Consider the following 72,089-nt stretch of genomic DNA (forward strand, 5'->3'; position numbering starts at 1 on the left):
GTTAAATATTAAATTCTCATCTTCATTTTACATTGTGGGAGCTAATTTAAAGATTCCATAACATCAATTTTATAAGGAAAAACTGAAAAACATTTATAAAACAATTTTAATTAATATACTACCATATAATCAGATTTTTAACTACACCCATAAAAATAATCGTAAAAAAGGAAATGATGCCTTATTAGAAAATTTGGCAAATTATAAATTGGGTAAATTACGTATCTAGTCCCTAACCTTTACATTATATGTCAATATGGTTCCTAACATTTCATCTGTTTCAATTTGATCCTTAGCTTTTTAGTATTGTGTCAAAATAGTTCCTGCAGTTAAGTAAATGATGAAAAATGTTGATGTGGCTAACGGCAAAAAAAAAAAAAAAAAAAAAAAAAAATTATGCCACATCAGATTAAACATGTACTACTTGTGGAATAATAAATTAAAAAAAAAAAACTAAAGAAGAGCATAAACTATTTCTCAGCCCTTCTCAACAACTATTTTCTAGGTTAACAAACAAAAAACAAGTAAATAAAAAAAATAAATAAAAAAAGAACCGATCGTAGTAAACATAGAAGCAATTTTGAGATTAATTTTTGCAAACCCATTTGTTTCCTCTCTTTGTATCCAAACAGAAAGGTGCTTCCCTCGGTTACAAGAACCATCGGGTTCCTAGCAAAGCTGCTATGATGTCCTTTTCCCAATCTTGAAGCAACAAAACAGTTTTTCATATTGAGAAATACACTTAAAACAAGATTTAGACCACAAAAAGAAACAAGAAAAAAAAACAAGGTTTAATATAAGGTTTGCAGAAAAGTGATCTATTCTTGAAAAGTTGAAATGAATATACCTACATGTGTCTAGAAGGGATCAAGAACTCGGAGAAATAAAAGAGAAGGGTGTGTGTGTGAAAAGTAAAATTACAAATTTGAGATATATATATATATATATTTTTTGAGAAAGTACAAATTTGAGATATAGATGCAATGATTGAGCAAAGACTCTACAAGTTCTAGGAAGTGTGCCCCAAACTACTCCTTCACTCTCTGAACTCACGATCGACAAAGAGAAGAAACAGATGGGTTGCAAAAATCAATCTCAAAATTGCTTCTACTTTCGTTTATTGTGATGGGTTACTTGTTTTCTGTTTGGCTACCTAGAAAATAGGGGCCGAGAAAATAGTTTATGCTCTTCTTTAGTTTAATGCGATCTCACGTGTGCAGATTTAATTTGTTTTATTTTTTTAATTTGTCGTGGCAATAGAGATGTCTGTTGATGTGGCAAAAAAATAATTTTTTATTTAGACTATTTGCCACGTCAACAATTTTCATCAAAGGGTAATGGTAATGACTAAATTGACACAACATTTAAAAGGTTAATGACTAAATTGGCACAATTGAAAGGTTAAAAGTCAAATTGAGATATGATGTAAAGGATAAGGACCAATTTTGTAATTTAACCTTATAAATTTAAAAATAAAAATCTTCTTTTAACATGCAAGACGTGCTAATGCTATGTCACCCTTCTGCTAATTTTATCATTAAGTTCTTAGTATCAAATTGAAATCTTCTACTTCATAGGAATTGATATTTTGAATAATTTTCTTTTTAAATACATTCTCTTTAAATACCAAAACCTAAAATTCTTCAAGACCAAAATAATGACAAAATTACAAATTTTAACCCCAGAAATTTAATAGGGATTTGTGAGTTATAGACTCACCGTTGGATTTGATTTCAATTTGATCTCCCTCAATCTACTCATAAATCTCAATCAAATGATATAATCCTCTCTATAGCTAGAATCTCTCTTTTCTTATTTGACTCCTGTATATAATCTGAAAAAGAGAAATTATTGGTTTGTTTAGACCCAAAAATACCCAATAATGACCACTTTAAACACACACAATATGATGATCCAAGGAAACCAAACCATCCATTCAATTATTATTTTTTTAAAAAAAATGATACGACATGATTCTAATAAAGAGAAGGTTTCTTAGGTTTGAACAAAGTTAAAAAATGACAAAGTTTAGCTACAAAATTGATTGTAGCCTAAATCTATAATCTTACTTAACAAAATAAACATTATTACATATTTTGAAAATCTAATCGTTGAATTGCATGTTCTTTATGCTCTTAATATTCATGTCAAATTTTGTGTCAATCGGATATTATTTACTATATGATCTATAAACTTATATTTTCTGCATAATTTTAAATTACAAAAATTTGCAATTTGAACAATTTATTAACGACATAGCTATTGATATTTAATTTTCTAGAAATTTTGCAAGCATGAAGAATATAAGAAGAAAATGTCATCCATTGGTGGATTTGTTAAAATTCACATTCAATAAAAAGATATTGAATAAGGTTGTAGCCTAAGATTACAACTAATTTTGTAACTAAACTTTATTTGTTAAAAAAATACATGTGTGTATATACATTATATATTGCAACAAAAGATAGTGTGACTATTATGTTTAAGTATTATATTCATTGCTTTCTCAAAATAAAAAAAAAAAAAGGTAATATATTCATTGATAAATCAAGAGTTTTAATCTACATACTCTACAAGATCTAAGAAAATAAAATGCATAATCATAGCCCCTTTATAAATTAAATTGATGCAAGTGGAAAGCCACAAGAAATAGAGTACATCTTGGGTAAGATAATAATTCTTGAACCCACAAGGGGTTTCTTGAATCTAAAAGGAAAACTTCAAAACCACCAAGAAAGAAAGAACACAAATTCTCTGAAATTTTATTTATGAAAATTTGAATTGCCTTGGAGGCTACAATATGCTTAAATAGGAAAATAATCCTAGGGTATTAAGAGACCCTTAAGAAACCCTAAAGGCCTAAAGTTCTCCTAAGGTTGCTACGCCCTAATTTGTGTTAACTACAAAATTAGGCTAGAAAATAGGAAAAATCATCAAAAAAAAGGAAGAGTTGAGAAAATTATTAATTCATCATATCCTATGAATGATAGGAGATGTCTCAAAATAGATGGACTTTATTAAGACTTTTAAATTAAAAGTTATAATAAAAAGAAAAATGACTATAAATAGCAAAAACGAATACTTAAAGGCATAAATGAATGAATTTTCTTAAAAAGCCGCATAGGTTAGGGTCGGTAAGGTAACGTTGTTTTGATCCTTACGAAAATTCCCTTTAGGTCACTAACTTTCATGCAATTTTGTCGGCAACTCTAATGATTTCATAAATTTTGAAACCTATTAATTAATGGGAAATGCTAATGAGTGCCCTTAGAGCATTGGTTAATAACCTATTTAAAGAAAGTTTTTATGGGAAATGAAAAAAAAAAATAATATTTTGACAGTTTTTTTCATTTTCTATAAAAGTGGTATCAAAACTTTCTTAAAATAAATTATTAATAAGTGCCCTAAGGGCACTCGTTAGATGTCTCTTAATTAATAAGTACTACAAGAATAAGACGAGAAATTGTGAGTTTTAAAAAATTCACGTAAGAACATTAATAAAAGAAGTCAAAATTCTATAATTTTATACATATTATAAATTATAACAAAAGATTGTGCGAATATTGCTTGCAAATCTTGTAGTCATTGATAATTTAATAAGATTAAAATTATGAACCATACATATACACTCAATATGGAGGGGCTACAAAAAATAAAATGCACAACCTTTTATAAAATAAATAAAAAAAATGAAAAAAGATTGAAGGTGACAAACCTGGTCCACTTCAGGTTCTTTACTTCTCTTTTGCAACCATGAGATACCTGGGGGTATATTTCATTTTCTCATCATTGACATATTGGCACCTCAATCATCCCTTAGCTGCCCTCATTTTTTGGCTTTTGAATTACAAGGGCACCCTTACAAGGTACATTGAAGGAAAGCCATTCTTGAAGCATCTCAATTCTCAACTCAAAGGCAAGAGAAGGGAAAAAAAGAAAAGAAAAAGTGGTGGACAGCATCACAATCTTACTACCTCAGCAAGCAAAGTCAGAGAGAAGACATATATGGCAAGAGAGACACGGTACTAAATTGATAGATCCTTAAATCTTTTACTGCTTTGCAAGAATCTTAATATAGTGATTATTTTGCGTTGTTGAATGTTGAGCATATTGAATCTTTTAGAAGTGCTTCTTTGTGATCGTTAAGTATGATACGAGCCGCTACGAGCATAGTTTTTAAGTTATGCCACCCAGCTCACTACGAGGTGGACCGCGGCGGCTGCGTTTATCAGCACAATAAGATTAAGATACATCGCACAAAATGTGAACGAGACAAATTCACACAAAAAGTACGTGAATGTATATTTCTAATTTGCTATGCAGATTGCAGACTAATAGTTTCATTAAGGTTCCATTTTTAAATTTTCCAAAGAAAGATTTACCTTTAGAAGAATATTACTATTATTCTGCTGGACATCTTTTTAAGAATTACTCATGTAAAATTCTATGAAAATGGCATCTCTCTCTAGTACGGGTTATTGGAATGAGTCTATAGTTTTTAAAAGTATGTAACTTTAAAATGGTGGTTTCTATAGGTTTCTTCAAGCAGGTATTACTAAATTGCATGAATTATAACCATTACAAGCTGAATGAATTCCCACCGTATGCGAAGTCGCCCCTAGAGGGCTGCAAAAGAAGTATAGACTCTTCTAATTAAAGGACTCCAATGGATACCAATCTTGCTTTGTGAACTTTTGTCGGCTGTGGGTGCTAGCTGAATCCGATGCCTTTCCTATTCTCCCCTCTCTCTTTATTGCGGCGTGTTTCTTATGCTCCCCCATCCCCCTTTTTCAAATTTCTTCCAAAGTAGAATTCTCATTGCTTGTAAAACTATAAATAACAACACATTCCAGCCATCTATATTTGTGCTCATTCATAAGTTTTTTGTTTAATTATAGTTCAAGCTCTCTGACCCACTTTGCATAATTCCTCTCCAATATGGCAAACCAACCAACTCCAGCTCGTCCATGGTTCCGTTTAGCTTCCATTTCCCGCCCTGCGGCCCCAACCCCGACCCCAGCCCCAGCCCCAGCCCCAGCTCCTGCCCCTGCCCCTGCCCCTGCTCCGGAGCCACGTCCACCTCTAGTAATTCGGCCTACATTTAGGCCATTAGCCCCCTCTCAGCCAACTCAACCTCAAGAACCCACTCCACCACCACCCGCTGTTGCTCCACCCCCAGCCGCTGCTGTTACACGATCCTTTGCTACTCCAGCCCCAGCACCAGCACCAGCACCAGCACCAGTAATAACAGCACGTCCTATTTTCTCTACTAGCTCAGTTCCACCGTCTCCAGTCACTAAAGCAGTGCCATCCTCCTCTTCGGTTCGTACTTCTCCAATTGCTAAAGAAGCACCAACACAGAGTTTTCCCAATGTCAAAGCAACCACCACTATCACCACCGCCTCATCTCCAAAAACCATTAAGCCTGCTGCTCAAACCCCACCTCAGTCACCAAAACCCAAGCCCACTGCTCCACCACCTTCTCCTCTAAACCTTCCACCTACACGATTGAAGGCCGAAACTGAGACAGAGCAGAAGATCCCACTGGAGGCAGAGCAGAAAACTGTGCTGGTCCAAAAGACTATTGAAAAGCCTAAGCCGTGGCTTGGTGGCAATGCTGACTCGCAGTGGGAACATAGCGAGCATTACAAGCCCAGCTATGTCCATAGTGGAAAGCAAGAAGGGCACAAAGAAGTTGAAATCAAGGAGAAAGGTAGCTACAAAAAGTTTTTGGATTCAGAGGAGGCGGGTACGAGGGTCATAACAATTGCTGGCGAAAACAAAGGTGCTTTCATGGAACTAATTCGATCCCCAAAGAAACTTGATGGTTCTGACAAATCTAAATCTTTGCAAGTTAAGAAGGGCATTACTACAATGGGAATCCAAGGCAGTGACTCGGAAAGCTATAGCAGTAGCGATAAGGAGGGAAATCCAAAGAAAGATAAGAGTCACAAAGGAAACAAAGGGACTAACTCTGTACCCATGAGTGCATTCATGAACAGCAATGTGCAGGGTATTAACAACTCCGTTGTGTACAATTCCTCATACAACCACCATGACCCTGGGGTGCACCTTACTCTCTCTAGGAAAGCCTCTGGTGGGTTCCAGGCCAAGGAACGCGTTAATGGCGATCGGGATTAGAGGGAGACGATGATACTTAAAAGAAGTTTTTTACTTATTTAATTTGAATTTCAAGTTTTAGGGTATAGTACGTAAGAGAATAAAGGTGGAGTGATATTTGAGTGCTGGTGAGAAAAAGAGCATGGACTCTGATTCTTCATTGTTAGGTTGCACTTCCAGTGGAGTCTAGCTGAAGATTGTCCATTGCCTATGTTTGGTAATAAAAAGCGGAAGTTTGCTATGTATGTGCCTATATATGTATGCTTATAATTATTTATTGAGTATTAGTTGTACTTTTATAACCAGAATGGAATTTGTCCTTCAATTCCATGATGCCAATGGCCATGTTATACAAATTGCATGCAGAGTAGTTTCCTTTTCCTTGCTTTATGTGTTGAGCTTGGTGTTTAATTGCATGTGTACATATACATATAATTAAATGTTGATGATGCTGTGTTAGATTCATCTACTTATTTGAAAATGGATGAATATGAGTTTAAGAACTCAATGATAACCTAAAAATTCTAAGACATCCTACTTTTATAATACTGAGGATTGTTGGAAAAGTGAGCCTACAAGAATGATCACTTCCACAAGTGTACCAAAAATATTTACTTTGTTTTTACTACTGAAGAAAAATAGTATGACTTTGTTATAGGGCCAAACAAAAACTTATCAGTACGTGATTAGCGGCAACCAGCATGGCTCATGAGACCCAGCCAGGCAATTTAGTCACTTCAAGTATCTTATCAGACCAATATATAGTTTCAGAAAATTTATTTGGCATAGCATCACCACTCAAGTCTATACAATAATGCATGAATGGCATTACTCTTCAAGGTCCAAAACAAAAAGGAGTTAGCCAATCTGAAGAGCACTATAATGTTAAGCCCAAATATTTTTTGGCACACAAATATATTGCCTCATTACGTATTATATGTATTGATAATTTTACATTGTTGATAAGGCTTAAAATTTATATCATCTTTCGTATTTGGCCCTATGTTTATAATATTGTCAATTAAAGTCCCTAATTTATGAAATCATTTCAATTTGAAGTCACTGTACATGTTCTTTATTCATTTTGTCAGGTTAGCTAGTAATTAACGGAGTAGAGAAAAGAGAGAAAGCAACCTCTCAAGTGATGATGAATTCACCTCGGCGGTAAATGGGCTATCTTTTCTTAGCTATTGGTGTTCACTTACTGATGTATGGTCCACAAATGAGGGGCATATGTCGACACGGTTTTTTACTACCGTCAAATCCTTATTAGTGCGTAGGGAATCTTTAAAATTCTCTAGCTTACCTAGGATTAAAAGTCCTATCAAAATGGGGTTTGTGGGAATAATGGACTACAGCTTACCTAAAGACATATTTTATTGGTCAAAGGATGGTCTTATAATATGCATGAATGCATGGGATGAAATTTAGTTAGTTTTTATTGGTCCTCAAAAGATTAATTAGTCAACTAAGGGTTTAATTCCCATTTGTTAAGATCTAAAATAATTATAAACATGCAAACATAAGATTATGCTTAGAGTTAATGTGCAATTCTTTGAATTATTAAAATAAGTATTTATCTTTCAAGGATGAATAATTGTCTTGATAATTTTAGAAATCAAGTTAATTTCGGTAAACCTATCCAGAAAAGGGTACATCACAATTTTAAAACCTTGATTTATATATCTCAGTAAGATTACCATTATCTCCATGAAAATTTTACAGAAACCTATCAACCCCAATGAAATCTTATTTTTGAATGTTTTCAAGCTCTAGGAAATTGAAACTTTGTTCATCAATGAAGAATCTTTCTATTGACACAAAAAAAAGAAAAAGATTATATTGCTGAATGATTGCCTTTTATAGCACCAACAACCTCTTGTGCTTGATTGGAGGAAGTTTTATCAATGATGTGAATTTTGATCTCACCTTTTATGCATAAGACTTTATCTTCATCAAGCACAATTTTATCTCATTAACTATGTTCCACAAGATAGTCTTCATAAATTGGTAGAGATCCTAACCTATGACACCAACTCTTTCAATGTGTTCATCCATCTCTTCAATATTGCAATCCTCATCCTCCTCCACATAACATATATTTGGATGGCGGTTATGAGGTCAATTTCCAATGGCTAAGGCAATGAGCTACTCTAATGGGACATCAAACCACTTATCCATATGCTGAAAGATCACCTTTGCAACCTCATTGTATTTATACACGTCAACTACGCCAACATGCCTTCTCCCACATGCTCTTCTTTTTGCCATGGTAGGAACACTTAACCTTAGTTTAATAACAATTGATGTGGTGTTGTATGGCTCTAATACAAATTGATGTAGTGCAGACATGTACAATAACTAAAACTCTTTCACAAAACCTAAATTCAAGAAGAACTCTATGCTAGAAGACAAAAGAATAGAGAAAACCTCTCAAAATAAAATTATAATAATAACAGCTTCATAATCACGTAGTCCCTCTGAATTATATTTAGAGGATGAGATTTTCTTTCTCCTTTAAGAAAAACAAATAACAAAGTTCCACTTCTCCTAAAGAAATGAAACAACTTAATTAGGAAAAGAAAAAAGAAAAAACATAAAATTCTTATTCAACTAGGAAAAAGGAAAGAACATAATCCAAAATTCTAATTTAACTAGAAAAGGGAAATAAAAGTCTAATTCAACTAGAAAAGGGGAAACATATAATAATTATTTTATGTTCAATCAACCAATTTGCATTACAACCCCATATTCAAAACATCAAGCCTAGAAATCAATGTACCCTACAGAAGATTCAAAAAAAAAAAAAAAAAAAAAAGGTTATGGAATCCCCACATATCTACAAGCAAGAATCTCAAAATCAATGACAATCTCGTCGGACCTAACCCATGCCCAAGCTCGTCACCTATGGTCTTGTCATTCCTAATAAATACCCATGCTTGATAATGAGGAAGACTTTAGTTGATCTAAATTTGAACACTTATGTCTTTCTGGCCTATTAGATCATTTTAGTGAATGAGAAATATTAATAGATTTAAAGATCAGATTTTCGGTGACGAGATCTAAAGATCTCTAAGCTCTCCAATTAGAAATCAGTTTAGCTCTTGCCCGTAAAACACAGTTTGGTTGACGATTCACCCATCTTCTCTATATTGCATTGCAAGCAAACCCATTGGGTTGTACGGTGCCACGCATCTCGAGGGGGGTATTTTAGAGTAATTTATTTTAATTTTTAAAAGTTTATTTATGTTATTTAATTGACATGGTGTGATAATTTGACTATCTTCTTCTAAACAATACGTTATATGGGATTGCAATTTTATGGGTAAAAATTAAAGTTACCTCTAAGTTCAAGGATATAATTTGCAATTGAACCCTTCATTTGTTCAATAAAATAGTTGATTTGAGATTTTTCTTAATTTTTCCTTTCTACTTAAATTAAGCGGAGACTCCTAACTTCTTATAAGTCTCTTAGATAAGGAGAGCAATATCTACAGTTGAATCTCCACGTTAAAATTAGTTATTGGGAAATTACTTAAAGAAAAAATCTTGGCCCTCCCAAATCCTAATTATCACAGAATAATTAAAGTTCTTAAAGAACTAGGTTCATACATAATATCTTGTCTTGTTGCTTCTTTCATTTCTTTCATTTGTAAGGACCTGCAAGGCAGTGTCCATAAACAAACACCCAACTTTGTCCATGTAACCTATTTGGTAGATGCATGGATCCCCACTAAATTCTCGAGGCAGAAATGAGCCAATGGAATACTCCCTTAATGCACTTTGTTTGGTCTTCAAGTTAATACTATCAAACATTAAGTGGGTCTGTGTGTTGTCTGAAGCTTTTCACATGTGCATTGGATGACAAAGACGATACATCTATTGGATAGAGCTAGCATAGCTAGCTCTCTAGATTTTCTGGGTGGTGGATATTTGCAATTCTCATAGCTATGCCGTGACCTGTTAACCTGTTATTGGTAAAGAAAACGATTCTGAAGGAAAAAGAGAGGATAGGGCTCTGCCAGATAATACCCTAATAATGATCAAGTCGATGGGTCACAATCTTTTTGACTAGATAAATGAATTCAAACAAGTGAAATAAACTTTATTGTTGCATTATTGAAAAGAATAACGGGTTGCCATATTTGATATATATTTCCCTATGCTATAGCTCTATTTTTCTCCTATAATTCTAGTGCTGCATTAGCATTAAGATATGTTTTTTCAGATGAACTAGTGGGGAATGGGATTCACAGAAACTATGCTCGATTAATCTTATTTGTGGCAGAAGTGTTGATGCATGGAAACAATGTGACAGATATCTGGAAAAAAAAATTGTATTAACGTATTTTAACAATAAGTTTGTGCAAATTAGATCATGTTGATTTGCAGTTACAGTTACAAAGTTCTGTGTGTTGCAGTAGGTGCTGCTATGCTCTAGAATAGTGATGGAAGCGAATACCGTTTGTGGAGAAGGGAGAAAGCATGGGAACCAAAAAGAGCAGTGAGTTAATTTTCTTGGCTCATGTGGTTAGTACTTAGTAGCTGTAGGATCTTGAATTATGCCTCATGAAGAGTTCTTTTATCCCTTTATTTACACACTTATATTTTTTATGGCGATAACAAAGGAGTCCTCAAGCATAAAACTTCCAAGGGAAAAATTTATTTTAAACCCTATAATTTATACCTAATTTCAAAATAAACCCTGTAGTTTAAAATCTTGTAAATTAGTAGTCAAATATATAGTTTTTTTTTTTTTTTTTGGCTAAATTACAAATTGCACCTTCTAACTTTGCCTAAAATTCAATTATGATCTCTAACTTCACTTTCATTTATTCAACTTTCAACTTTGTTCAATTTAGCCCTCCCCATTAATCTTTGTCAAAATTTAGCTATTAAGGACCCCCCAAAACAATGTAGTTTTAATGTTTTATATTGAACAAAATTGAAAGTTAACAATGCAATTCTAACGGATTCTAACAGAATCACTAAATTGAACAAAATTGAAAGTTAGAGTATTGAATTGAGCAAAAATAATGAAATAAATTTTAGGCAAAACTAAATGATGCAACTTGTATTTTAACCTATTTTTAAGGGGGGAAAAAACTTGCATGGAGTTCAAGCCCAAATTATTAATGAGCTTGTTGTTGTCTCAATCAATATCAAGCAATAACACCGATTTCGGTATGCCTGTTTCATTTGAATTTGAAATAGGACAACGAAGGGAGGTGATTAGCATATTTTGTTGGTGAATAACATTTCATTAGATAAAAGGGAAGTATTCAATTACTGACTACAGTCTACGACTCTACAGAGAAGAGATGTGACAGAGATAGTTCCTTCCAAATTACAAAAGAGGGCATTTTGCCAACACATGTACAATACATTACCTTCTCTAAATGCATGAACTGCATCCCAACAAGAGAAAAAAGACAAAGCATTCTTGGCAGCAATGATCAAGAATTCAATGGACAAATGAATTATGCAATGTGGGGATTGAATTACATTTATTGCATTTCCTGGGAGAATGATGCTTACTAAACCAGCATCTCATACTTTGAACACAACCAAACTTGTTGCTTTTGACTCGGCCATGAGAGGATCATTGTTTGATGCCAATTCAGTCCAGAGACTCCAAACATGGAGAATTTCTGTCTTAATTATGATTCCCACACACTGTTGCTAGATTTGATCTTTTGCCCTGAGTAGCTGCATCAAAGTTTATTTAATTTACGGGGACCAAATCTTTATCTCTTTTCATTCTGTTAATAAAAAAATAGTTATTAATTTTTTCAAAGAGAGGGATTAAATTATTGACAATCTGTTCTGTGTGAAAGAAATTCCAAGCCTACAAGCGATCTAATAGAAAGCATTAATACTTTCAGTTACATGACATTTTTAATGAATCGTGCGACTTATTTAAATATTACATATAGATTGTCTTATAATTCATCATGTAATGGATTAGATAAAATTCCTCAAAATTAGTTTTCAAGCTAACTTCCAAAGAAATAGTTTTAGCCTTTCAATAATCATTAGTTTTCCTAATGATTTTCAATAGGCTTTTGTTAATGAAAAAGCTTAGGGACATAGCTTTTGCCACTACTTGAAATGTTTGACTATGAGTGGTGGAAAAAAAAAAGTGATGAGTCCATGTAAAGATGTATATCCACAATTCATAGTCAACCACTTCATTAAATTGTGGAAAACGTTGTGGCAAATAGAGTAATTGTAGAAAAACTGTTTGTTTGTTAAAGGGCCTCAATCATTGAAGTTAAACAGTATGTCCATTGCATCTATTCATGGGCATTGCAAATCGTACGAAGTCCCTTAAAGAGAACCGATTTTCATGTCTCACCCCAATTTTGTTTGTAATAATTTACAAATTATTGTAATTTCTATATTATTTATTTGTATTCTCACCAACAACTTTGAACAAATGAAAGTGCGTTTTTGTTGTAAAAGGGGAAGCTTTGTTAATCAGTCGTTACCACTTTGGTGGGCTAAACTATCATCCATTAGAGAAAAAAGAAAAAGAAAAAGAAAAAGAAAAAGAAAAAGAAAAAGAAAAAGAAAAATGAGATGGTAAAATTTGGTCTTTATAAATGAGGCTAATTTTTTAAAATTCTGGTGGTGATGACCTCCCAAAATTATATGCATAACTGTGTTTGGTTCAACGAAAATTGATTTTTAGATATATATATATATATATATATATATATTTTTTTTTTTGTGTATTTACGGATGTTTGGGGCAATAGAAAATGTTGGTCAACCGAAAATATTTTCCAGTTGACCATTAAATAAAGGTAGTTATGGTGAAAATTAGTTTCCGGTTGACCATTAAATAAAGGTAGTTATGGTGAAAATTAGTTTACGCTTTCATTGTCCATAAATAATTTTCCCCCTCATCCAAGACTTATCCACTCCCCACCCCCCATTGTTTGCCATCCAACCACCACCCCCCACTAAAGTCCCCAGTCTTTGGTGGCTAACCATCGCTCTTAGTGGCTGCCAGTCCCTCATCACAATGTTTTTATCTAAAATTTCATCTTTTTTATTATATACACGCTTGGAAAATGAGAAAATGTGAGAAAGTTGTAAAAAAAAAAAATCCATAACATTTTCAAGATTGCAATCAAATACTAGAAAATATTTTCCGGAGTATTTTCAGAAACGCAACTAAATGTTTGAAAAAAATTTATTTTCTGAAAAATATTTTCACTTGAAAATATCTTACGGTCGAAAAACATTTTCGGTCGAACCAAACCAAACACAACATAAAATTTACCCCCATATCATAAATTTATGTTAATTTATATCCCATACTTTGACCCTTAGAGATTAAAAATCTGATTCGGCTCTTAATAATAGCCTGGTTTAGTTATAAGGGCTTCATGTAGGAAACGCCAAAAAAACTAATTGAACTATAAGACTTTTGATGAATGCTTCCACTATTCTATTATATATCCCGAATTATTTATGTTTCTCAACCCCTCTAATAATTTCCGGTATCAAACAAAAAAAAAAAAGTGCTAATAAACTGCCTTGAGTATGACATCGAAGAAGATGTGAGTGGCAGTTGGAATGATAGGAGTGCACACGAAATGGTTACATAAAGTGGGATACAACATGGACTGTACAAATCTTTTATACATTAAAGTGCTTTGTCATTCACCAGATTTCAGCATATGAAGAATCAAGTCATTTTTCTTGCCTAAATTTTGCTTCTTTTGTGACCGAAAAATGTATGCTTGTAATTATCAGGAAGGACCAACGATGTCCCACACCACATTTGAAAGATTAGATTAGTTAGCTTTAAGAAGAATCCGAAGCATTTTAGTAGCTTTTAGGCAGCAACAAGAGCCAGAGAGCCTACAGTCCATGCTTACCATCCTAATTCGTTTTAGGCTTTTTAGCCTTTGTTGCTACCAGACAAGTTACTAAGGGTCAAAAAACAGTACCATCAATATGACTTCGATTTCTTCTATGGCTATGTTTCCCCTTGGCTAAGCTCTATTAAAACCTGCTCCAGCTAAGCTTTGATTTTCATTGTACGTTCTATATGTAAATGTCTTAGCTGCCCATATGGGTGCTAGCTAGCTAAAGCTAGCCTGTAGTTTTTTAATTTGCCACAACAAGAAAAACATGATAGCGATCCATTTGTACACAACCAATTAGCTCAGGATATGGTGCTTCATGTGTACAGAGATGGTCCTAACATGAAAGTGATGCTTCATGTACGGGAAAAAGGAAGCGTGACATGAAATTATGCTCAAAAGTCCTCAGTTTTTTAGGTCAGACGCTTTTATCAAAAGTTCTTTCACGATCACACATTTTGTCACATTTCGTTAAAATAGCTATTAAAGTCTTGTAACTTAATTAAATTTTTTTAGCATTTCCAATTTAAGATTCAAATTTTCCCCTCCATTGTTATTGAATTATAAAATAAATAAAAAAATATAAAAAATAGATAAAATTAGTGGTTGAAATGAAGTCCTTATTAATAAAGCAATACAGCTTGGCAGTTGGGTAATCAGTGCCAGTAAAGGTGCAATCGGTCAAGTCCAGGTCCAGCCCAATCAATGGATGGAATCTTGAGAGAAAAGTGATACTTTTGGGTCCAAGAAAAAGGCAAAGGAACTTTCATGCCGTTATAAGCGAAAAGTGTTAACTTTGCAACTTAACACCTGAGATGATGCAATAAGTTAAGGGTCACTTATTCAGTTATTCTTATTAACTTTTTTCATAATTATTAATGTGACATGTTGTGTTGTGAGTGTGACTAATGACTAGTGGATTACAAAAAATAGCATCAATGATGAACTGATATGCTGTAAATTTGTTCCAATCACTTTTGTAAAAAAAAAAAAAAACTTGGATCAAAACTTTTTACCTCAACAAGTTATAAAAAAAAATATTGTGAAAAATAAGTCCCTAACATCAGTCAATGATATGCTTACCGGTGAGACCTGTCTGGGCAACAAACAATGAGAAAACGAACCTGTACTAGAAAATTGGGGAAGTTATTTTTCCAATGCAGAACTAGAATTTCAATTTCGTGCTCATACTCTTGTCCCTGTTAATTGTTGAATGAATTTTTCTTAGAATTTATCTGGAACTGACCTTAATTGTTGAATGTTTTTATAATGTACTTGTTAATTAATCGAGTTGAATAGAATTAAAGTTTGTAAATTCTTCTTTAAAATATTAAAATAAGAAGAAGAAAAACATTGAGTTGCCTTATGGCAATTGGCAATTCTCATATAGTGGTGAGCCCCATCATGTTAGCCATAGTTCCTTTCACTCATTTTATCTATTTAATCACGGGTCTTCTTTAAGTCAAAAACTTTAAGTTGGACCTTGACTGCTCGTAGTCTCGCACCAAGAAATATTAAAAGTTACGCAACAATGTGCATTACCTTCCTTTTTTTTTTTTTTTTTTTTTTTTTCAGTTTGGTAATTGTCATTTTGGACCAGTAAGTTTATATATATATTATCATTTTGGTCTTGTAAGTTTGTATTTGTTGTCACCGTTGGTCATTCCGTCCATATAACTTTTGCTATCTATTAAAAATTAATTTTTTAATACTAATTTTTTTTTTTTTAATTTTCATTTTGGTTTTGTAAGTTTCATTTGTGTCATTTTGGTATTGTAAATTCATATTTAATGTCACCATTAGTCCTTTCCCCCCTCTTCTTCTTCTTCTTCTTCTTCTTCTTCTTTTTTTTTTTTTTTTTTGTGTGTGTGTGTGTATAGATAAGTCATGATAGTTCTTAATGCCAACTTTTTTTAACATAATGGAAAAAAGGGCTAAAGGTGACAGCAAATGTGAAGTTACGAGACCAAAATGACAAAAATCAAATATACAGGACAAAAATTACAATTGAAAACTTTAAGGTTGTAATTTGTATATTGCCTACCATTATCATCTCATTAGATAAAATTTTAAGTTTATATTGGAATGTTACACATGAAACTCACGAAAATCAAATGGATAAAAAAAAAAAAAAACAACAACAACTCACGATGATCAAATGTTTCATGCGTGTTCATTCATAGGACTGTTTTTCGCTGGAGAATATTTCAACAAAGTCAGCTTATTAGATAACTCATAATTCTAGACACAATGAAAGTAGTCCATTGGAGGGAAAAATATGGAAAAATTTATGGAAGTTAAAGAAAAGTAGACAAGAGCCCTATAGCTTAATTGACACTTTCTAATGCACAAAGTGCTTGGAGGTTTAAGAAAGAAGGGCTCAAGGGGTTAGCAGCATACTATAATAATCTTAAAAAAAAAAAAGGAAAGACTATTTTTTTTTTTTTTTTTTTTAATTTTGAAGAATATAGTTGGGCATCATTAGTATAAGAATTAATTTCTAAAACAAAATGCATCCTAATTGGAGTTGAGGAGAAGACTCTAGAGTTTCTATTATGTTAATCATACTATGATTCCATGTTTAATAAATTGGAGGTGATAACTCCACGGGATTGGCTTAATAGTTCCTAAGGCCTTATTATATTCATAAAAATTTGGGTTTGAAACGTCTTGCCAATATTTTAGGGACCTCTAAGGGATTTTTACATGTAATAACCTAGTGTGTGTGTGAGACAAGGAAACTGTTTGCCTGCACCCGAAGGAATAGTTAGATACTCAAAGAGGTTTGTATATCCTCATTTGTTTGAAAAAATAAATAAATTGGAGGTGATAGAAAATAGACGTGGAAGCAAAAATGGAAGCATAAAAAGAAGAACATAGAAAAATTATGTGGTTTAGTCTAACAATTCACGTTCAAATCCTATATTATAAGTGGGTTCTAGTTAGCTCAACTGGTAAAGTTTTTTATGGTTATATAAGAGATCTGGAGTTAAATTCCCACCTATACCAAAAATTGATTGGTCTCTTGGTTTGATGATAAAGAGCTATTATTAGGTGCGGACGCCAAATGTTGAAACTCTCTCTCAAAAAAAAAAAAAAAAAAAATCCTATATTACAAAATGAACCCAATATGAGAATTTATAGGAATCTAAACATTAAACTAACCACATATTAACTATGGTTAATAGACTTAAAGTAAAATTATGAAGTTTGGCTTGCACGCAAAGCATGATTAATCTTCAGCCAATACTATTGTTCTTAATATATCTCTAACATATTTATTCGTTGCCCAATATATAACAAGAATCATTTGGTCTTATTCACCATGGTTAATCAGGTTCTTTGATATGAACATCAATTCAATAATCAATATTCGAATGGATCAAAATAATTATAATCCAACCAAAAGATAAACTGATGTGAGAACCAGGATTCGAATATTCCTCCAGACGAGATTTGGATGGAGTTAGACAAATTAAAAATGCTATATTGAAAATAGGATGGAAGTTGAAGGACTTGATTGAAAAAATTATACCTATAAAAATAAAAATGAAAACAGATCAACTTAGAGGGTTAGTCATTTCAGAAACACTCAGGTGGTGGGGCTCAATGGACTTAAAGGATGTGTCGTATATAAATCTAAAGATCCTAAATTTCATTTCATCTACCACACTATGGTGGCGTTTGGGTATTGCGTTTAACGTGTTGCGTTTTCCGTGTTTTTTTTTTTTTTTTTTTTTTTTCCTAGATGTGTGTCTGGCACTGTTCATTGTCCATGAACAGTAATTTTAAGCTTATAAATAGTGCCAAATGCGTGAACAGTAATTTTTTATTATTATTTTTTTATTGTTTTCAGTTTTCAACAAAATAAACGGTATCCAAATGGACCCTATTAATCATTGGGGTTTTTAGCGTGTTTTATTTGTAGGAAGTGGAATAGCTTGCCAAATACTAGGACACCACTTCCTTTATTAAAAAAAAAAAAAAAAAAAAAAAAAAAAAAAAACTTAGAAAGTGTAATTTAACATAAATTTTTTTTGGAGAATTTCAAAGATTTTCATTGTATTAGCAATGTAAACTTATTGCAAATGTGTATAACATTTGCCACATTCAACTAATGTGTTTACAATATAAGTTTACAACATTGCTAGTATAATATAAACTAACAATTTTCTAAAATTTTTAATGCAAAATTGGAATGTCATTAGCTGGTGTGGTAATAAATAAAGCATGCAACATAGAAGAAAAGCAGTAAGCACATCATATCGAGAATTTCGGCACATCGATCAAGCCAGAGAGACCCAACATGGTGGCTCGTCAAACAGGCCATGCACCACAAACATGGCTAAATCCTAGGCCCCACGCTCCCTGGACACGTGTCTTCCTCTGAATATGCCCATACAGTTGGCCCCTTTCTTTTAGGCATTCCCAATACTCCCTTCCTTCAATCACTTTGACATTTCCTTTGTACCTGCAGACTACTCACTCACCAACTTGCAGAGAGAAGAAGAAAAAAAAAATGAAGGTAATAAGAAGCATGCACATTGTTTTTCTAGACTATATGTCTATATGTATTTCACATGTTCTTACGAGCACACTTATTTATTTATTTTTTTAATTTTCTTTCCTGTGGTAGATCTTCAACTGGGTACACAAGAGGTTTCATCACACTGTCCTCAAGGGTTTGATTTTTGTCACTTTGGTTTTTATGAATTTCTACTTAAAAAACCAGATATTCCATGCATTAATTTTAAATATTCTTGTTCAGCCATTCTTGTCAAGTACACTATTGGCTTTTATGCTACGTTTGTTGCTAAAATTTTGACACAAATAAAGCTTGTATGATCTATATATATGTATCTTCTATTTACATTTTGTTTTTTTGCACAGATGGGCTTGCTCGAAACGTGAAAACAACTGAATCAACTACTAATAACAGTGACAAGCAAGCGTTACTGAAACAAGTGGCCCTTGCTGAAGTGCTTGATGGTTGGAGGGATGGCATTCTAACCATTGGAACGTTTGGGTTTGATCCTCTAAAACCCTTTAACCAACAAAAGGAATATTTGGTTTTGGAAAGTGAGGAAGAGGATGATGATATTGAGGAGGCTGAAGTTGGACAATATTCCAATGATGAGGACGGGGATGGTGATGACAGCGACGAAAATGCCCAACATGAAGAGCTGAATCCATTGATGTTCACAACATTTGAACACAATTTTGAGGATTTGGAATCAAACCCTGACCATGACATTAATGTTTGTAAACCTGATGTGATTATGACTGTTGATGGTGTTCCTCTAACTCCTCCAGAATATGATGAATTGGACAACAGGGAGGGAGAGGAAAAGAAAAAGAAGGGAGAAAGAATAACACTGGCCGACCTTTTCTTGGCTGATGCTGATGTGAAAGAGAAACTTGATCCCGACCACTTCTTCCCAAATCCTGGTAAAAAAACAGTGCTTCGAACCAAGAATGGTCTTTCTTTTGCCAAGAAGTTTATTCCTCGTGTCAAAGGAGTTAAAGAGGATTCAAGTCCAATAAAAAATCTGCAACGAGTGAGTAATATTATTTTCTCTACACCTCTACTACTTTTTGTCACCCTCATGCACCATTTTGAATCTTTAAATTCACCCATTGGTGTTTTGTGAGTGTCATTCTAATACCATAGTCTTTTTTTTTGTTTTTTGTCTTTAAAATTGTTATAACAAGTAGGAGAGGGGAATAGTGATTTGAACCTTGATTCTTCTCGTAAGGAAAATCGGGTGATGTCATAAAATTACAAACTCTGGATGGTACTATAGTCATTAAATGCCTAAATCATTGAGGTTTATGACATGATTTGCATTTTATTTTCCTAGGTATGAGGACATTTTATTTTGCTAGTATTGAATAATTGCTACTTGTTTGTTTTAATTAGGTAGCCATAAGGTAGTAGAGTATTAATCATAGAGGCCTTTAATGGAGTTAGCTAAGTTCAATGAATTAGTTAACTTTTTTGTAATGCTATAGCTTATGAGGAAAATGTTGAAGAGGAAGATCCATCCAGAGTTTGAAGTCAAGATACACAAATCAGAAAGTCAGACGCCTGGAGAAACAGGAGTTATCACCAATGATGAACATGGAGTCTCTGAATCAGTCACTCTACTTCCAACTCAAGGTATTCTTCACAATTTATTGAGAACCCCAATTTTGTTTTTTTTTTCCCCCATATTTCATTCGCAATTTTTTTTTTTTTCAATTTACAAATTGTGTAGCATGGTTAACTGAGAGCAGGTAATTAAAAAGTGAACTAAATTTTCATTGTAGTGCAAGTGTCCTTCAATAATTGTGATTCGATGTCAATCTTGAACACCCAATAATTGGGGTAAAGTACTAACATGGCCATGTCCCGTTTCCGAATGTCATAACATCTGGGGAAAGAAGAGAAAATTCGATGTCCTTAGAACTTCAATTCCCAGATGGAAAAGAGGGGAAAAAAAGAGAAAACAAATCACATGTCCCCTAGTCTTGCCATCATCTAGTCTAAATGGGACCTATTGCCAAATTTAAAGGCCAAATTCATGAAAAAAATGCTACATTTCTATTTCTAGTCGTTTCTTTTGGTCTGGTAGGCTGCAAAAGGTTCCGTTTTTCGCATACCAATTATGAGTAACTCTAATGGTACAAAAAAATTTCATAATTATTGAAATGATATATTGGAATTGGTTTGTGTGAAATTGATTACACCAATCATAACTTGATTCTTTAATAAATTGTGGGGGGGAAAATGTAAATATTTTTGGTGAACTTAGCATTGCTCATCAATTATTAATGGATTGACCCAGGTATGGAACTTTAGCTTTTATGTCCAAAAATGAAAAGAATGCAAGTCCCTCGTCATTTCACATTCTATACTCTAGCCTTTTTCAGGGGATGGTAATTTTGTCCCGCCCCTCCTCGCTTCGCCTCACATGGGTTTTCCCCGCCTTGCAAAGGTGATGGGGTGGCGATGGGATGAGATTTTAGTCCCGCACCACGGGACAGGGAGATGGATTTAGACTTTTTAGACCCAACCCGCCCCACCCTGCCCTGCATTGATAAGGGCTAAATTGTAAATTTTTCATACCCTAAAACCCTCCTATTTAAAAAAATATCATCAACTTATTTTATTTTATTCAACAAGGCTTTTTTTTTTTTCCTTTTTTCTCTAGCAAGGTTGGAAATAAGGTACCAATTTTAACATTTTCTTTTGTCTTTATTATAAACAAATTTATATATTATTGAATCATTGATTTTGTATTTTGAGATTTTTGTTTTTGTTGTGATATTACCTTGTTAAACATTTTAATAATATTATTCAATTTTTGCTAAAAATTAGTTTGATTTGATAGGATAAATTTATTTGTAATTTCAAGTATATTTTTATTAACGAAGCAGGTTTTATTAAAAAAAATTGTAATAGTTGTGAGCAAATTAACAAGAAGTAGAGTTTTATGGGATGGGATGAGGTTTTGCAGGGCCCCAAGGGGTGGGAATGGGGTAAGACAAAATCATGTAGGGCGGGGGCGAAGACCCCATCCTTCGGACCCACCCTACCCCATTGCCATCCCTACTTTTTCACCCTTCTTCTTGTATTATAGGAGTTTATTAACCTGTTATACTTGTACATACTCTTTTAAGTGTTATGCAATTTGCATGAGAAGGTCAAGGTGGGTACACAAAAAAGAAGCCATCCTCACTGTCATCTTCAATATGATTAAACCATCTACTAGTAATGGGTCCCTTCTACAATACAATTCGAAAGATAAATCCAACCAGGAAGGTATCAACATAATGACATTCCAATCATTCTTTGATTTTTGATGAATTTCAATCATTCTTTGATATGCTTATAATCCAATGGTGGTTGTATTTTATTCGAATTTTACGTCGGCCCACGATTTCTCTTTAATGGGCCTGCTATGTTTGCCACAGCTCGATGTACTAGTGGGAACGAAACCCATTGTCTGTTTGTCCAGTGATTCATTTGATCATGATTAGAGTCACCATTAACATCATGATATATCATGTAACTGCATATATTTTTGGAAATAGAGAGGTGCATGGGCTTTGTTGATAATTTTTCCCTCTTGTTGTTGCAGGTGCTACAGTCTGAAATTTCATCTGAATAATGGCCTGGTCTCCTAGAAATGTGTATTTTTTTTTTTTTTTTGTTATAAAATAACTTTTCAAGGACAATATTAATTAGGTTTTCTTGTTTATGAACTACTGGACCATGTGATTCTGTTTTGTAAGGTTCCTCCAATGTTTTGGCTTTAGTGTATGATTGAAGTTTGATTTGTTGCGTAGTTGACAAACTACAATGGTTTATGTTTTGGTATTTGGATGCATCATGTTAGGTATGTGGGATTGGACTTTAATGCTACAAGCCTACAATAGAATGAAAATGGTACTAATTCTTGAATGTTTCTTGACTTGATTTTTTATTATGTGATAAATAACAACAAACCAAGAGTTCCAATGGCTCTTCAGCCGCCTATCGGTATCTTGACCCTTGTGGTGGGTAGGGGTGTCTAAGCGGCACCCACTCACCCAACCCGCTTGTACTTGACTCGCCGCCACCCGATCTAACAACTTTGGTGGTTGGACGCAGGTCTAGAGCTCTCTAAACTTGACCTCAGTGGGTTGGTTGCAGGTTTCCTTTCTCAAAACCTTTGAAACCCGATTTGCCTGTAAGATTTATTGTTTCCGGCGATTTTTCAAGCATTTCAAACTGGATTCAGCGAGATCTTATAGAGATTTAGTCCAAATTCTTTGAGATCCGGTGAGATTTTGTCATTATCTGACGAAATCTGGGCCAGATCTCGTCGGGTCCCGCTATATATCAGCTCAATATTGATAGGTCTGGCTAGATCTTGACGGATCCAGCTAAATATCAGCCGGATCTCGATAGAATGGGCTAGATATCGGCTGAATCTCAACGAAATCGGCCAAATATCGACTTTGGTGATAAAACCCAAGACTGGCCTGATACAACCCAAAACTGATGAGACCTGAACTAGTAGATCTTATTAGATCTTCTGAGTAAGTTTCGGGTTACGTTTTCTTCCACCTGAATTATTCGGGTCGAGTTTGGGTTGGGCACAAACCGACCCAACCTGACTTGTGGACAAGCCTAGTGGTGATTATATCTTTGGCCACTTAGGCTGCCAAATACCCCAGTTAGATTTTTGGTCTTGGTTTTTATTTTATTTTTAACTAACTCTTGGGTTCTAGAGAGGAAAGAGTTCAAGGTGCAAGGTTGCAACATATTGTAACTACCTAAAAAAAATAAAAAGGCTAACAATTTTCAAATAAACTAATTAATACAAAGCTAACCTGGGTTACTCAATTTGCTTCTCTCAAATGACTTTTATTGTGATAGGCACGATTTAGTTATCATTCGCATAGCAAATGAATCTTTGTGGAGGAATCAAACCATGAAATTACTGCAATACATGTCTTTTAATGGACCATGTAAAATGATTTTTTGAGAAATCAAGGTTTATGAAGCTATGATGATTAATAAGAGAGGTGAATCCATCAGTGGAAGATGTTGCTAGAGTACTCCCATCTCTTTTGTCAATTTGGGAAAGTACAGTATTAAAGTCTCTAATCCAAAACCAAGGTTCCCTAGAGGATGAAGCGGTTTGGTGCAAGGCTTCTCAAAATTAATATTAGCAAATTGAAACCAAGTACCAAGAACCAATCTTAGTTCAAGGGTTTCGTAAATAAAAACCAAATACTATTAGCAAATTGAAAAACATGTCACCACGATTCATCTGTAGGGTTTTCCATAGGTTGGACTAGATTGGGTTTGGGTTCAACTTGTACCCAACCCAATCTGATTGTGTGGAGGATATCTCAACCCATCACCAACCAAAGAGATTGATCAGACCGGGCCTTCAATGGGTGGGGATCGATGTCGTAGAGGTGGAAATTCGAAGAAATAACACAAAAATTAGCGAAAAATTGGTGAGATCTTGCTGGATCTCGCGATATCTCACCGAATTCAATTAGATTTCCACTGGATTAGGAGGAAATCTCACAATATTTGTTGGAAATCTATTTAGATCTAGCTGAGATCTCATTGAAAATGCTTGAATCTCGCCAGGAAACTCTTGTATAGTTGATCGGGTTTTTCAGGTTTTAGGGGTGGAGATTTGCTTGCTCATAGTCATTTCCAAGTGTAGGAGATCATAGTAATATAATTCTCAGAGTACCAAGGTCGAACCATAAGGAGCGGGGTAAATTCAAAGACAATGTAATTAAACAGGGCATTGGCGTTTTTCCTTATATCGATATGAAATTCTTTGTGATCTAAGAAAATATTTATTTCATAATTGATTTTTCTTAGACAATAAAAAACCCGTGATTCAATTGAACTGAGATAATTCGAGAAAGCATGATAACCTAGATTTATAATGCAGTTAGAATAGTTTTCAGAAAAAACTCATTCATTATAAAACTTGATTTCTATTTGATACTATTAGAAAAGCAAATATGTTGAAAACATGGAAGAACTAATACATCAAAAGAAATCTAATTGAACAAGCGAATATGTTGTTGTCTCAAATCTTAGAAAGAATTAATCACAATGAATTATCATATCATATAGAAGAAACTTAACCCCTAGCCCTAGTTAAGAGCTTAGGCTACCATGAGAGAATAATAAAATACAAGTTTTTCTCTGCAAAATTTGTTCTTCATGGCCTCCCTTCAAAACCCTAACATAAAAGTGTATAAAGAAAATAAAACTTTTGACTATTTAATTTTCGTTTAGATTTTCAACAACAACTTGTGAATTAATTTTGGCCTTTTAAAGTGTGAATTTCAAAAAACTCAAAACTAGAAAGTTGTAGATATATAAGTCAAGGTTCCAGCTTATCTAGCCTTGAGTCAATTAGACTTTTGAGAAAAGAGATAAGCCCAAAATACTGATCAGTGCTCAAATATGATTTTTTTTTTTTTTTTTTTTTAAATTATGCCTCTTTGATTTCTTTCCTTAATTTGAAACTTCTAAACATGGTAAACGACCCAAGCACTCTAGCTGCATCTCCTTAGATATTTTAGCATGGTCTTTTAGCTCCTCTTTAATTCTAATTTAGCCTCCATTTTTCCACAAACTCTTATAAGCTCATATTTTACATGATTATCTAGAAACTATAAAATTACATAATAAATGGAATTTTATTCAATAAATTATGTAAAGATAAATAATAGGGACTAATTCAAATCATAGCTTAATTATACAAATTAAGCATAATAATAAGGAGATAATGACCAAATAAATATGTAATAAATATACATTTTAAAGTGTTATCAAGATCCACAATTGATTCGCCGACGTTGGTTTCTAGAGGAAGTGACCCACCACTGAGCACTAGAGTAATCGAGTCGGGCGGCTTGGATCAAGTCGGGTTTCTTGGGTGGGTTGGGTTTTCAGATGTGTTGGACAGCCCTTTCATCCCACATGTTTTAAAAATAAATTAATCACCACAACCTTAACAATCTCATACTCTCATCGATGAACAAAAATCAAGTTATTTTGAGATAAACATGTTTATTGATAAACAAGACTTGGGGTTTTTGAGATGAAACCCTCAAACCAGAGAGAGAGAGAGAGAGAGAGAGAGAGAGAGAGAGAGAGAGAGAGAGAGAGAGAGAGAGAGAGAGAGAGAGAGAGAGAGAGAGAGAGAGAGAGAGAGGGTCTTTTTCTAGGCTATTTTCCAATCCCACAAATACATATATGCCCGTAATTAAGTTATGGTTTTGCAACCCCACAATAAAGGCACATGGTCACCCATTTGGGTCAGATTTGGCTTTTGTTTGTTCAATCCAATGCTAAAATGGTCATCTTTACAAGGAATTTAGGATTGTTTTTCCCTTTCATAGGAGACTTGGAGCATTAAAGTTAGAGGTAGGATTTTGTGTGCAGCTCATCAATATTATTTAACAGAAAAAGAGATTATGATCCATCAATTTATATCATAAGTCATACCTATTATCTCTTAAAAACCTTAAAAATATGTAAGAACAAATGTCATAGAGGTGATAAAGTATTTCAAGTAAAATGTAGAGAATTTATGTTGTGGGTGTCCTTTCTTTACACCTAAAATAATTGCCCTAAGTTGATTAGACAACCACTAGTCTAAGCTTTTGCTAAAAACAAAGGGGAAATGGGTCCAACACTCCTGCAAAATGCGCAATCAAGTTTTATCCTACCACTACCAGCCTACAAGCAAACACAAAATCCAAAATCCAAACAATAAACAATATCTTATCATATATTATATAATAAAAGTTGGGTTTAGAAGTTGTGGTTACGTCAAATGGCTACTCTCACTAATTAGAAAATTAATTTTATATCATTTGTTAAGATATATTTCCTCAAATTAAGTGATAATATTTAACAACGGTTTAATTTAGATAAAAAATTATCATTTAAATTTCAACAAATTTAAATTCTATTCAAACTAAAAGTCTATTATTATAAAAAACAATTCTAAACTTAAATCCCAAACAATAACCCACATTTTCTTTCTTAAAAAATAACCCACATTTTGACTTCTACTCCAACTAAAAGTCTATTATCAATATTTTAAGAACAACTAATTAGTAAATTAATTTTAAACATTTAAACTCCAATAAATTTAAATTCTGTTCAAACTAAAAGTCTATTATCAAAAATTATAAACTTAAATCTTAGACAACAATCCACATTTTCTTTCTTTAAAAAAAAAAAAACATTTTGACTTTTACTCTAACTAAAAGTCTATTATTAACATTTCAAGAACAACTAATTAGTAAGTTAATTTTATATTATTTGTTATGATATATTCCCTCAAATTAAGGGCTAATATTTAATAAAATTTTAATTTAAATAAAACTAAAAGTCTATCATCAAAATTTTCTAAACTTAATCCCACACAACTCACGTTGTTGTTTTTGTTTTTGTTTTTTTTTTTTTTTTCCCCTCAAGTTGCATCTTATTAAATTAATATTTTATTAGGATATTAAGTTATAAAACTCTTGACTAAGGGATAAGATTTAACAAAATAATTTAATTTAGATAAAATTTTAGGGCAAATTTCAGTAAACGCACTTGTGTTTAGCCTGTTTACACCTTCTCTACCTATGGTTTAAACTTTAACACTTTGCTCACTTGTGCTTAACTCTGTTTAGTCTCGTTACCCACCTCCGTTAAAATCAAGGGTAAAACTATATTTTCTCTTCCCTTTTATGTCTCTCTACTCCAAAAACAAAAAATAACATAAAAAACACAAACAAACAAGATCAAAGAGGGAATTTTCCCCAAAAAAAAAAAAAGTTGTGTGTCAAAACAAGATCAAATTGATAGGCCAACTCATTTACTTCATCATTTCTCTCTCTCAAACTCTCATCGTCTCTCTCTCACTCACTCCCATCGTCTCTCTCTTTCAAACTCAGATTTATCCCTTTGTTCCACTTCACCGAAAGTCAATCTAGGTTGTTGATCTGAGTAAATTAGCCTCTCTCTCTCTCTCTCTCTCTCTCTCTCTCTCTCTCTCTCTCTCTCTCTCTCTCTCTCTCTCTCTCTCTCTCTCTCTCTCTCTCTCTCTCTCTCTCTGATGGTGGCGTTGATGAGGCCGATTAGCCACCACAGCGAAAACCTAGATCAACCATGACTATCTTTGCTTCATGGGTTTTCATTTTTTTTTTTTATAAACTTTTGAGGTTCATAAATCCTTGGACGAATGGGAGCAAATCCAATCCCTATTTCCCAAGCTCCCTCCCACAATTGTGGAACAAGATATGATAGTTACTATAGATAATAATTACCTCAACGATAACTGTTCCATTTACCCTCCAATCCACCATGAAGGCCTACAACGATAATTGTTCCATTTACCCTCCATTATTGGATCTTGAACTTGAAGCCACTCAAGACCCAGATCCAGAATCAAGTTCCTTATCATCGGTGTCATCTAATTCTAAAGGTGATGAGGAAAAAGGAAGGTTGTCACAGCCCCAAGTGGCTAATGAGATAAGGAGGGGTTTGAAATTGAGTTTGGAGATTCTGAGAGCTGGGGTCTCCAAGGTGGCTTGTCGAGTTTGGAATTATGCAGCATGTGCCAGGGGGTTTTGGTCGATTGCATTGATGACTGGAGTGGCAACCACAGTGTTGCTGCCATTCTTGTATGCTAGGGTGCAAAGGTAGCGTTAAGTTCTGTACAAAGAGACCAAGGATCGTCTCATAAGAGAGAAAGATGAGGTTCTTTCCTAAAAGCTTCATAATTTAAGCTTTTGGGTTGTGGGTTTCATTTTTTTTTTTTTTTTGAAATTCTCTCTTTGGTTTGTTTCTATTTTTTGTTTAATCTATGATTTGGGTTCTAAAACTTTTTTTTATTACAATTTGGGTTTGAAAAATGAGAGAGGTTTTGGGTATGGATTCAAAGGATTTAAAGGGTTTTGGATGTGTGTAACTGAAAATTTTGAACTATATTTACAAATGTTGTGTTCTTGTGTTATGGACTTATGGTTTTGAAATTTTATTTATTTATTTGAGCCATGATCTATGAGATGCATATTCTTGGGCTTGAAATAGCCCATTTTGATCTTGTTTGTTTGTGTTTTTTATGTTATTTTTTGTTTTTGGAGGAGAGAGACATAAAAGGGAAGAGAAAATACATTTTTATCCTTGATTTTAATGGAGGTGGGTAACGGAAACTAAACAGAGTTAAACACAGGTGTGCTAAGTGTTAAGTTTTAAACCATACAGGCATATATATATATATATATATATATATATTAAGCCATGAATATTTGATATAATCTCTCCTAACTAATAAATTCATTCCTATAATTAAATCCCACACAATACACCCCATGTTGTTGTATTTTTTTTTTTTACTTTTTTTTTTCCCAAGATGCAATTTATGCTTATGTTTTAATCTAATAAATTCATCTTACTTATTGTTTTTTGCTTCTGAATTTGCGTGTAGGATATAATTTTAAAGGAAGTTTACTATAAAAAAGCAAAATAATGGACACCCATTTAAGTTCTTGGTTCTCTTATGTAAGTTTTTAATTTTTTTATATGCTCAATTTTAGAACTCTTTTCTGTATGTTTTGATTTTGAGTTTTGGTTATTATATTTAATTTGTGAGCATATTTATTTATTTTTAATTAGACTATAACTAAGAAAAAATTTGTATTGAGAAATTATTTTGTTTATTATTGTTTATTCTGACTATAGTATAGATTAAATATAACCCAAATAAGAATGATCAAATTTATTCTATATTTCATAATAAGAAATTAACAAAAAATACAAAAATAATTTTCAAATATAAAAATAGATAAACACTAATAAACAAAAGTCAAAAGTCACTGCAAAATGTTACAGCTCAGCTCTTCCTCCCATGGGCTTTTGATTGGGATGTGGGTCACGCTTTCCCTCAGAGTACATACTATATTTAGGGCTGTAAATGAACCAAGCCGTTCATAAACAAGTCAAACTTGGCTCGATAAAAAGCTTGTTCATATTTGTTTGTTTATAAACAAGTCAAACTTAAGTTTTAATTTTAGGCTTGTTTAATAAACGAGCAAAGCCTGAGTAAAAAGTATTGTTCATGAACAAACTCGTGAATATCAAGGCTCGATACAAAAGTAACAAAACAAGTTGAGCCTAGGCTTATTTATGAGTTTGGTAATAAAATTAATATGAGCTTGACAAGTAAACTCATATCTTTCTAAAACTTTAATTAATTATAAGTTGAGACCACTCATCCAAACCAAATAGACTAGATAATAAACTTGATATATGCTTGATAATATACTTATGTTGGATCTCAAGCTCAAAAGCATGATATTGAGCTTAAGTTTGGGCTTGATATTGAGCTCGAGCTTGGCTTGACTAATGAATCAAGCCAAGCCAAGTCGAGTTCAAGTTTTTATACTTCATAATGAACTTAAGCTTGAACATTATTTGTAAGCTCGTATCAAGCTCAAGCCAAGCTTGAGCATTCTATTTTTATTGTCGAACCGAGCTTAAACATTTACTACTTGACAAAGCTCGGCTCATTTACATCCCTAACTATATTTCAAATGAATTGAAGGTTTTATTTACCAGTCCCTCGTGATGCATTTCCACGTTGTAACTTGTAAAAGACCCTTGTAAAGTCACTTTCCATTCTGCCACACATACCCTTCTTTGACTTGCGGCATGAATTGGGTTTGCTTTCCTAAGCCTAGTGCGTGCAGGGTTCACTTTGGTAGGTTCAATGCTAAAGACTTGCTTTACATAGGTGGTCAGTTGCCTTCATTGACTAGCATTACAAAATTTGGGCTTTCCCTTTTTGTGGGGTTCAAGTAGCTTGCGCTTGCCTTTGGGCTTGGGCTTGGGCTTGTGGTCGCATGCTAAAAATGAGACGAAACATATATACACTCATTTTTTTATATACGATAAATGAAATGAGACAATATTTCATAACAAATTATAAATGATAGGTTGTTATTTGTGTTTAGAAAATTAATTTTAATGATAGTTTTGAATTAGAACTAATAATAACTTACCACCTATGATTTGTTTTAAAGTATTGTGAAAATGTTGTGGATGTATCAAATCTCTTTATATATAAGAAATAATATAGGATAAAATTTAGTTATAGTTGTTTACTACTTTACATTAGATTCTCTATTTAAATTCAAACACATGGCTGAATTGACCAATGCAACACAAATAATGTTATAAAAAAATAATATTATTTTTTATAAGAAAAATTATATTCAATCTATGTGCTTGAATTAATTAAGGAACTTGGCTAAATATCTATACCTAAGTTTTGTGCTTTATATATATATATATATATATATATATATATATATAAAATGAATTCAAGTTATACTTGGTGTAACTTCACAAGAATTACACCATATTTAGACCGTGGATTTCTATTAAATCTAAAGGTTAAAAAATGTCAATTGTCTATATTATTTTTAAACATTTATTACTTGTCATACCAGTTAACCAAATTAATGATAGAAAAATATTATATTATAATTTTTTTTTTCTATTTTCTCTCTCTCCCTAATTAATTTATCCCTAGCTTTGCACAAGTGCTATTCCTAACTAACTTTCTGAGTTGTAGGTATGACCTTATTCTTTTATATATACACACTATCGCTTAAAATCTAAAATTTTATAAATTTATATTATACAATAAATAATTACTTCATTATGTGCTAAAAATCCTGTAACACAATATACTAGTAGTACTAGTATGTTCATATAAAAAAAAAAAAAAAAGTAGTACTACTAGTATATTGTGTTTTGAATAAAGAAATTCGGTCAAATCTTTCCACCGAAAGATATCGAATTAAAAAAAGGAAAATGTTAACGAGTGCCGTACAACATTGGTTAATAATCTAATTAAAGGAATTTTTTATGGAAAAAGAAAAAAAAATAATATTTTGACAATTTTTTTCATTTTCCATAAAAGTGATGTCAAAAATTTCTTAAAATGGATTCTTAACTAATGCCGTACGACACTCGTTAACATGACAAAAAAAAAAAAAAAAAAAAAAAAACGAATAGGTAAAAACTAAAACGTGGTAGCTAATAATAGAGTTGACTTGGAAAGGGAATGATTAATTGGAGCGCATGATGTGAACACCGACAACTACAAGGTGTGCGCACCAACTCAGTGATCATCGGTATTCAGCCATCACGATTTGCTCGCTCGTGTTATAGTCATAGAACTCATAGTCAACGTGAACTTTTGAAAAGAAACTACATTTGTAGTTTGTTAAGTAATGCCACTAGCACTGGTCATGGTTGGATTCTAAATAGTCAGCTCTACTTAGGCGAAAACTATCATTCAATTTCAGACCTCCTCATCTTCTCTCAAACTGCGTCTTCTTTCTCTATCCTGTGTAAGAAAATTTTCATCTAATCTTTGTTGTTAGATTATTTTTTTTCCTGTTATGTTTTGTTATCAAATCCAACTATGAAATTTCTGTCTAATTTTTTTCTTTTCTTCTTTGTTCATTGTTTTTATATTATACATTTATATTTGATGTTTTGATTTCTTGGGGGATCCAGCTCTGTATTAGGGGCAAGGATGGCTTCTAATGTCAAAGTTTATACCTTGGAAGAGGTGGCAAAGCACAATAATAAGAAGACCTGCTGGATTATAGTCTCTGGGAAAGTACGTAAGCTTTCTGTGGCTTCTATTTGTTAGACTTAGATCTCCTTACTTTGTAATTATCTACATCATTTCAGTTTCTGGTTTGTTTCTTTCAGTATATATATTATCTACTATTGTCTTGGTTTTGTGGATAATATGTTGGTAAAGACAAATTCCTATCTGCTTCTTACTTGCTTATAATCATCCGAAACTCTCTATCATCTGCTTCTTACTTGCTGGCAATGTTTTTATGTTCTGCTCAAAGTTCAAACTGACAAAAGGAAAGGTTGTTCTTTAGGTCTTCCCCCTTCAGATTTATTTTCCCTTCTCTACAGGGACAGATTTTCAAAACGAGGGAAATTAAGTAAAAGTGTGAGGAAATGTAGGGAAAATTGTAGTGCTCCGTGTTGCTTTAGTACTTACATATTAATTAGCATATTATCTGAAGCTACAATGGCTTGTGATTGATAAGAGGACTGTCTATGCAACTTTCTAGATTAGGGAAAATTGTCAGCACACAATTTCACAACCACCTTAATTAAACAAAGATTAATTACACTGAAACCATGTGGCCAAGTTGTAAGTAGAATTGATCTCTAGAATGAGATGTGTTAAACTAAAAACAATTTCGTTGGATCATTCGTTACTATATGATGTATAAGATCCCATGCAGATTTCTTCAGGCTTTCCTTTATATCTTCCCTGTAAACAAGAGGATTAAAAATAAAAGAGAATGGGATGGAATTAGATTTGTTGGACATGTATGGATATATTTGTGTGTGTGTGCGTGCGCCCCCCAGTGTATGGATGTTTATAGGGGGGAGGGGGGTTTTAGTTCAGCTTCAACTACAATCCCCATTTGTTTATCATGTAAGGATTTGATTCTCCCAAATGGATGATTTTGCTCACTGGTAAATGCTTAAATGCTATCTCAGGTGTACGATGTCACCCCATTTCTGGAGGATCATCCTGGAGGTGATGAAGTTTTGATATCATCCACCGGTAAGGAAATCTCTTCTTGTCATTTGCTTCATTTCTCTGTTTTAAATGAGGTGATTAATAATAATCTCTTCATGATGATGATGATAACAATCTCTTGTCAACCAAAAAATAGTTGACTAATCCATCTAGAGTTTTGCAGAGAGAGATGCAACAGATGAGTTTGAATTTGTGGGCCACAGTGACTCTGCAAAGGAGATGATGAAAAAATATTACATTGGTGATTTTGACAAACCGGCTGTTCCAGTCAAACAAAACCACAATCCACCTCCCCAACAAAACCAATCTCCAGGATTTACAATTAAAATCTTGCAATTTCTGGTGCCCTTGTTGATTTTAGGCCTAGCTTTTGGTCTGCAGTACTTTGGAAAAAAAGGGTAGTTCAACCTTTCATCCACTAAACCAAAGTCTATAGAACAAATTATCTTTTTGTACTTTCACGCTGTCCCCATCCTGGCGTGGGTAGAAAAAAGAAGAAAGAAACCAGTCATTTGATATGTTGTGGTATGAATAAGAATAAATATGTATTTATGCATGCTAGGAACAATGTTTCATGACTTAGAATAGTTCATTTTAAACTTCTCAAAATAATGATAATTAGTTTTCCCCCCTCGCAATGAGATGTTTAGGTGTCCCCATTATCATAATTAAACGTTTACTTGGATTATCTTGATTAGTAAATAGAATAACGGAACCGGACATTATCGTAGTTTCATGTTTAAGTTTATAGTTTAGCTCTCTCTCTCTCTCTCTCTCTCTCTCTTCCTTTCTGGTAACACAGATTCTTAACAACGCTGAAATAGCTTTCTTTTTTCCAAACCAGACGTGAAATGCAGAAAGTTTTGAACTCTTTTAAGTCGTAACTTAATTTACATATTAGCAATGCTTGCTCGAGCCTGAATCAAGGCAATATTTTCCCTCAACAGCATAAAATCTAGGAAAGTAAACTGCACGGTCATGTTTGACCATTTGTTTGGGGTCGTTTTCCGATTCACCAAGTGTCTGAACTTGTTTGGACCTCCTTGCTGACTTGAGTTCAGTTCAGGGAGCAAAATTTGCCACTCTTGTCTACATGAACGATGAAGAAGGCTAGTTGTGCCTTTTAAGTATTACACAACACTCAATAAACCTACAAAAGAAGGAAAGAGCACTATTTGCAGCTCACACAACATAATGTTGGATTCATAATAAAGGATAATTATAAGTAATGTGGTAAAGGAAGATGAAACACTCCTGTTTGTGCATTCAGAAACTCATGGAAGGATTTTTTTTCTCCCTATGTGCTGAATATGTTTAAGGATGTAGAGGAGTGTAAAAGCATGTGAAAACTTTTCTATGGCTTAAATCTTTCTCCTAAAATCTGCCCCAAATGTTGAGGTCCTCGTTCCTATAGTCGTTAAAAGATTTCCTATATATGGAGAAAATTTAATGTATTTGTTGGACATTAGTATTCAATAGCTTTAAACAGTGAAAACTACTGAATTCTTTAAAAAGAGAAATCTGATTTTGATTTCCTCGAAAATCAGGTAACCAGATTGACCAAAGACTACAAAAAAAAAAAAAAAAAAAAAAACTATTCATCTAGCCATTTTTGTTGTCCGGTAACTAGAAATGGCTGAAAATCACTTGTTGACTAAATAATGATGGACCTTGTAGGCCCTAATTGTTGTCGTCTCAGCCTTAGTCTAAATTGGCGGACTTTGGGCTTTACTTTGTGGGGCCTAGTCTGGCCATTTTTGTTGTCTTACAGATTTTAAAGGCTAAATTTTGTAGATTTTAGGCCTCGGCTTTGTGGGTCGAAATTGGACCAAATTTATAAGCTGATTTCTATGGGCTGTATATATGGGTTTCGGTCTTGAATCGCTGGCACAAAATTTCGGGCTTAAATTGATTTGTTAAAATGCCCTTAAAGTCAGTCATACCAAGTTACCACCAACTCCAACGATGTTCTAAGATTATGGTGTTTTACGGTAATCCAGTAGTTTTTCTAAATTTTTGTATTGTTTAGAAAATAAATAGTAACATTTTTCTTTTACATACTTACTTTTTGAAATATAATTTCTAACAGATTCTTTATCCTTTCTTCATCCTATTTAAAAATTATTTCTTTATTCTTTCCCAACAACTATATTTTTCAAATTCTTAACAGTTATATTTTTAAATTTCTCAACGGTTTCAAATTTTCCAACAATTATATTTTCTCAATAGCCTTTTTTTTTAGGGTCATATTTTTCAAATGGTAATATTTCTCAATAGTCATATTTTTCAAAAGGACTTGATAAATTTCAAGATTAACATAGATTTGATAAATTTCAAATTACATCAAATTTTACTTGTAGAAAGCTAACATAAATGAATAGAAATTTCAAATTACAATAAAGACTAAAGACATAAAAATTAATGCGAGCATAAAACTTAAAATTAGATGATCCTATGACTCGTAATATCGTTGCCACAAGTGCTTAAAGAGATCTGATTGCAGTTCAGAATGAGTTTCTCTATTTCTAATTTTTTTCATGGGCTGCAATGAACATTGCAAATTAACTAAATTCTTCTGTAGGCTCATGGGACACTGTTGTAGGGATGCTTTTAGGCACTTTTTCATAATCAAAGTCTTCTTCTCCATTAGCATCACGTTCATCTTCAATTATCATGTCATGTAATATTATGCATGCCTTCATAATGTAATCAAGAGTCTCTATTCTCCAAAGATGTGCAAGCCCACGAACAATTGCAAATTGTGCTTGAAGCACTCCAAATGCACGCTCTACATCCTTCCTTGTTGACTCCTGAGTTGTAGCAAAAAGACTTCTCTTTCTACCTTGTGGAGCTGGATTGTCTTTACAAAAGTAGACCATGAAAGATATATACCATTAGCAAGATAGTATCCCATTGTATAATCATGACTATTGATTGAGTAATTCACCGAAGGTGCACGGCCTTGAGCGAGCTTGGTAAATATAAAAGAATGGTCTAGCACGTTGATGTCATTATGAGACCTAGGTAACCCAAAAAATGCATGCCAGATGCCATATTCAAAGATTATATAATGCTATTGCTTCCAAAATAATTGTTGGCTCACGAGTATGACCAGTATACTGACCTTTCCACCCCGATGGGCAATTCTTCTATTTCTTGTGCATGTAATCAATGCTCCCTAGCATCCTTGGAAATCCACGCCTTTCACCAACTCTTAGCAACCTAGCAATGTCATTGCTATTTGGTGACCTCAAGTACTTTGTAGAATAAATATTGACTATGACTTCCACAATTTTTTTAAGACTCTCTATTGCAATGCTTCTTCCAATTCTCACATATTCATCTGTAAATTATGCCGCTACTCCATACGCAAGCATCCTTAGTGTGGCAGTCATCATTTGAAGGGAAGATAAACCAAGAACTCCAGCAGTATTTCTTTTTTGAACAAAATATTCATCTTTCTCTTCTAGATTAGATTTAATACGTAGAAAAAGAGAATGACTCACTTGAAACCTCCTTTGAAATACATTAGGAGGATATACTGGTGATTCTACAAAATAGTCTTGAAAAAGTCTTTGTTGGCCTTTCTCATGATCACATTGGATGAACCTATGGCCTGAAACAGAACCACGATGTGATGTTGATACCCTCTCTCTTTCTAATCATTCTTCTTCCAATGCAAGAAGTGCAATTATCTCAAAATCATCATTGGAATTAGAGTCATTTAGAAGCATATTACATGCATAATTTGTATTACGGCCCATGGAAAAAATTTCCCAAGTTGTTGCCACCAAAAAAACACAATTATTGCATCGTGTGTGAATAATTCACATATTAATACTTAAAAAACCATGCAATATTCATGTATTAGATGTTATGTTTAGGATAGATCATACACTTGGAGAAGGCATATGCCATTCTTTGGTCAATAAATTTTGCAAAGAGAATTCCTAGTTTGTGGAAACATGTCTTGGTGTATTAGATGTGTGCTAAACCAACCTCCACCAATTAGCAACTAGGAGCTTAGTAAACATAATATGATCATTTGAATTTGGAAACATTAAAAAAATGCAAAGTAAAATGGCTCTATCTATTTTCCCTTACAAAATTTTCCATACTTACCTCAAAAGAAATATCAACATGATATTTCTATCAAAATGCATATTAAATGTCCTGTATTTCAGTTTCTTTATCAGTGCTTCTTCCTTGACATGGTACACTTTGTTTTGTTTGTGTTGCACAGCATACTAAGTATTTTATAAACACACCGATTTTGCTAAAATATTTACCCATCGCTATTGTGCTATGACTATAGCCCTAGTTAGTTTCACTTGGGAGATTAAAGGATAACCAAATTGTGCCCAAAAGCAAGTTACTTTTGCTTAACAATGTGCTAACAATATAATTGGTTTTGTATATCAATGAGGGAAGGCCTTAAGTCGAACAGTTGGCATGCAAAAATAGAGATGAGGCCAAAAAATTTATTAAAAAAAATACGAAACTATAAGGGAATCAGATTAGCTTATTAACTTTAATAAGATTAATTAAATAGCTATAGATGAGATCAAGAAATAGAGTAAAAGAGAAAAACATTAATCAGAGATATAGAGAAAAAACCCATAAATCCAAAACTAAATCCAGACAATAGTAATAGCAAATCATGTAAAACCACCAAATCTAGTATAAGCCAATAAATTCAAACTTTATGCAAAAAAAATCATGAAATCAAATTTAGGTACCAATTTTCGTTGTTGACCGATATTCTCAGATTTTTGTTTTTGACTGATGTTCTCAGATTTCCGTTCTTCCTTATAGGTGGTTGAGCCACGGTTTGATATTCAAAAAATTTGGGGTTTTATGAGAGAGAGTTGCGTCGATTTTGTGCTTCCTCGTTGTTTTCTGATGAGAAGGAAAGTCAGATTTTTTTCTAGAGAGAGAGAGAGAGAGAGAGAGAGAGAAAGCAGTAGAAAGAGTAACGGAGGAAAGAGAAAAAAATATTTTTTTATTCAACCAACTAATTATTTTAATAGATAAAAAAATTTGAAGGAGCTACAGTAATGCTACAGTATTCTCTACATTAAGAGAAGTATTTTAGCAATTCTAAAAAAATATATAGAGATAGAGAAGCTGTTGGAGTGAGTTTTTGGTGTGTTTGCTCTCCAAAATTGGGTTTAGTGAACCTATTGGAGATGCTCTTAGTCTTGACTCTGTTTGGTTTCACCAATTCTCATTACTCATTACTTTGTTTTCATCTTCCATTACTCAAATTTGGTGAATCCCACGCCTAAAAAGTGTGTTTAGCCAAGTTTTATTTTCAATTCTCATCACCCATAACTTAACAAAATGAGTAATGAGTAAGTGAAAATAAAAACAACATTTCGATGTTTTTTAGTGATGAAAATAGAGTTATGACGGCAATTTTGCACTAAATTTGTGGGGCCCACAGTCTGTGAGTTGTCTAATCCTTGCCAACCCAAATTACTCCCTTAATAGCTTTCTCCTCTCTCATACTAGACTATCGCTTTTCTTTGTTCTTAGTTTTCTTTCTTCCTCTTCTCTTCCCAAGCTGCTCTTTTCTTTCTTTCTTCTTCACTTTGGTTTCTCCGCTCTCATCACTTCTTCTTCTTTTCTTTTCTTTTCTTTTTTTCATGTTGGGTTTCTGGGCTTGGTTTCTCTTTTCTTTTCTTATTTTCTCTCTCTCTCTCTCTCTCTCTCTCTCTCTCTTCTTTCTTTCTTAGCTTCTTCTCTTTCTAGACTTGGAATTTAATGTTTACAGTTTATGGGTTTTATGGGGTAATTTGTTGTGGGGTTAAAGGTATTGGTGGTGTGAATGGATCTGCTATGGTGGATGGGTTTGATTTTTTTATGATTTGTGTGGTGGTGGATGGAAACAACGACGGTGGATTGGGTTTTTGAGAGTTGTGATTGTTTGATTTGTGGGTTGTTGGTGGTGGAACGAGGCGGGGTAGCTGGGGTTTTTTCGTTGGATGCTGGGCTTGAGGCTTTTGCAATACAACAATGATGATATCCAATTGGGTTAGTTTTTTAAAATTTTATTTCTTACTACTTCTAGTTTGTTGTTTTGTTCTCTACTTTAGGCTATCTGATGACTTGTGAAGAGAAAAAATTGAAGAGAGAGGAGAGTGAGAGGCATAAAACTGAAAAAAGGGAAGAGAGAAAGTTGAAGAGAGAGAGAGAGAGAGAGAGAGAAGTCACATGAGTAAGGAAAGAGAATCGTTCTAACATCAGTCAGCACGTGGGCCCCACTAATTTCAGTAAAATTTGAGTCTTTTAACTGAGAACTTCACTCGAGAATAAGAGCCAATTGGAATAGATTTAAGAGAAAAATAGAGATGAAGATATGAGATATGGGTTCAAGGAAGTCAATATCGTATCGGTTACGGACGTACCAGGGAAATATACTGTCCCAGCCATTAATTTGGTACTGGTTCTCCAAAATGTACTGGAAAAAAATACCGAGTTGGACTGGCTTGTATCGGCTTGTATTGGTTGATATTGGCATTTCGACCAGTACAATAAAAACAAATAAAATTTTGATTTTTTTATTTAATCTAATATATTGATTAATGTACTTAAGTCAATATGTAGGCTTATAAAATATGTGGATTTTAAATTTTATGTTGATAAATATAATATACTATATAATAAAAGTTAGGTTTAGAAGCCATGGTTGCACCAAGTGACTTCACCAAATTGTAGAAATTTTGTTAGATTTAATAAGAAGAAGAAGATATATAGAGATATAAATAAATATATATATATATATATATATATTTATATATTTATTGTGAGGACTCAATTTGTAATGACCCAATATGATATTGGGTTCGCACGTAAAAAAGGCCCAAACAATATCATTTGTAGAGCGTGGGTTTGAAATGCTAGGCCTTGGTCACCAGACGGTGGTTTGTCGTGGTGTTTATATAGAATTAAACTGTGTTCGCTCGAGGAGTCTTTCTCCTAGAGGCGGACTGGGAGGCTCTGGTTTTTGGCCATTTTTCCCAGCCCCTTTTTCCAGATTGCTTGCTTCCCCTTTTATATTAGCTTGTATCCCTTATCCTACGTCCACGTGTAGGTCCAACTTTTCAGGACTAATACTTGTCCCATCAGCCCATACCCAAAGTGGTTGGGGATGGTTGTAAAAGCTGAAGAGCATGGCTCTGTCAGGTGCAGAGTATTCAATGGCAATAATGGCAGCTTTCCCTTTATCTTTGGTCGTTATACTATCTAGCGTCTCCTTCTCTATTGATATAGATATTTTTAGATCTTTTCCCATCTGTTCCTATACCGTTTTTGCCCTTTCTTTCAAGGGGACCTCGGATATGCCGAGGACAGAATTGTCCTCGGTTATGTCTCAGGACTACTTGGACTTTTATTACACGTCCTCGGCTATACCCCTCCTCGGCTCGGGCCTTGGGCCCCAATGTAAAAACGGGCCAGGGCCACAACTTCTTGGGCCTTACAATAGCCCCTCAAAATCCTACTGTCCGACCTCTTAGTCGGAGAGGAGGGTTTTGGTGATGCTAAGCCTTTATTACAGCTCATTTAACTCTGACCTTCATTAACGTTGGTATCCCTTCATCTATTTAGGAAATATGCCGGATTACAAGATATTCTTCTAGATTCACTCACGATGCGCTCTTGCCGTTTCAGTGTTCGAGACGCGTCTTTAATGATTTCCCATTACGAGACCATTCAAATTCGACAGTTATTGACGGCGTTGGGAAGTGGAGTGGGTATATTCGCGTTTACAGATCTTCTTGGAAATTTGTATAGATTAAATGTCACCCATCTTGCCTTCCATATAAGAAGAAAGGCAGGAGGTTATTTCCATCACACAGAGACCCCTTAAATCCTTTAAAGTCTTAAACTTCTAGCCTCGCCCAAAGTTTCCCTTATCCGCATGCTCAACCCTTGGATTGTGATACATCTGAGGTAGAAGCGGGGATGAAGAGACCACATACTTCCCAGAAGCGCTATGTTCTCCCGAAACTTAAAATGGCTCGGTCAGGGCAGGGTTGGCAGAGACTCAAGATACCTCTCATCCCCCCTTCAGTCAAAATCCGAAGAAGGGGCTCGTCGCGTCAAGCTTTTGGTGCGACTGAGCTAGGGTCACCCATTATCAGTACCAGCCGCTCTCTTATGAGCATAGCTAATATGGCACCGGCGTGTTAGGAGTCAGGGCTGACGCAGGGACAAAGTGTCCCTGCTTCTTCCTCTCTTCTTTCACTGATACCTCATTTTGCCTCCCCTTCTTCTTCTTTCCCATCACCAGATCCATCCTGGTGCTTTTCCTTCTTCCTCTTCTTTTCCTCTTCCACTTAGGGAGGTCCTCCTCTCAATATGGGTTCTACTGGGGCAGAATTTGGAAAGACTTCGGAGCATAGCTTAAAAAGACTTCTGATTGTTTGTTTGTTTTGTTTTTTTTTTTTTTTTTTTTTTAAATTTTTTTTATTGTTTTTGTAATTCGTTTTCTATATAGGCTTGTTTAAGCCCTTCACTGTACGTTGTAATACCTCTTTATATTAATAAAAGTCAACATTGCTTTATTTTGTATATTCTACCTCTTCTTTCTGAAATAGTTATGCCGTGAATAGACGTACTACCATATGACTCTTTTTCTTTTTATTTTTATATTCTGAACGATGCTTAGGGTCGAAATCCCAGTTAATAGAAAGACATTGCTATGTGCTTATTGAAACTATCCGGCATAATAATGCCGATTTGAACAAATGATATTCAGGGCAGAAACCCTTACTAAGAAAAAAGAAAAAGATATTATGATGAGCTTATTAGAGCTGTCTGGAATGATAACGCTGACCTGAGAAAACAATACTTAGGGCCGAAATCCCTTACCAAGAAAAAAGATGTTATTATGAACTTATTGGAGCTATCGTGTACAATAAAACCAACTTGAAAATGGGTTGTATTCCCCAAACTTGAACGAGATGATGGTTGAATGCTCGGCGCCGTGTAGGAAGTAATCATCCAAGGATATATAACCCAAAATGAATAGCCCCTGCAGATCGCTGAGTGATAAGGCGTTTCGCCATCTTCCTAACGACCTTCAAAGCCTTAGCCTTTTCTGGTATTTGGTCCGAAGGCTGAGCGACTTAAAATTCTTCTTAAGAAACTGACTTTTCCATAGGTTTGAGTCCGAGGACCATGCAATACCTTAGTTCTATCCAAAATTTGGTTTTTAAGTAGTTGGTTTCCCCATATGTTTGAGTCCGAGGACCATGCAATACCTTGGTTCTGTCCAAAACTTGATTTTTTAAGTAGTTGGTTTCCCCATAGGTTTGAGTCCGAGGATCATGCAATACCTTGGTTCTGTTCAAAACTTGGTTTTTAAGTAGTTGGTTTCCCAATAGGTTTGAGTTCGAGGACCATGCAATACCTTGGTTCTGTCCAAAACTTGATTTTTTAAGTAGTTGGTTTCCCCATAGGTTTGAGTCCGAGGACCATGCAATACCTTGGTTCTGTCCAAAACTTGATTTTTAAGTAGTTGGTTTCCCCATAGGTTTGAGTCCGAGGACCATGCAGTACCTTGATTTTGTCCAAAACTTGGATACCTTGGTTCTGTCCAAAACTTGATTTTTTAAGTAGTTGGTTTCCCCATAGGTTTGAGTCCGAGGACCATGCAATACCTTGGTTCTGTCCAAAAATTGATTTTTTAAGTAATTGGGGGAATTAACCCCTCGGCTATGGCGTGAGACCTTGGTTTAGGGGGATTAGCTCCTCGGCCAAGCCCCTAGAACCATCCGGGCTGCTGACACTACGAAGCGCAGCCCCTAGTGACGAAATGTAGCCCCTAGTGGAACTTTACGCTAGAACACTACAACTGGCTGTTGGAAATGATAAGGGGATTGTCTCAACCTACCGCCTGTGCCAACACACAAGCCTTCCCCACAGATGGCGCCATTTATATTTTGTCCTTATCTTCTTTTCCTATAATTTTTAAGTTGATAAAAATTTTAATTTAATTATAGTCCAAATTCTTCATCTAATCATTTTATTATTAATTTATCTATAAGTTACTAAAAATCTTTATTGCAATCCAAATTCTTAATGCAATTTCATTTGAAGAGATTAGCAAACATATCCATATCCATGTATGTACGATTTATTTTGAAGAGATTAACTTTGATGAATCTAGATTTAGATAGGTGTTGTTGATGAATTCTGTGTTTTTAAGTTTGATGATTTCTCAAGGAAAAAAAGAAAGAAAAAGAAAAAGACAAAGGTTAGACGTCATTTAGTAGTCTAACGTTAATAGGAGTTATTATTATTATTTTTTATAATAAATTATCATTATTTAATTTCTTATAAAAAATTGTTTAATTTTATTTTTATTTTTTAAAACACCTCATGGATAGACACAAAATTATAATTATTCTTCTCAACTTTTGTCTATACATCTCTATCATTTTTTTAGATAAATACAAAAACATATTTGTTGTTACCTTTCCTTCACTCTTTTTGCTAAAATTGCACATATATTAGACTTCATTCTCTCAATTTCTTCTTCGTAACTTTTTTTTTTTTAATAGGAACTTCTCTATAACTTTGAGTTTATGAGTTGATTTATATTTCTTTCTTTTTGATGCTTCATTTAAGTTACTTTTTTTTTTCTTTCTTTTCGATGTTTCATTCAAGTTACTTTTTATTTGGTCATCCAAGTTACTTTTTTTTTTTGTATTTTATTTTCTTATTCTTTGTAAGGCATTGATTTTATTGTATATATTTTTTGATAAAGTTAATGATAGCTATTTTACTTTTTTGAGGGTTAGGTATGATATTTCATTGTGATTATCAATACGTATTTTAAGAGTTTTAATTGGTAACATGTATTCTTCCATGAATATAAATTAAAGAGAAATTTTGTATTCTTCCATGAATATAAATTAAAGAGAAATTTTTGAGAGAAAAAGATGTTAGGACATATGTGATTCATGTTAGGAACATATGTCAATATTTATGTAGTTGGCTAATCCTTTAACAAAATGCACTTTACTTGTAATTGGGTAGATCTATGATGTGTTTAATACTTCAAGAAACATGTTGTTCAAGTCTAGTATTAAAGCTATGAAGATTGGACCAAGAAACAAGTGAAGAAGGGTTATTCATTAAAGCTGGACAGATAACTCGACACCTGCGGACAGATAGCTATCTATCGAGATTTAATGAATGAAGCTCGATAGATTCTCGATCAATCGAGGTATCTATCGAGGTTACGAGAATTTAGATTTCCAGATTTGATTTTTTGCCCAAGCTTATGAATTTGTGTAGGGTTTCTTTTCTCACAACCCTAGACCTAAATAGGGGCTTATTTTAGAGGCTATCACATAAGAGAATACAAGGAGAACATATGTAAAAGGTGACCGACGCCTTATTCTCTCTGAAAAAAGCTACTGCGTCTTTGCGCTTTAGGGTTTTGTAACCAAGTGCTTCTTGATCTTCATTGTTGATGAAGTGAAGAACTTTGTAGCCAACAATCTTCTTCAAGTTGGTGAGTTAGTTACGTACTGGGATCCGTGCATTAAAAAGGGTGGCGTTCATATATTGAAGAGTTTAGAGGTTCTGAAGCGGTAGAAGATTTCTGCTGTAAGTTCATCTACGGGGACTGTAGAGTCTAGGGACAAAGGTTTTGTACTAGATCTGAAACTTCTCTTTTCTATAGTGGATTGCTTTTCGGGAAGGTTTTCCCCCAGGTTTTTTACTATGAAACTAGTTTGTTTCATTGGTTTTTCTGGGTCATCATATCTTGTCTTATTTATTTTTCCGCTGCATGATTTTGACATGATATCGATGTTTGTTTGTTTTAACAAGTTTTATTAATAATAAATCTAATTAACAACTTGGATTTAAGACTTGTTAATTCTATCAACCGGGATCTAAATTTCCCAACAAAAGAAATAGTAAATTTGAAGAACCAAAGCTAGTTGACTATTTGAAGCCCACCTTGAACAAGTAAAATTCGTAAATTTTTTGTTGGATTAAGATAATTAAACATTTTTATTATTTTTAAAAAATAATTTCAAAATTATATATAAGAAAAAAAGAATCTTATTCATGATATAAACATATTTACCATAATAAAAACACACACACACACACACACACATATTACTTATTAAAAGAGTACAATAAATATGTTTGTTTTAGAATGCGTAAGATGATTTATTCTTTTTTTTTTTCGTATATTATTTTTTGCCAATATTATGAAGCAAAATTTGTAAGCTTTGCTTCAAACTTCCGTGGATTTGAATTTGTCATTAATTTTTTTTTGCGAAATTTGTCATTATTTTAAATTTTTAGTAATTTAGATTGTTCTTAATTATTGTATCAAGGTTTTCACTTAAATATGATTTCAATTATTGTTTTGGATAGTTTTTAATTATTAAATTCAAGGTTTTTCTATTTAAATATATGTTGGTGATTAATTGAGCCTTAAAGCTCAATATATATATATATATATGCATTTTATAATACCTTAGTTTTACACAATAAGCATTCATTATATATATAACTTAATAGTGAAATAGTAATTTATTTTTGTTACTATTCTGTATCTAATTTTAAGTAAATTAATATAGAAAAAATTATTTACAATGAATTTTGATTAAGCCGTGCATTGCACAAGCATAATGCTAGTAAAAATTAATAAATTCATACTTACATAAATAATACAAATATATATTTATGTATAGAAATATATAAATAGCGGTAATCTTGAAATGGTACACCGATATAAACCAGTATCGAAATATTTTGTTCCTTTGGCCAAGCTGAAACAATATCTGGTATGAAATTGACTCTCTTGTATGGGTTAGAGTTTTAAGTGATGAGAAATGAATATTGAGAACTGAGTTTTGAGTCATTTTTAAACTAAAGACGGCCTAAATTTTGTAGGTTTTGGGCTTGGCTTTGTGGGTCCAAATTGGACCAAATTTATAAGTTGATTTCCATGGGCAGTATATATGGGTTTTGGGCTTGAATTGCTGGCACAAGCTTGTAGGTCTTAGGGCTTTATTTTGATTTGTTAAAATGCCCTTAAAGCTAGTCATACCAAATTACCAACTCTAACGATATTCTAAGATTATAGTCTCTTGAGTCTTGACTCTTTTTATAGACTTTTTGATTATGTACTAGTTTTTGCAATTTGTGTGTGACTGTGTGCTTCCTTCGTGCAAACAGAATTTGATAGAAATGTTATGTTACTCCCATCACTTTGTGTGTTTGATAGAAAACTGTTTATACCACCATAGGAACCTCACTTTCACAGTTTCACATAAGGATAAACACAGACCAATTATTATATATGATGATGCCAAAATTGTTCGTTGAGATGATCGTCCAGTAGGAGAGTTGACCAAGATCATCCAAAGCCCTGCAAGAACAAATGAATGAAGAAGGAAGAAGGAACACCGGTGTGATGCCTACCACAGAGTCTCCGATAGTCAAGTCAGATAACTAAGAGAGAAATGAGAGCTTCAATACCAAAATATCAGAGTTTCTGTATTAGAATTCCGTACCTCCTTAGGTCTTGAGGTGCTTGTATATATACCTGCTTCCTTTTCCTAGCCGTTAGAGGTGTTTTAATAGTGGTTTCAATGTGGCATCTGTAACACCTCTGAAAGGTGTTAATGAGAGGATCTTCGTCTCTCTAACGATACGGGAGACTTATTGCAGTTGTGTAACGCATTGCCATTATTTGTGAATTGATGGCCCTTCCTTTGTCCAATGGATATGGATAAGGAAGGAAATTGATGGGATGGTTCCTTCGTCCATTGACTCCTTTTCTAGATGAGGAGGTTGGCCGAGGGAGTTATGTCGGGTCCATCGGCTGCCTCCCTATTCTGAGGTCGTTCAATTTGGAGACAGCCATGGAAATATGATGAGCCCACTTTTTTTTTTTTTTGGTTGGTGGTTATGGCGCTTGGGGTTCCGCCCCTTCACACTTATTGCTTAGTGGTGGCGTGGCGTGCGTCGTGGCCATGTGTCATGCCAAGATCAGCTGAGGGGTTCTTGGTTCCGATTAAACCTTTCAGTTTTCCCACGTTTTTTGAGGCGCCCCCTTTTTAAACCCCTTGTGCTTTCCTTCTACGCTTACTCCTTTGATATCTCAGCTTCTTCTGTGCTTATTCCTCTGATTTCTCAGCTCCTTCTGCGTTCACTGCTTTGATTTCTCACTTTCTCCTTTTTCTCAGGTACACCTTTTTTTTTGGGGGGTTCTTTTTTCCTTTTAAAGTTTTATTTGCTCCCTTTCTCTGTGCTCTTTTCCATTTTAGAGCTTTGCTTTTCCTTTTTCTTGATGGTGGATTATTCTGATATTAGGCGTACTTCCCCTTTAGTTACCTTCTTTTTTGCTTGTTTGGGTGTGTTTATAGGTTTTTCTAGTGGACATCGCCCACGAGTTGGGGATTTTGCTCTAGGTGACAGTAGCCTAAGTCTAGTGTTGGGTGATCTATACCCATTGTTGTGTCAATCCTTGGATTGGTTTGGGTCTGTGCGAGGAGTTCTAAGACAGGAAAATATGGGTTCTGAAGTTAGATCTAGTGATTTAGAGGCCAGTCTGTCATCTAGCATTGGCACGGGTGGGGTTGAGACGGATATATCTGTTTCCATACCTTCGTCTTCCCTTCCTTCCATTTCTGCTTCACCCCAATCATTCCATGCCCTTAAGGAAGAGTGCTCTTTGAGGGAGGATACCTTCATTAGATTCAGGTATAGGTTCTAGTTTCCTGAGGAGACTAGGGTTTATCTTCCTAGAAAAGGCAAGAAATCTTGTGTTTTTGCCTATGGGGAGGTTTGTTTCTACGAGACTGCATTCTTGTGTGGCCTTAGGTTTCCTGTCCATTCGTTTATAATGGAGCTCCTTCACTACCCAAATATAGCCCAGGACAACTTATGCTGAATTCATGGAGAATCGTCATAAGTTGTATGGTGATCTAGACGATCATAGCTGACGGGGATATGATCACATTAAATGAGTTTGTCCACCTTTACCGTCTGAAAGAGTCCAAAGAGTTTGGTTATTATGAGCTCATGCCTTGGGATAAAAGGTCTTGGCTCATTGTAAATCTGCTTTCGTCCTTCCGTTATTGGAAGTCTAGGTACTTCTTTGTGTCAGGTGAAGGTTGGGAGACCCTTTCTGACGACTTTTGGAGGGATGTTCCTAGGTTGCTGTGTCGGTGGGAGACCCCTCAACTTGGTGCATTTGCCTCGCAATTTTTCCTTTTTGGTTTATTGCTTAATTTGATCGTCCTTTCTAACCTTGTGTGTTTTTCTGTTTTCTAGTCAAAGATTGTCCAGAGTTGGAGAGCAGGTTTGAAGAGCGTATTTGGGTAGCCGTCAGGTATGCGAGCACCATTGACAATTTTGAAGAGCTAGTTGACCCTCAGAACTTAGCTCGTCACTGTTTGGGACCAGAGCCTTCCCACTACATCCTTCGTGCCATCCTTTGGGAAGAAAAAAGTGAGTCACCTTAGGACGAAAGTAGATCGTCTTTTCTTCCTTTTCTTTTCTCCTTTTCCTTTTTTTTCTTTCTCCTTTTTGTAGAAATGACGACTAAGTTTAATCAGGAATTTTATGCTCGGATTAAGGCAAAGAAAAACGAACCTCTCTCTAGCATTGGTTAACAGAGGTTGAGGGTTGTTGAAAAGGAAAAAGAAAAGGAGGTGACGGAGAAGGGTTTGTCCACCCCTGCCTTGGATGAGGGATGTGTTGCTTCCCCGGCCTTTTCTGTCGAGGAGATAACTCCTCGTACAAAAAAGCACAAAACGAGAGACAAAGCCAAGGAGAAGGTAGGGGCCAGTGTTTGGGCAGACGCTGAGATGGCCTTGGCTCGGGCTAATGAAGTTGTGACGCCTGTGGAGCTGAAAGAGATCTCAGGTGTACCTTTTCATGAGATGGTGAATCGCCACGTCCATAAACTCATCTAGGTAATTTTCTTTCGTTTCCCTTTTTTTTTCTTTTTCTTTTTTTGTCCATAAGCATGAATTATATCAGTTGTTCATTGCGCGACTTTGGTTGCCAGGTGTTGGGGGAGACGATGCACATCACCTCCCAGTACTTGGCGAATGAAGAGAAGATTGTGATGGCCACTTCCAAGGTGGAGGCGTTGGAAGTTGAAGCCTCAAGTTTGAGAAAAGATTTAATAGTGGCGATGGACGTCAATAACTCGTCCAAGGAAAAAAATAAAAGCTTTAACTGAGGAGTTGAATGCCGAGAAGTAGTTGGTGAAGCAGAGGGACGAGCAACTGGCAACGGCCAACCAGAAGATGAAGAGCGTTGTGGCCAAGGCCGTCCATGCCTTTCAACTCACAGAGGAGTACAACGCCATCTTGTTTGGCTAGTATTTTAAGGGATTCGAGTTGTTGAGGAGATATTTGGTAAAGCACGGCCTGGAGACAGATTTGGAGGACCTAGATTTTGAGGCAATTGATAAGGAGATTAAGGCCGATAAGGCGGTGCAGGCTGCTTAGGCTACTGCATCTGCTGATGAGGATCCTCCAATGCCTGAAAAGGGTGGAACTGACGAACCTGAAGCTTAATTCCCTTGTTTTATTTACCTGGTTTTTTTTTTTTTTTTTTTTTTTTTTTTTTGGGTGCCCTACTTGTTTTAGGGCTTTTGAACAGTTTACAACTCATATATATATATATATATATATATATATATATATATATATGTGCTTATTTCCCTTGTGTTCATGTTGCTTGCGAGTACTTTCTGTTTGCACCTCTTGTTTATGCTTTTCATCGTCCAGTAGGGACTTAGAGAAATTTTTGCCCAATTATGAATCTTGCCAATTTAACTCAGTGGACGACCTTCCTTCGTCCTTGGGATCTATTCGCCTTAGTTTTTAGCCGGAAGACTTACATCCTTTCGGGGAATCTCATTGTCTTGGCTCTTATTGGGATGATTTACATCCCTTTGGGGAATCTTAACGTCTTTTATTGGGACGATGTACATCCTTTTAAGGAATCTTATCATCTTTTATTTGGACAATGTACATTCTTTTAAGGAATCTTATTGTCTTCTCCGGTTAAAATGATTTACATCCTTTGGAGGAATCTTATCATTTTAACTGGGTAAGGGGACGATTTACATCCATTCAAGGAATCTTATCGTCTTTATTGGGTGTGAACGATGTACATCCATTTAAGGAATCTTATCGTGCATTCTAGTTAAAATGATTTACAATTTAAGGAATCTTATCGTGTTTTCTAGTTAAAATGGTTTACATCCTTTGGAGGAATCTTATCATTTTAACTTGGTTGGAGTTTTTGCATCCAGATAGTGATTTTAGTTTAATGTGAAAAAGATAGTTAGAATATGTTAATCACTGAGTAATATGTTTATTTGATTTGCTTTAAAAAGTATAAAACAACACTGACTGCTTACAAATGAGCTACAGATCCTATTCATAATACCTCTTTAGATGTTCAACATTCCAAGGACGAGGTAACTTGTTTCCGTCCAAATCTTCTAGGTGATAGCTTTCTTACCGAGAATAGTGGACGACTTTATAAGGTTCTTCCCATGTTGGCCCTAACTTGCCTTGTGCTAGATCCTTCATAGTAGGTGTCACTTTTCATAGGACGAGGTCTCCGATGTGGAACCTTTTGAGCTTTACTTTCTAGTTGTAGTACTACACCATCTTCTGCTGATACTTGGAAATTCTTTGAAAAGCTTGGTCTCTGACTTCGTCCAAACAATCCAGGTTCAACTTCAATTGGTCGTCGTTGCTGTGTTCGTCAAAGAATTCCTTCCTGAGGCTAGTGAGCCCTATTTCGACGGGGATGACTACTTCTGTGCCATATGTCAAGTTGAAGGGTGTTTCTCCTGTTGGGGTTTTTGTGGTAGTTTTGTAAGCCCATAAAACGCTTGGTAACTCTTCAGGCCATTCTCCCATTGCCCCCACTAATCAGGCATTGATAATTTTTAGCAATGTTCGATTTGTTACTTCAGTCTGTCCATTGGCTTGAGGATGCCCTTGAGATGAATATTTCTTCTTGATGCCAAGGCTTAAGCACGACAATCTGAATCCTTGACTGTTAAATTGACGACCATTATCCAAGATGATCGTTTGTGGGATCTCGAACCTGCACACAATATTTTTCCATACAAAACTTCGTACCTTTGCTTCTATGATCATGGCTAGTGCTTCTACCTCCACCCATTTTGTAAAGTAGTTGATAGCGACGAGTAAGAACTTTGCTTGCTTCTTTCCTTGTGGTAAAGCCCCTATGATGTCAATCCCCCACTGTATAAATGGCCAGGGCGAAGTAATGGCCGCCATCTTCTCTCCTGGGACTTGCTGGACATTCCCATACCTTTGGCAGTTGTCACATTTCTAGAAGAAATCCACTACGTCTTGTTGCATTGTGAGCCATAAATAGCCTGCCCTCATGATCTTTCTTACGAGGTACTTTACTCCCATGTGGTCACCGTAAATGCCCCCGTGAACCTCTTCCAGAACATATTTGGCTTCTTCTTCCTTAACACACCTTAAGTAAGGATGTGAGAAGCCTCTTTTGTAAAGCTCGTCATTACACATCATGAATCTAGCAACTCGTTTCTTAATCTTTTTGGCTTCGTTAGGATTTAGTGGTAATCATCCATCCTTAAGATAGGATAGGATTGGGCTCGCCCATCCTATGCAGGTGTGCACCGGGAAGGTCTGAAACTCTTCAATGCTGGGAGAGTTTCGTTCTTCCAATTTCCAATCAGTTACCTTTGCCTGATTGACGCACTTCTAGCCACTTTGTCAGCTTCTGCATTTTGATCTCGTGGGACTTAAGCAAACTCTACCCGATCAAACTTGCTAACCAATTGGTTCGTCAACTTAAGGTATCTCTACATCCTTGTCTCCTTTGCCCCGAAATCTCCCTTGACTTGCCCTATGACGTGCTGTGAATCACTTCTTTGCAAGGCAGTTTTAGCTCCAAGTGCCTGAGCGATCCTTAACCCCGTCAATATGGCCTCGTACTTTGTTCGTTGTTGGTTACGGGGAATTTAAGTTGAACTCCATACTTTAAAGTGTCCCTTTTAGGGGAAGTGATGACTACACTTGCTCTGCCTCTCTTCTGCGTGGATGACCCATCCGTATGGATGTCCAAAGTTCTTCCTAGCTGTCTTTGTGTTCGGGGGAGGTGAATTTTGCTATGAAATCTACCAGCGCTTGGGCTTTTATGGCCATTCGGGGTCGATACTCTATGTCGAACTGACTAAGCTCGATGGCCTACTGTACCATTCGTCCAGCGGCCTTAGGTTAATTCATTGCTTTCTTAATGGACTGGTCCGTCATTATTATGATCAGGTTAGCCTGAAAGTACGGACGAAGCTTTCTGGAGACCACTATTAGGGTGAAGGTGATCTTCTCTATTCGCAGGTATCGAGCTTCAGCTCCTTGGAAGGCCCGGCTGATGTAATACATTGGGCGCTATATCCTATTTTCTTCCCTGATCAAGGTTGCACTTATCGCAGTTATGGACACAACTAAGTATAGGAATAGGTCTTCTCCTTCTTTGGACAAACTTAGGAGCGGGGGTTACTTAGGTAATGCTTTAGCTCTTGGAATGCTGTTTCACACTCGTCTGTCCAGAAAAAAGCCTGCTTTAAGGTCTTAAAGAAAGGAAGGCATTTGTCTGTTGCTTTGGAGATGAACATGTTGAGGGTTACCACCCTTCTTGTGAGGGATTGCACTTCTTTGATTGTCTTTGGGGAGGACATCTTGAGGATGGCTCTCACATTTTTTGGATTTGCTTCTATTCCTCTCTGTGGTACTATGAAGCCGAGGAATTTTCCAGAGGAGACCCCAAAGGCACATTTGGTCGGGTTTAGCTTCATACTATATTGCCTGAGTGTGTTGAACGTCTCCTTGAGATTGTCTAGATGATCCTCCTCTTCCTTACTTTTGATGAGCATATCATCCATCTATACTTTTATGTTCCTCCTAATCTGCTTGCTGAACATCTGGTTCACTAGTCTCTGGTATGTGGCTCCTTCGTTCTTCAAATCGAAAGGCATGACCCTATAGCAATAGTGTCCTTGGCTAGTGATGAAAGTAGTTTTCTCTTTATCTTCCTTTGCCATATGTATTTGGTTGTATCTGGAGAAGGTGTCCATAAAGGTAAGAAGCTTGTGCCCGGTCGTCGAGTCCACAAGCTAGTCAATCCTAGGTAGAGGGAAGTTATCCTTCAGGCAAGCGCTGTTCAAATCTGTGAAGTCGACGCACATTCTTTGTTTCCCATTTGCCTTTTTTACCATGACGACGTTGGCCAACCACTCAGGATAGTAGACTTCCCTGATGAAGTTAGTAGTGAGCAGCTTGTTCACCTCATCCATGACTGCTTTGTTTCATTTAGGAGCGAAAACTCTTCTTCTCTGCTAGACAGGTTTCTTTTCAGAATCCACATTTAGGTGGTGTTGAATGATGTCTGCTGGTATGCCAGGCATATCTTCATGACTCCAGGCGAATACGTCCAGGTTATCCTTTAGAAAGCTGATGATTTCTTTCTTTGTCTGGAGGTTCAGACTCGTCCCTACCTGGGTTGTCTTTGTACTATCTCCTTCGACCAACTCAACCTTCTCCAGTTTCTCGGCAATTTTCGACGTCTTTTCTTCAATTATCCATGTATGGTTTTCTTTTGACGCCAAGACTGCCCGGTAACATTCTCGCGCTAGCACCTGATCTCCTCTTATTTCCCCAATTCCCTATTCTGTTGGGAACTTCACCTTCAGGCAATACGTGGAAGTGGCTTCTTTCCAACGATTGAGGTTAGACCTTCCTATGATCACATTGTAGGATGAAGGTGAGTCTATTACCAAGAAGTTGTGTTGCTTGGAGGGGGTATGAGCCAGCCGTGACCGTTAGCGTTACTATTCCCCATAGGTACACTTTGTCTCCACTGAAACTAATGAGGGGGGATTCTAATGGACGAAGTCTTTTCTGGTCTACTTTTAACTGCTGGAAGGTAGAGAGATAAATGATATCTGTTGAGCTCCCGTTGTCTACCAAAACCCTCTAGGTATTGAATCCTTCAATCATGAGCATAATAACCAAGGGGTTATTATGAGGTTGTTTCACTCCTCTGGCATCTTCGTCAGAGAATAGAATATCTTGGTCTATCCGCTTTTGCTTTAAAGGTGGCATCCTATGAATGTTGTTCACCTGCCTTTGATATGACTTCTTGAGAGACTTGAATGATCCCCCTGTAGACGGTCCTCCTGTAATTGTCTTTATCTCCCCTATGGCACTTTGTGGATGGAGGAATATGTGGTCTTCGTCCCTCCAAGAGACTTCGTGTTGACCCTTGTTATTGTCCCTGGATCTGCTAGAATCTCCCTTCTTTATGAATTTCTGCAACTTCCCTTTTCGTATGAGTTCTTTTATTTGCTCTTTCAGGTCTCTACAGTCCTTTGTGTAATGTCCGTGATCCTTATGGAAACAGTAGTATTTTCTCTTGTCAAGCACGTTGGGCGACGAGTGTAACGGCCTAGGCCATTTGTGGTAGTGTTCATCTTTAATCTGTTCCAAAATTTGGTCAATGAGCATAACCAAAGGAGTGAACTTTACCGTCCAAGGGTTTTTGTCATCTCTCTGTCTGTTCCTTTTAGTATTCTGACGATTTGCCCTTTCCCTTTTTCATCCTCTTCGGTTGTCCTCCTCTTTTCTCTTCTTCTTGGGTTCTCTACCCCTTCTATTGTTGCCAAGGCGTCCTCAGCATTCATGTACTTTTACGCCTTCAAGAGCATTTCTGCCATTGTCTTGGGAGGATTCCTCACTAAAGAGACCACGAACTCCCTAGACTTCAATCCAACTTTGAAGGTCGTCAGCTGTACTTTATCATCTGCTTCGTTCACCTCCAAAGTTTCTCGAGTGAAATGTGTTACATACAACCACAGGGTCTCTTTTTCTCCTTGCCGATGGTAAGCAAATGGTTTGCTAGCCTTTTTGGACACTGCTTGCTGACAAAGTGACGGAGGAAAGAATTGCCCAGCTACTCGAAGTTGTTGATGGACGATGTTGGTAGTTTAGTGAACCACTCCCTAGCTGCTCATTTGAGAGTAGTGGGGAAAGAATGGCATAAGATCGCGTCAGGGGGCTGTTGAAGACCCAGAGTCGTCTTGAAGGTGTTGAGGTGATCCAGAGGATCCTTCAACTCGTCAAATGGCTCGAGCTACAGCAGACGAAACTTCAAGGGCACTGAGCACTCTAGGATCGCCGTGGTGAAGGGCGAATTTGTCCTCTTGACCATTCTATCTAGACTTCGATTTGTTTTCTCCTTGATCGCATTCCTCAGCTTGTCCATCTCTTTTCTCATTTACCTAAGAAGGTTCGAGCTTGCCCCTTCTAGAGTAACTGGTCGTTGGTGGTCATCCCTCCTCTGGCTGTCTCCATCATCGTCCCGATTGGTCTTCGAGCGATTGTCTTCTTGTTGCAGTCACAGCCTTATCTCTTTGTTCTGTCTGGTAAGCTCCTCCACACTGGCTGCGAGCATCTAGATTTGCAGAGCTAATGCTACAAGATCTTGGTTAGTGTTGGAATCCATCTGGACTTGTGAGTTGAATGGAACTACGTTTTCGAACCTAGGTGTGAAGAAAGTCGTTCCTCACAGACAGGGACAAACTGATGATGCCAAAATCGTCAGTAGAGATGATCATCTAGTAGGAGAGCTAACCAAGATTGCCCAAAGCCCTACATGAACGAATGAATGAAGAAGGAAGAAGGAACACCGGTGTGGTGCCTGCCACAGAGCCTTTGATGGTCAAGTCAAATAACTGAGAAAGAAATGAGAGCTTCAATACCAAAATATTAGAGTTTTTGTATTAGAATTCCATACCTCCTTAGGTCCTGAGGTGCTTGTATATATACTTGCTTCCTTTTCCTAGTCGTTGAAGGTGTTTTGATGGTGGTTTTAATGTGGCATCTGTAATACCTCCGTGAGGTGTTAATGAGAGGATCTTCGCCTCTCTAACGGTACAGAGACTTATTGCAATTGTGTAACGCATTGCCATTATTTGTGAATTGATGGCCTTTCCTTCGTCCAATGGATATGGATAAGGACGGAGATTGATGGGATGGTTCCTTCATCCACTAACTCCTCTTCTAGACGAGGAGGTTGCCCAAGGGAGTTGTGCCAGGTCCATCAATATATAAATTGGGTTATCACACAACAAGCCCATAATAGTGTCAGCAATAAAAATCGGCTTCATTCCATTCATCCCTTCTCCTTCCCATGCTGAGTAAAGCCCATTTTTGATTAGTGCGATATTTAGTCCCTGACCTGGTCCTGTTACATGCTATTATTACCAGGCCACAAAAACTGAAGCACCATTTTGTTCTGGTCTTTCTACATTTTCTGGAAGCCCACTAAACTAGTAAGATAACAATTGAAAATTACTATTTTCTTTTCATGTCTCCCTAGTAAAAGTAAATTTTCATCTCAAATCTCAAATCTTTTTTTTTTTTATGGAATTTTATCTCAAATCTTGGATAACTGTTTGAAGTTGTATGGTTTTATGAAGAATGACCATCATAAACGGGCCCGAAAACAAAAATTTTAGACATTGGGTCTGGTACCCCTTTTTATTAGCAAATTAAATAAACACAGAAAACATATTATTTTATTTCACTTTTAAACCTGTTAGGTTCTAAGACTTTAGGTTTAAATGTATTAGAATTTCAATTTATATTGTTGGCAAACCATGATCAAAACGTTTTAGTCTTGTTTAGACTTACTCAAAGTATGTGATTGTATGTAAAGTTGGAATCAAGTAACTGTAGGATTTATTATGTCAATTTGCCTAGGTTAAATCCTCCCCAGGTTTTTACCGGTTTGGTTTCCTCGGTCATCATATCTTTGTGTTCTTTATTTTCCGCACTTTACATTGATATGATATATTTGTGTTAACCTAGATCTGAAATTTGTCTAAATAATCACTTGGCTAATTAACTAGGTTAATCTTGTTGTGTTTTAAGGGGTCTAAAAACAAACAAGTGGTATTAGAGCATGTAGCTCTCTTGTTGTAGATCCTTTGATCTTTGAGCTGATCCTTGACCCCAGTTGTCATAGAACATGGACACTCTCTTGTTATTTCACCTCACTTTGATGTGAATAACTATACTTATTGGAAAGTAAGGATAAAAGCCTTCCTAAAATCTTTTGATGAAAGAGTCTAGAACTCCGTTGAATATGGATGGGAGAAGCCCACTACTCTTGTTAGTGAGTGGCAAACTTCTCAAAAAGAAGCAGCCACGTTCAATAGCAAAGTTATGAATGTCATTTTTAATGCTGTTTCTATGGAGGAATTTAAGAGAATCTCTAATGTTGAGGTTGCTCATACTGCTTGGAATATCCTCCAGACTGTGCATGAAGGCACAAAGGCTGTTAAAATTAATAAGTTGCAGCAATTAACAATTAGATTTGAAAGCATTAGGATGTCTGATGATAAATCTTTTGATGAATTCTATGCTAAGCTTAATGATATTGTTAATTTTGCATATAATTTGGGTGAAATATTTGATCAACCTAAAATTGTTAGGAAGATTTTTAGATATTTGACTGAGGATTTTAGACCTAAAGTGACAGCCATCACTGAAAGCAAAGATGTGGACTCCATCCCTATTGATGAACTTGTAGGATCTCTTCAGTCCTATGAGTTAGACCTACCTAAGACTGGAAAATCCAAATCAATGGCTCTTAATTCTGTTAATGATGTTAATGTGAATGGATTTGATGATCAGCTCTCTGCTACAGAGATTGCTTACCTTGCCAAGAATTTTAGAAACTTTCTTAGGAACAATAATAGAAGGGCAAGAGGTAAGAACACTATTGAACCTAGAAATTTTAGGAGGAATGGTACCACTAAGGTTAATAACACTAAAAAACCTAAAGAGAAAGTAGGTCAACCTTCTAATAATTCTGGGGGTCAACAATGTTTTGGTTGTTAAGGGTATGGTCATGTGAAATCTAAATGTCCTACATTCTTGAGGTCTAAGGGTAAGGCTATGGCTGTAACCCTTAGTGATGATGAAGTTTTTGACAATGAGATTTCTGACAATGAGTTTGGTAGTGATAAGGATGGAAACTTCATTACTTTCACTGCTACTGCTATAGTTGATGAAAGTGTTGCCGTTGAGGAAAACCCTTCTGATGGGGAACTCTTTGAGGATGCAGATTTACAAGAAGGCTACAATAAACTTTGCAAAATTGTTGCAAAGGATGCTATGAGTGTTGATTTAGGCTTAAAGAAAATTGCATCTCTTGAACTTGAAAAGAAAAATTTGCTTGTGAAACTATTCGATGCTAATGAATTGTTGAATAATGTGAAGACTGAGAACATGCTTTTACTTGATAAAGTTAAGAACTTGGAACTTGAATTATCTGCTGCTAGAGAACAAACTAATTGGTTTGCAAGCTCCAAACTTGATCACATGCTGAGTGTTCAAAAGTCTCCCTTTGACAAAATTGTGTTAGGTTTTATAGAAAGCATAAGTGTGTCTACACCCCATTCCACAAATTTTGTTCCTTCTTCTTCTTCTGAACCCCCTATTAGTGAGGTTATGAGTGAGGTTGTCAAACCCATAGAAGTTTCACCTCCTAGAAAGATTAGGGTTGATCTGAAAGAGTCTAAACCTAATAAGTCTACCCTTTCTAAGGACAAGTCACATGATAAGCCTGCCTGGGTTTGTCATTTTTGTGGAAAGTCTGGGCACATTCGTCCAAACTGTTTCAAGTTGCAAGCTGCTAAGCGAGCAAATAAACCAAAAGTACCTATGCCTCAAGCACAAGATCCTATGGTACTCATTGGTGAGTTGGTAAATGCTTTAAACCTTTATTCCAATCCTAGAGTTGCTTAGAATTCTAATGTGAATAAGAACTCCAATGCTCAAGGTGCATCTAAAAGGTTTTGGATGCAAAAGGTTCAATCTATTTGAGTTCTTTCTGACATGGTCCTTGTGCTTCATCACTCTATTCTTGGTGACCATTCTTCGTTTTCCTTGTTTTTGTTCCTAGGATTTGCATTGCATAACATTCATGCATTTCATTCTAGGATTGTTTTTGTTTCTTCTTTTCAAAATATATATATAAAAAAAAAAAAAAGGAAAAAGGAAACAAAATGTGTTTTGCATTATTTTTCTTGGATTTAAAATCAAGGTTGACCAATTTATTTTTACATAACATGTTTATATACTTTGTTTAGCTTAGATGAGCTTATTTATTGCACTTTGCTAGTTGAAGCCTTGTAGTGCATGTTGTGTGGGACGATGTTTATAGTTTTTGATCACATGATCTTGATCTTGAAGTCACATGCTTTTTATTGTCGGACTTGAACTTATTGAGAAAGGCATAAATAACCATCTCACCACTGTTTACTAGCCAATCATGAACACCTTAGTGCATATCGTAAGTTTTTGTGCTCGAGAAAGTGTAGCATATGCACAAAAAGAACATAAGGTGTAGCCTCGGTTTAAATGCTAAAATTGGTGTGTACATTATTGGGCTTTAATAACTTCACAATCAAATAAAATTGGTGTGTACGTTATCCCGGCTATTATTAATAAGTTTTTGATCAGATAAAATTTGTGTGTACAATATGAGGCAAATCAAGAAACTAACATGATTGCAAGCTTTTATTCTAGGAGATGTGAGAGTTATATGATGTAACTCTTTAGGTGATAATCTCTTTCAAATCTATGTGATGAATTTTGTAGAAATTGTGCTTGATTTCTATTTTCATATCACTTCACATGTATCTTAAGTTTTTGCTAGTTGCACACACTACACAAGTTACTATTTGCTAAACTTAGTATATGTTATTGTGTGTGATTTTGGTTTGGCCAACCAAGTTTGAAAATTCCTTGAATTTTATGCAAAATGTGTATGTAGCTTGAGAATTTCAGGAAAGTTGTTTGAAAATTTTAATTTTGGGAAAATTGGGTCCAAAACATGTGTTTTTGAAAAGTATTTCATCTCATACTCATGCATTTTTTCCATAAAATACTATGCATTGAGGAGTTTTTGCATAAAATTGCTTTGTTTTTCAAAAAATTGATTTTTCCAGAATTTCGAACGATTGAAACTGTTTCTTGACCAATCGAAATTGCAATTAAAATTTTGGTTTGGCTCTGTGTGTCTCGATCGATGCTCGATTGGTTCTGGATCAATTGAAGGCATTTTCGATCAATCGAGTCTAATTTCGATCAATCGAAAGTCGTATAGAGAGTTTTTTAAAACCTTTGTTTCTCACGTGCTTTGTCACTTTCAAACTATTTCGAAAACTCTTTTCTCTTTCTATTCGATCGGTCCAAGACTCCTAGCAAGATTTTTGTCATATTCTTCAAAATTTCTTCAAGGGTTTTTGTCTTCATACACTGGTAAGACTTTTTTACCCTTCTTTTTCAATTTATTTTCATTTTTTCATGCATTTTTCATGCATTTAAGGGATATTTTCTGACCTTGAAAAATTTGGGGTTTTTGATGATTTAAGCTTTTTCTTTCACAATTGATCATTGGGTTTTTGTTATAAGATGATATATAACTGTTCTTGATGATTTAATTTGATCAATTTGGTGATTTGTGAGAAATTGAAAATTCTAGGGCTTGAATATACCCGAATTGGGGTTTTTGTTCAATTTGGTTTAAATTGATGAAATTGGCTTGTTAGATTGATTCATTTGATCATTATAATGTGTTTTCTATCTTGTGTAATGATCAATTGGTCAATTTATTTAAAATTGAACAAGTGGTTTTTCAAATTTTGGGGTTTTTGTTATAAACTCTATGCTCAAGCCAATTTTGTGATTTTAAAGTTAAATTGAACTTATTCTCATTGCATTAGGGCATGCATCATTTGTTATACTGTTCATGCATCATATAGATTGTTATTTTGTATATTGTTTTGTGCTAACTTGCACTCTGCCCTTGGTTTTTCTTGTTTCTTTTTTGGTTCTTTTCTGTTTGTCTTGTCCTTTCCTTAGCTTCATGCCTAGGAAGACTAGAGCAAATAGGACCTCCACTTCTTCACCTTCCCCCACCTTTGATAATGAAAGGTTCTTGAGTGAGAAAAACTAAGAAAACTTTGAGAAGCTTAACCTTAGGAGAAACATTTAGGCTGAGCGAAAGGTTCTATTAGATGAGCTAGATGGTGAGATTAGGAGAAACTTTGAGCATAGGGGTTGGCTTCTTCTGCTAGACATTTCTCATCCTCTTCTGGCTACCTTGATTAGAGAGTTCTATTTGAACCTCTCTGTCCACTCCTATGATGCCAACACTCTAGTGAAGAGTTGGGTACGGGGTGTAGGGTACACTATTACCCCTTCGGTAGTGGCTGATGCCCTTGGGGTGCCATTGGTCCAGCATCCGGTTTATCCTTATGATGAGTCTCCACCCCTTGATGACATTATGTCATTTATTATTGGTACTTCTATCCAGTGGGGTTTCGATTCTCAGATCACCTCTCACGAGTTGACCGAGGCTCATTATCTCTTTTTTCGGATTTTTAGCCATTCCATTTGGCCTATCTCTCATTTGCACACCATTCCTTTAGAGAGATGTGCGTTTTTGTATGCTCTTGTTTTTGATACTCCTATGAACTTTTCTCATCTTTTTATTCGCTCTTTGATTGAGGTTCATAGGAGTAGTTCTACTACTCATGCTCTCTTCTTCCCTGTTTTTATTCACCGGATTCTTTTACATCTAGGTTTAGTTAAGTTTCTAGCTTCTGAGCCTGTCCATATCATAGCTCCCTTAGGTGCCACCTTTCTTAGGCAGAGGGCTGTTCAGATGAAAGCTAGCTCTAAACGTCCTAGGGTTGAGCCTTCCAGTGTTGCACCTCCTCCTTCCTCTTCTACAGGTGATACTATGGTCGAGGAGTCTGTTGATCCTGCTGCTGCTGATGTTCCTCCACCTTCTACCTTGGATGATTCAAACATTCGATGTATGTTGGAGACTGTCATGACTGTTCAGGTGGCTTATGGTCAGATTTTGGTGGACATACTTGATAAGCTTCGTGCCTTACAAGAAAATTTAGAGCATTTGAGATGGTCGCCTCCGCCTCCTCCTTTTGATGATGTGTGATTGCCCTTTGGCATTCTGTCACAAAAAGGGGGAGTACATTTGTAGAGGGTTTTTGTAATTAGGGGGAGATTTTTGTTTTTGTGGAGCTATTAGATTGTATCTAGGTGCTTCATTGTGTATTTACATTTTTTGGCTCTTGATATATTCTTTGTTTTGATTGGGTTATTCATGATAGGGGGAGATACATTGGTTGTATATTTTTCTTGTTTCACATTGCTTATTGATTTATATTTATGAGGTTATTCATGATATATGTCTTTATTTTGTGTTATGTGAAATCAAGAAGTTATTTATGTTTTACTTGATTTTCCACTCATACATTTATGCGGTTGCTGAGTGTTTCAGGAAATATACAGGTTGATTTAGTTGTGTTGCTGTCTACCCTTGCAACTGATAGATAGTAATTAGGTTGAATTTGTTGTTTTGGGCAATATTTTTGTAATGGGTTGTTTTTATAAACTTTGAGCATTTTTGTTTAGTTTGTGTTTTGTCATGGATTGCCAAATGGGGAGTTTGTTAGGTTCTAAGACTTTAGGTTTAAATGTATTAGAACTTCAATTTGTATTGTTGGCAAACCATGATCAAAACGTTTTAGTCTTGTTTAGACTTGCTCAAAGTATGTGGTTGTATGTAAAGTTGGAATCGAGTAGCTGCAAGATTTATTATGTAAATCTGCCTAGCTCGATCGATCGAAAATTAGGCTCGATCGATCGAAGCTCATGCATATTTCTTTTTCTGCAGATTTTTCCAACTCAGCCCAAGCCCGTTTGTCGTGTAGGGTTTTATGTTTTGCCTTAAGTATAAAAGGGAAAACCCTAGCCACGTTTTTGGTTGCTCCTTATGCTGTGTGTGTGAATCTTCTGTAAGATCAAGAGGTGTTTACCTTCACACATACTTAGGGTTTCCAAGATTCAAGATTATGTCAAGACTTGGTGATTGATTCAGTTGCTGCAATAAGAGCTTAAAGATACACAAGTGGGGGTGCTTGTACTTGCTGGGAATCCAAGAAAGAAGTAGTTCGTGGACTCAAAGCTGTCATGTGGTCGTGGTAGTAAGTTTCCTACTCGAGGTAGCAATAGAATGTTAGTGGTCTAAGTTCTATTGTACAAACTTCAATTCTTTCATAGTGGATTCAGGTTTACCTTGAGGATAGCTAGGTTAAATCTTCTCCAGGTTTTTACCGGTTTGGTTTCCTGGGTCATCATATCTTTGTGTTTTTTATTTTCTGCACTTTACATTGATATGATATATTTGTGTTAACCTAGATTTAAAATTTATCTAAGTAATCACTTGGCTAATTAACTAGGTTAATCTGGTTGTGTTTTAAGGGGTCTAAAAACAAACAAAACCATATGCCCCAAAATTTTGGTTTTTAATTTTTGTCTAGCAATCCCTAAACTCAAACCTTTTATAATTAAAAAATAAATATAAAATAAAATAAAATTATTTCACTAAAATTAGGCCTGATGATGTGATGGTCACTCGTTGGAATTTTTTTTCTTCCCTTCCCCCTACGATTCTACGACCATACTTATCAAAATATGTATAATATTAATAATATGGTTCCCACAGTTTTTTTTGCCTCTCCAATTTTTTCAACTAAATTAGCACTTTTGACTTGAGTTGTATGTTCTCTCTCTCCAATAGAAAAAAAAAGGATTTTATGTCACCATTACACATTTAATGACATTCACGTGGGGGTTAATACTAATAGAATGTTTGATTTGTCACAATCCTAATATCTAAAGGGCTCATTGCTTAAATTGATAGTTTAACAACCAAATTAATATGCACATCAAAGTGTAAGAGTGATGTTCCTAAAATTATATCCATCTATTTTGAAATGAGTTGATTGAATTTCGTCATATCATCAATAATTTAATTAGATACCAAAATGGTAATAATCAATGTTTACATGGCAAAATTCAATTCACTCATTTTAAAATGGATGAGAGAATTTTAAGAACTTCATAGTGAAGTTACCTTAAAACTCCAATTGCTTGTTTGAGAGGAAGGAAAGGAGTGGATAGGAATGTGTTAGGTTAGTGTTGGCAAATCCATAACAATGTAATTTTTTTTTTTTTTTTTGGGGGGAGTTGTCATGCTGTCATTTAAAGTGTAAAACAAAGTCCAAGATTTAGCTAAAGTCAAGATAGACATTGGTTCTTCAACTCCATCTCAATTGATTAAAAATTTCCTATTAATTGACTCTCAACTGAATATCGAGAATAGGGAAACTTGATTTTCTTGAAGGCCCATTACATCAGCTAATGAGTTGGAATTTGAGCCTTACATGCAAAAGTATATAATGAATAAATATATACTATTACCTATTACTTGGTTCCATTCTATTCCTTTTGTTTTCATTTCTTTCATTCGTTCCATTCCATATTTTCATTCCTTTATAATTTATTCATTCTATTCCTTTACGAACTCCCAAACAATCCCTAAAAAATCATAATCTCTTAACCACATGGACAAAAGTCCTTCATCTTGCAAATATTCTTACCAAAAAAAGAAAGGATGAACTCTGTATGGAAGGTGCTAAATATATAGACATATTGGCAAGGTTTCTTGAGAAATGTGAGATGTGGATATGGATAATGCAATAATCCAAAGCAATTAACATTAAATGGAGCCCAAGTTTATCCTAACCATTTGTTTGTTCCAAAATCAGGCAGGCATTAGTTTTCTTACATCGGCTGCTTATATGCTTCTATGGAAACTTTTGGGTCCATACTCCATAAGTTTGGCAAAGCTTGGTTTCAAGTATATAGACGATTTGTGTGATTACATAGGACACACAAGAGATAAGATACCTGCCGCCAATGCCATTATAATTAAGAGTTTCAAAAGAGATTAAAGAAAAAGAAAAAGACATAGAAAGCAAGTTTACTATAGTGCTGTTTAGGCATAATTGAAAGGTTTATATTTTACAGTACATCCAAAGACACATGATTGATAATTATAGTGATTGTGAACAGTACTAACGATTCTATCAATACTCACCATCACTTAAGATAACCCAGCTGTAAGCCTGTAACATAAACGAAATCAATGGAAAAGATAGAAGAATCTCACTGTATAGAAGAATCTCACTGTCTGGTACTAGGGGTATGCTAGATCTCTATTGCTATTTATCTTTCCAAACCCTCAACACTATTTTTCATCTGCTGAAGATGACAATGCCAACACTAAAAATCAAGAAGTTCATTGTTCCGTACTATTCGTGCTTCAAATCTGCAAGATTCGTGGGATATGTCGTGTTCATAATTTGGAGGGTAGATTAGATGTTGTGAATAAGCAAGTTCAACAACTAGATAAGAAAGTTGGTAAATAGGAACCTTCATGTGAAAGATAAGCAACTCCATCAGCTAGGCAGATGGGAAAGCTCGGAATAGGAAACTTCATGTGAATTCATTTATTTAGATGCCACTTTCAGTACAAAAATCCTTATCAATTAGATCGTGATTAGTTTATAGTAGGATATTCACGTGAAATATTATAGGTAAAGAATCCCTAATCACTAATAATCGTAATTAGATTGGCGGAAATTTAGGTTATAAGGACTTTTGCTAACCTTGGCTTTTCCTTGCTCAGTACTTCTATTTATGTACACATTTTTGCCAAAGCATATGACCCTTTTTCTACAAATGCTGAACCTATATTGCTAGGGATACATGGAATGAAAAAAAATGATATTAGTGTATCTAATTTTGAATGATGGAATGCATTAGTTCTTCAATGACATCCTTTGCCAAAGGGTCGGTGCACACACAATAACATGTATAAATGATTTGGGCTTGTTTGGTAGAGGTGTTTGAGTATTATTATTCAAAATGATATGAAAACATGTATTTAAAGTATTCATAATGCAAAAAAAATGTATTTGGTACTATATTTCTAATAACATCTTTTCAAAAGTGAAAAAACATAATTATGTTTTTGGTATATGTGTGTTTTTAAAAAAAAGTGATGATATGTAATCTAATAAGTGGGACTTATAATTTTTAAAATATTTACAAAAGTACCATTGAACAATGTTATTTGAAAACTAAAAACTGGTAAGAGGAGTTTTTTAATATTAATGTTTAAACACCATAAAATGAGAAACATAATTCAAACACTCCTAAAAAAATACTCCTATCAAACATTTTTTTTTGGCCCACAGTTTTTCAGTGTTTAAACACTAAAAATTGTTGTTTGAGTTACGTTTAAGTTTCCTTTGTATGTTTTCCCCAAGTCCCTAATCAAGTATTTCACTACCCATGCCACCAAAAGCACTTGGTGATAGATTATTTGTTGTCATAAAAGTTTAATCTATTAGGAAATGATGAATTTAATCACTTAACCATAATTCTATTTTTAATACACCTCTGCACATGTGGGTCTAAACTCTCTTTTAATAAGCGAGATCCAACATATGAGATTTTTATCATTTTAAATAAAAGATAAAGTGGAAATAGGCATCGAATTAAGGATATCTTCCTCTGATACCAAGTCAAATTATCAGTTGTCCTAAAAACCTAATTTGTTAGTTAGAAAATGGTATATTTAATCACTTAATCGTAATTCCAACACTTGACATAACAAATGAAGCAAACATAAGTTTTTTTTTTTTTTTTTTTTTTTTTTTTGGAGAAAGTAGCAAACATCTAAGTTGAGTTACTAAACAGGCATCATCATATATAAGGTTCATGAGTCTCAAAACCTAGCTCAAACGTCCAATCATATAACCTCCATTGAGCTTATTATCAAAAAATAAAAACGGTATTTTACTTCTGTAATCTAGTTTCTTTCATTGTTGGCAAGTGGGCAATTTATTACATAATCAAGAAACATACCTAATGGGCAACTGCATTTATAGTGACAACATAACTTTTAGAACAAGCAAGGATCCAAAGGAGCAAGTAATCAGATTGAAATGGTCATGAACAAGTCCAGGGAAACCAATGTATTTTGTTTATCTTTGTTCCTTATACAAACATAGGAAGTCATCCTGTTTTGTTTGTTTCGTTTAGATGTCTTTTCCAGTCACAGTCTGTCTACGAGTCCAGTTTTTGGAGAAGCTCTCTCGCAGCTAAGATCAAAGCCATCAGTATTAATAATTACCCAATCACCCTAATGAATTGGTGGGGGGTCTTTTTCAAATTCATTAAGAGAAAGCCTACATATTGTTCTTTTGATCATTGTCATTGGCTCCATATGCATGTGTTTCTCTCAATCGACTTAATTATATAAGCCAAATGAGCAACAACAACTTATCAGCAATATTGTACACGAAAGACATGAGGTAAAAGGCTATTGACAATTGATTTTTATTGTTGATTTAAGCTATGAATGACTAAAGAATATGATCAAACATTTCTAAGATTTAATAGCACCAGCATCTATCCAAAAAAAAGAAAAAAAGAAAAAAAAAATCATACATATATAGTACAACCAACCTGCCTCACATTGTTTGAGCATAGAGCACTTGCCATCATCATAGCAAGATTTGATATTTAATCTGATAAATTCCTATTTGTCTCAAAAGTTTAATTATGTTGTTGGATAATTTAGAATACTAAAGTATAACCTCTCACATAATAATGGGTCTAATTAATTGAATTCATGGTGAAATCCATTATTTATATGAGAGGAGTACACATTTATTATATTTTTAGAATATTCTATAATTTTCCTAAATTGTTAAAAAATGTTAAGTTTAATCATTTAACTATATATATATAATTACAACATTTTCCTTACGTGTGTGCTTATGGCTTAGACTCTCCCTCAATAAGTTACGTCTAGCAAGTGAGATTATTAACTTTCTAAATGGGAGATATGAAGATAAAGTTTGAACTTAATACAAATCATTTGTCCCAATTTTTTTGTTACATTTTTTACTCCACTTACTCGTGTGCTTAGAGTCCCTCTCAATAAGTTAGGTCTATTCTATCACGTGGGATCTTTAACTTTTTAAATAAGGTATGAAGAAAAAATTCGAATTTAATATAAATCATCTATCCCACTTTCTTGTGTTATATTTTATATTCCAATCATAACTTGTCACATATTCTTTTACTTTCCTTATAAAAATGATTAAATTTTATAATGGAGGAGACCAAATATGCGCCAATACTGTGATGATACCTCATTATCCCAAAAACTTAAAACGCTAGAAAATAGTAAAATTAATTGTTTAATAATAATACTAACATAATTATATATAAAAAATCTATTCTCCATTTCAAAAAAAAGAGAGAGTATATACGTATCTATTCCATCCTAGAGTTCTTAGCTGATTTAATGTAAGTGGGATCATGTAAAAAGTAATTTGGATGTGTTCACATCTTTAACATGTCTCAATAGAAAATGGGATGGAAAAGCTTCTGGACTCATCGAAATGGCAAAAAATATGATAATGATAAAAATGAAAAAGCTTTCTTTAGTTCCAAGTAAAACTGATTCAGTTGTCCCAGCAAATGTTACTGTCTAGATAGGAACTTTTGAGTATCATAATTCTCTGTGTTTTCCCTACTATATATATCTAGCAATTGTTGGGTTTTGTGAAGCCTAGTTTTGTTTGATCCAGTTTGACGACTCAACTCGACCCGAATAATATTGCATGGTTTTTAATGCGATATTTTCTAAGACTTAGTCCATAGAGCGGAGGCTTGGGCCGACAAGCCCAAGCCGGAGCGCTCATGGACAAGCCTTTTGGGGGTCCAGGGGCAACACCCTCGGGAAAAAAAATTTTGGCCCGTTTTGTGTAGAAAACGCAATTGTGTGATTAGGGTTTATGGATGTCGTGTTTTTTTAGAGAGAGGAAAAACTGTAGCTGCACTTTGTATTTTTTTTCCTTGATAATAGTGAAATCTTTGCAACTCTGTGTACGTAGGCAAATTGTTGAACCACGTAAATATTTTCTTGTGCGTGTGATTGTTTTTCTTTGGCGTGTGTTTTTCTCTATTTTTGTTTCTCACGGGTTGGGAATTTCGGGTTAATTCCCTACAACTGGTATCAGAGCCTAGGGTTAGGTTTGAGTGGGAGCAATGGCAGAAGAAGCAAGAAAGGTGTCTGGAATAGAAAAGTTCGATAGCACAGACTTTGGATTCTAGTGGATGCAAATCGAAGATTATCTTTATGGGAGGAAATTGCATCTACCTCTTTTGGAGACAAAACCTGAGACTATGAAGGTTGAGGAATGGGCTCTTCTTAACAGACAAGTACTGGGAGTTATCAGGTTAACTCTGTTTAGGTCTGTTGCACACAATGTTGTAAAGGAGAAGACCACAACAGATCTGATGAACGCTTTGGTCGGTATGTATGAAAAGCCGTCAGCAAACAACAAGGTACATCTGATGAAGAAACTGTTCAAATTGAAGATGGCAAAGAATGCATCAGTAGCACAACATCTGAACAAATTTAACACTATCACAAATCAATTGTTGTCTATAGAAATTGATTTTGATGATGAGATTCGTGCTCTGATCGTCTTGGCTTCTTTGCCAAACAGTTAGGAAGCAATGAGGATGGCAAAAAGCAATTCTACAGGAAAAGAAAAGCTGAAGTACAATGACATACGAGATTTAATTCTGGTTGAGGAGATTCGCAGAAGAGACGAAGGCGAAACCTCAGGATTTGGTTCTGCCCTAAACCTTGAGACAAGAGGCAAAGGTAATGACAAAAATTCAAATCGAGGCAAATCAAAATCCAAAAATTCTAATCGAAACAGAAGTAAATCTAGATCAGGCCAACAAGTACAATGTTGGAACTGTGGAAAAACAAGTCATTTTAGGAGGCAATGCAAAAGTCCTAAGAAGAAGAATGAAGATGATTATGCAAATGCTGTAGCAGAAGAGGTATAGGATGCATTACTTCTTGCAATAGACAGTTCACTTGATGATTGGGTTTTGGACTTAGAAGCTCCATTTCATACCACTCCACACTGAGAAATCATACAGAATTATGTTGCAAGTGATTTCGGTAAGGTGTATTTGGCTAATGGTTCAGTCCTGGATGTTGTAGGTATGGGAGACGTCCAGATATTGTTACCCAATGGGTCTGTTTGGTTATTGGAGAATGTTTGACATATTCCTAACTTGAGGAAGAATCTGATTTCTGTTGGACAACTTGATGATGAAGGGCATGCAATACTATTTGTTGGTGGTACTTGGAAGGTTACAAAGGGAGTTAGGGTATTGGCTCGTGGAAAGAAGACTGGTACTCTATATATAACCTCAAGTCCAAGAGACACAATTGCAGTTGCTGATGTAAGTACTGATACAAGCCTATGGTATTGCAGACTTGGTCACATGAGTGAGAAAGGGATGAAGATGCTACTGTCAAAAGGAAAACTACTAGAATTGACGTCCATTGATTTTGACATGTGTGAAAGTTGCATCTTAGGAAAGTAGAAAAAGGTGAGCTTCTTGAAAACTAACAGGACACCGAAGGCTGAAAAATTGGAATTAGTACACACTGATTTATAGGGGTCTTCTCTGGTTGCATCCCTTGGAGGTTCAAGGTACTACATCACTTTCATTGATGACTCAAGCAAAAAGGTATGAGTTTATTTTCTGAAAAATAAATTTGATGTATTTGAAAATTTTAAGAAGTGGAAGGTCATGGTTGAGACAGAAATAGGTTTGAAAGTAAAATGTTTGAGGTCAGATAATGGAGGAGTGTACATAGATGGAGGGTTCAGTGAGTATTGTGCTGCACAGGGAATTAGGATGGAGAAGACCATTCCTAAGACACTACAGCAAAATGGTGTGGCTGAGCGCATTAACTGAACTCTCAATGAGCGTGCTAGAAGTATGAGGTTGCATGCTGGACTACCAAAAACTTTTTGGGCTGATGCTATTAACACTACAGCTTACCTGATAAACCGAGGACCATCAGTTCCCATGGAGTTCAAACTTCCTAAGGAGGTTTGGAGCGGTAAAGAAGTAAAGTTTTCACACTTAAAAGTTTTTGGTTGTGTTTCTTATGTTCATATTAATTCTGATGCTCGTAGTAAACTTGATGTAAAGTCTAAAATATGTTTTTTCATTGGTTATGGTGATGAGAAATTTGACTATAGGTTTTGGGATGAACAAAACAGGAAAATCATCAGAAGTAGAAATATAATATTTAATGAATATGTTATGTACAAGGACAAGTCAACTGTAGTGTTAGATGTTACAGAGATAGATCAAAAGAAATTTGAGTTTGTTAACTTTGATGAATTGACTGGAAGTACTGTCCAGAAAAGGGGTGAAGAAGATAAGGAGAATGTAAATTCACAAGGAGATCAGGGTACACCTGTAGCTGAAGTCCGCAGATCTTCCAGGAACATTAGACCTCCACAACGTTATTCACTCACTCTAAATTATCTCCTGTTGACTGATGGTGGTGAGCCAGAGTGTTATGATGAAGCCTTGCAAGATGAAAATTCAAGCAAGTGAGAGTTAGCCATGAAGGATGAGATGGATTCCTTGTTGGGGAATTAGACATGGGAACTGACTGAATTTCCAGTAGGAAAGAAGACTTTGCACAACAAGTGAGTATACAAAATAAAGAATGAGCATGATGGTAGCAAACGTTACAAGGCCAGATTAGTTGTTAAAGGGTTCCAGCAGAAGGAAGGCATTGAATACATAGAGATATTTTCTCCAGTTGTGAAGATGTCAACAATTAGACTGATACTGGGAATGGTGGCTGCAGAAAATTACATCTTGAGTAGTTAGATGTGAAGACGGCATTCCTTCATGGTGACTTGGAGGAAGACCTTTACATGATTCAACCAGAAGGGTTCATTGTTCAGGGATAAGAGAATC

General features: G+C 35.0%; 2 protein-coding genes and 1 pseudogene across 2 annotated transcripts; 2 read left to right on the forward strand and 1 right to left on the reverse strand.

The window, feature by feature from the left end:
• Positions 1–18,267: 18,267 nt before the first annotated feature.
• LOC126696812 (protein TILLER ANGLE CONTROL 1) lies at positions 18,268–22,445 on the forward strand. Its single transcript, XM_050393538.1, has 5 exons — positions 18,268–18,524; positions 18,636–18,681; positions 18,890–19,557; positions 20,012–20,159; positions 22,123–22,445. Exons 1-5 carry the CDS (start codon positions 18,519–18,521, stop codon positions 22,134–22,136), a joined length of 882 nt encoding a protein of 293 aa, XP_050249495.1. The 5' UTR covers positions 18,268–18,518; the 3' UTR covers positions 22,137–22,445.
• Positions 22,446–31,678: 9,233 nt separating this feature from the next.
• On the forward strand, positions 31,679–33,806 carry LOC126696813 (cytochrome b5-like). The gene is made up of 4 exons (XM_050393539.1): positions 31,679–31,936; positions 32,106–32,211; positions 33,126–33,192; positions 33,332–33,806. The coding sequence occupies exons 2-4, from the start codon at positions 32,125–32,127 to the stop codon at positions 33,568–33,570; spliced, it is 393 nt and encodes a 130-aa protein (XP_050249496.1). The 5' UTR covers positions 31,679–31,936; positions 32,106–32,124; the 3' UTR covers positions 33,571–33,806.
• Positions 33,807–35,632: 1,826 nt separating this feature from the next.
• On the reverse strand, positions 35,633–36,830 carry LOC126696408 (uncharacterized; annotated as a pseudogene).
• Positions 36,831–72,089: the final 35,259 nt, after the last annotated feature.

The sequence above is a fragment of the Quercus robur genome, chromosome 8, assembly GCF_932294415.1.
Source record: "Quercus robur chromosome 8, dhQueRobu3.1, whole genome shotgun sequence".
Taxonomy (NCBI): Eukaryota; Viridiplantae; Streptophyta; class Magnoliopsida; order Fagales; family Fagaceae; genus Quercus; species Quercus robur.

What these genes read in the sequence shown, in the direction of transcription:
- LOC126696813 (XM_050393539.1), top strand. Translation starts at nt 32,125, where the DNA reads ATGGCTTCTAATGTCAAAGTTTATACCTTGGAAGAGGTGGCAAAGCAC. An exon ending in GGATTATAGTCTCTGGGAAA is followed by an intron (nt 32,212 to 33,125) that starts GTACGTAAGCTT and finishes ATGCTATCTCAG; the next exon opens with GTGTACGATGTCACCCCATT. An exon ending in AGTTTTGATATCATCCACCG is followed by an intron (nt 33,193 to 33,331) that starts GTAAGGAAATCT and finishes AGAGTTTTGCAG; the next exon opens with AGAGAGATGCAACAGATGAG.
- LOC126696812 (XM_050393538.1), top strand. An exon ending in TCATCACACTGTCCTCAAGG is followed by an intron (nt 18,682 to 18,889) that starts GTTTGATTTTTG and finishes TTTTTTGCACAG; the next exon opens with ATGGGCTTGCTCGAAACGTG. An exon ending in CAATAAAAAATCTGCAACGA is followed by an intron (nt 19,558 to 20,011) that starts GTGAGTAATATT and finishes GTAATGCTATAG; the next exon opens with CTTATGAGGAAAATGTTGAA.